Source organism: Vicia villosa, linkage group LG4, assembly GCF_029867415.1.
Source record: "Vicia villosa cultivar HV-30 ecotype Madison, WI linkage group LG4, Vvil1.0, whole genome shotgun sequence".
Taxonomy (NCBI): Eukaryota; Viridiplantae; Streptophyta; class Magnoliopsida; order Fabales; family Fabaceae; genus Vicia; species Vicia villosa.
In genome coordinates this window covers 117,827,087-117,899,175 of record NC_081183.1, presented here as the reverse complement: position 1 = coordinate 117,899,175, position 72,089 = coordinate 117,827,087, and the positions used below count along the sequence as shown (strand labels likewise).

The 72,089-nt window shown below is 36.6% G+C and overlaps 1 protein-coding gene and 1 non-coding gene across 2 annotated transcripts; one reads left to right on the top strand and one right to left on the bottom strand.

Moving 5' to 3' along the window:
• Window positions 1-13,616: 13,616 nt before the first annotated feature.
• On the top strand, window positions 13,617-13,723 carry LOC131600847 (small nucleolar RNA R71). Its single transcript, XR_009283452.1, has one exon. It is a non-coding gene; the product is annotated as a small nucleolar RNA R71 (small nucleolar RNA).
• A 31,558-nt stretch (window positions 13,724-45,281) lies between these two features.
• LOC131595104 (subtilisin-like protease SBT2.6) lies at window positions 45,282-51,278 on the bottom strand. Its single transcript, XM_058867373.1, has 11 exons — window positions 50,841-51,278; window positions 49,930-50,148; window positions 49,495-49,639; window positions 48,979-49,373; window positions 48,745-48,840; window positions 48,577-48,649; window positions 48,012-48,297; window positions 47,522-47,847; window positions 47,093-47,360; window positions 46,625-46,906; window positions 45,282-45,982 (listed from the first exon to the last, which is right to left on the bottom strand). Exons 2-11 carry the CDS (start codon window positions 50,106-50,108, stop codon window positions 45,576-45,578), a joined length of 2,457 nt encoding a protein of 818 aa, XP_058723356.1. The 5' UTR covers window positions 50,109-50,148; window positions 50,841-51,278; the 3' UTR covers window positions 45,282-45,575.
• Window positions 51,279-72,089: the final 20,811 nt, after the last annotated feature.

The window sequence follows — 72,089 nt, the reverse complement described above, 5'->3', positions numbered from 1 at the left end:
GATAGATAATCTTCAGGAGGCGGCTCCATTCACGTTACTGCTCATCAGTTAGCACCAGAATGGATGTGGAAAGAAAACTCTCTCACGCTTACTAACTAAGCACACAAAACTCTTTGTAAATGTTTTTTCCAAAAACTAGTGAAACTCCTTTGTCTTCAGTTGCTATCTTTATAGGCTAGGGATTTGGGTTGGTGTTTTTCATTGGATCTTGGGCTTGAGCTTATGAAATCACATCCGGCCCACATGGAATTTTGCCAAAACACACAATCAGTTGCTTAGCCAGCAAGGAACTCATAAAAAGAATTTAAAATACGAAAAACATTAAAACATAAAGCCATGTATTAACTCTTAAAATGTGTGTTAACCCACTCCCAAACTTGAATCATTTTATGTAATCAGGTGATGCGACATGCAGAGACATAATGAACAATATCAAACAAACACCCCCTTTTCTATAGACTAATATTTTCTCAAACCCAGGGATTTTCTTCTTCGGGACTTGTCTCAAAGATAAGTATAACTCATACCAGAGGCATAATGATGAATATATATTCTATGGGTCACAGACACTTCCTGTCACGACAGAAGTCTTCTGTCAAGATAATCAGGCTATTTTTCAAATTTGTGCTTGTTTTCTCCTATGGTCCAACAACTCATACTTTCAGTTTTCAATGGGGTTTTTGACTTCATAATTCTTTGAACCTACACCTAGGACCTACACATGCATGCTTTTTATTCAAAAAGACAAAGTGGTAGTTATCTCACCTTTTCATTAGACATGATCTCACGTGTAATGAGTCCAACCTGCTAATTATGGTGAGATACGCTATTGTTCCTCCAGTTTTGGGCAAAAGAACTTATTTAAAAGCTTGCTCTTCAAGTTTCAGGCACAAAAGCTTATTTATGAGTGCTCTTTGGATACTTCCTTTTTACACACGTTAGTGTGTTTATTTGTTATGTCATGCAGTGTTGCTGAGTCTTCTAATCCTTTTAATCATTGTATCAACCACCCCACTAAACCTTAATTCTAGTTCATATTCCATGCTTAAAACCAAATCAATTTTATCACAAAGGATGAATACATGACATACTACTAGAGTAGCGATAAGATTTGTCTCTAACATAAGATCAATGCTCAAAATACTCCTCAAGTCCTTGTTCCCTATATTGTTAAAGCCTCACATAGAAATTTCTCTAAGTTTTACTTTAGAGAGTCTGTCCTAAGGGGGATTTTACTCTTCTTGCTCTTATTTATTATGTTTTTTATTCTTAATTTTCTTTAAATAGTTATCAAAACAAAATGGAGAATTAACAAAAACTCTAACAACGAAAAACATAAAATTACTATTATCAAAAAGGCTGAAAACAGCATCACAAAGCAACAATAAAACGACAAACAAATATGATTGATAAGGTGATTGGGAGAAGAGTGGAGTCACAACTCTATCCACCACTCCCCCCAAACTTAAAGTAAGGACAATGTCCTCACTGTTCAGTAGAAGGGATGGGGCGTGCCTCTGTTCTCTTACTTACCAGCTAGGCACAAAGCTTATTGCTCTTACGGGGATGCACAACATCTTGCTTAATCTTCTTCCTAACCTCCATCTGGGCGGGCTCCAGAAGAATTTATTTCATAGTAGAATTATTGAATTGAGTCTTCTTTGGAGGTGACTCGGGCTTGGTTGGATCTTGGCAGGAGAAGGTTTCTTAGCAATCTTTTTGGCTCGGCTTTGAGTGCTGACCTTTGCATGCCCTTAGCCTTCTTAGGAGTGACACCTAGGTTCACATCAGCGTCCATCTCCTTAGGAGTCTCTTCAGATTGTTACAATTCTTCTGAACCATCTAAGGATTCCCCTCCTTCCTCTTCTTCCTATTCTCCAGCCTTCTCATTTGGACCTTCTTCTACCTTTTCTTCCAACACAACTTTATTTTTAGTCTGATTATTTTCTTCCTCTGTAGAGTCATCCTCAGTCACGACATTGGTTTTCTCCATCTCAACATCTTCTTCCTTATTTTTATCTTCCTCTTTCTTTTCTTTAGCCTTCTCCTCAACAACTTCATCCACCACTTTTCAGCTATTTCTTCATTCAGTTCTTTCACCACCTTCTCAATTGCTTTCTTTGTAGTAGCCTTTTTAGGTTTTGCCTTTTCAGACACTTCTTTCCTAAAAACTCTTTGTTTTCACGGCCTACTTGCTTAATCATGCTATTCAATGTCTTGTCATCACCCGAATCAGATTCTTCCACCACCAATGGGATTTTTTCCATAGTCTTCTTCTTTGTCACCACCTTCTTGGCTAGTTCTTCCAATTTTTAGCTTTTTCTTCATCTTTTCAGGTGAGTCCTCCATAGGCACGTCTTGTGTAGATGTACCAGGATCTCTCACAGGTTCGGTTTTCATTACCTTCTTGCCCTTCCTTTTAATATTTTCTTCTTCCTCCTTGTTCACATTGTCCTCCTCTTCCTCTTACATCCCCAATATATGATCAGGGAATGGAGGGGCTGGTTCATCACTATCCATGATATAGTAGACTTTTGATTCCCATTCATATCTCCCCTTTTGGAACTTATAATAGTCCTTCTGGTCCTTCTGCATTTGTAATAAAACTTCCCATGTCAAGCTGTCAATCTGAAAACTTAAATCTCCCTTAGTCGAGCGTTTTCCTGCCTCTGTCCTTTTTCTCGCCTTCGACTTCATAAACATTTACAAATTGTTTTTATTAAAAGTTGCCTTAGGGTTGTTAATCTCATCAGTATCCTTGTCCCATACTCCCTGTTTAGAACACAGAGTAGTGATCAAGCATGGAAAATAAAGCATCTTGTCTTTGTTTTTGGCAGAGGCTTGGATTTCTTAAACAATAATCTTCCCTACATTGACATCGAACCCATCAGTGATACAATGTAGTAGGGCCAACATTTGCTTGTTGACACTTTCGTTATGAGTGGTAGGCTTGAGCGAGTGTTTGATGAGCTAATACCAAGCTTTTGGTTCCGGTATCAGATCCATTCTCCTCATAGTTTTTTCTCCTCTAGATTCCACCCAAATAGTATTTCGGTTGTAAAGAGATTGCATGTCCACGTCATACTCATTCTCATCAGATCTTAACAAAATCTCTTGATTCTAGTCATCAAATTTATTTATTTAGTCCATACAACATGTTGATTGTGTCTGTTATTCTGAGGAGATGATTTGTGAAACGGTTGTGAATGAATGATGAGGTAGTGGGGAGTTTTCTTTGTGAGTGAGGATTAAAAGTTAAGGATTTAAGAGTGAGAGAGAGAGAGAGAGAGAGAGAGAGAGAGAGAGAGAGAGAGAGAGGGAGAGAGAGAGAGGTAACATACACTTGTGGAGAATTGTTTTGAATTTGTGACAAGAGAAGTTATCTGGACAACATAGGTTATGGTTAGGGTTAACTCTAGCCACAACTAATCACAAAAACGTGCAACTAGCAATAAATGCATGTCCCCTTTATGACGTCACCATGCTATAAAGCAGAGTGCCACGCGTGTGTGACTAACTTTATCTCTTCATGTTCACTTTTCCTCACTTTCCCCAACACTTGCCTTTCCCAAGATACTTCTTATGACAAAGCCTCCATAAATTCTCCCTTTTCTTGTGCAAGACTGACTTAGCTTTTACAGTCACGACGGGACTTGACAATAACTCCTCCATTTTTATTTTATCAATCACAATACCTGAAAAACAAAATATCTAAAACACAAAAGTTAAACTGGGCTACCTCCCAGTAGCACTATTTTATAGTCTTTTAGCCTGACTAAAGAAGAATTCAAACAGAATCACATAAAAGTATGGTGGTCCTTGAGTCGTTTGAGGACTCACCATGATACATTTTCACTCTTTGACCATTTACTTTAAAGGTTTCACTTGTTTTTTCATTAAATAGACCCGCTTCCCCATGAGGATAAATCTTAATGAGTTTAAAGGGCCTAGACCATCTAGATTTCAGCTTCCTAGGGAAAAGCTTTAATCTAGAATTGAACAAAAGAACAGGTTGTCCTTCAACTAACTTTATCTTTAGGCACTTCCTGTCGTGCCACCTCTTAGTCTTTTCTTTGTACAATTCAACATTCTCACAAGAGAATAGCCTGTGCTCTTCAAGTTCGTTTAATTGGAGCATTCTAGCTTGGCCATTCTTGAGTAAATCAAAATTTAGGGTTTTGACTGCCCAAAAAGCCTTATGCTCGAACTCAATATGCAAGTGACATATTTCCCATAGACAAGTTTGTATGGGGACATGCCTAAGAGAGTATTAAAAGTTGTTCTATATGCCCATAAGGCATCATCCAAATGCCTAGACCAGTCTTTCCTTGAAGGGTTAACAACCTTTTCTAAAATTCTCTTTATTTCCCTATTTGAAACTTCAGCTTGCCCACTACATTGTGAGTGGTAGGCCGTAGCAACTGTGTTTCACTAATGATCATTCTAGGGGTGCCATGTCTATACAAAATATTTTTCACCAAAAATTTGGTCACCACCCTAGCATTTATAGTGGGAGTTGCTACTGTCTCTATCCATTTAGAGACATAATCCACAACTACAATATGTTTAGATTTCCAAAAGATTGGGAAAATGGCCCCATGAAGTCAATGCCCCATACATAAAAAATTTCAATTTCTACGATGTTGGTAAGATGCATTTCTTGCCTCATAGAGATATTTCCAACTCTTTAGCATCTATCACATTTCCTTACCAGATTATGAGCATCTTTAAAAAGAGAGAGCTAGAAATAACCTGATTGTTAAACCTTGGTTGAAGTTCTGGTTCCTCCAAAATGTCCTCCATAAGGAGCTTCATGACTAGCAGACAAGATCTTTCATGCCTCTGCTTGGTCCACACATCTTCTTAGCAATTTATCAGCGCACCTTTTGTAACGAAAAGGTTCATCCCTGAAGTAACTTCTGGTCATGTGAAAGAGTATTTTCCTTTGTTAAGAGTTGAACTCATATGGAACAAACCTACTGACATGGTAGTCGACAATGTCAACATACCATGGAGTCATGCCAGGAGTTATCATTAGCAACTTTTCATCAGGGAATGTTTCTTGAATCTCTCAATCACTTCTATCTTGCACCTCCTCTGGCAGCCTTGACAAATAGTCAGCTACCAAGTTCTCAACTCCCTTTTTGTCTCTGATTTCTAGATCAAACTCTTGCAATAAGAGTACCCATCTAATAAGCCTCGACTTGGCATCCTTCTTAGCAATTAGGTATTTGATGGCATTATGATCCATGTAGACAATCACCTTGGTCCCTACCAAGTAGGATCTAAATTTATCAAAGGCAAACACAACTGCTAGTAGCTCCTTCTTAGTGGTTGTGTAGTTGACTTGAGCTTCTATCAATGTTCTACTAGCATAGTAGATGGTGTGAAATACATTGTCATGCCTCTGAACATAAACAACTCCATTTGCAAAATCACTTGCATCACACGTTAACTCAAATGGCCTTGTCCAGTTAGGAGCTTTCACTATAGGTGTAGAAATTAGAGCTTTCTTCAAGTGATTGAAGAAAATCAAACACTCTTGACTGAAGACAAAAGGCACGTCATTCTGCAGCAATTGGCAAAGTGGTTTGGTGATTTTTGAAAAGTCTTTAATGAACCTTCTGTAGAAGCCAACATGCCCCGAAAAGCTTCTAATTCCTTTAATGTTCATTGGTGGGGGCATCTTTCAATAACGTCTATCTTAACTTGATCTACCTCAAAGCCTTTCTTTGAAATTTTGTGTATAAGAACAATTCCTTCCTTTCCCATAAAATGGCACTTCTCCAAATTCAGCACCAAATTGTTCTCCTCACACCTTGTTAGAACTAAATCCAAATTATCTAAACAATTCTAGAATGAATCCCCAAAAATGGAGAAGTCATCCATAAATACTTCCATGGAACTCTCAATAATTTCATAAAAGATAGCCATCATGCACCTTTGAAATGTGGCTGAAGCATTACACAACCTAAAATGCATCCTTCTAAAGGCAAAGGTGCCATAAGGACGAGTGAATTTTGAATTTTCTTGATCTTCAGGAGCAATGACTATTTGGTTGTAGCCTAAGTAGCCATCCAAGAAACAATAGTACTTCTTTCCATCCAGTCTATCAAGCATCTGGTTAGTAAAAGGTAAAGGGAAATGATCCTTTCTAGTGGCCTTATTTAACTTCCTGTAGTCCATGCAAATCCTCCGTCTAGTAACTGTTCTTATGAGGATTAGTTCATCCTTCGCATTGCTGACTACAATCATGCCTCCCTTCTTCGACACGCACTAAATAGGACTTACCCACACACTATCAGAAATGGGATAGATAATCCCATCATCTAACCATTTTATAATCTCTTTCTTGACCACTCCCTTCATGATAGGATTAAGTCTTCTTTGGCTTTCAATATTATTCTTGGCATATTACTCTAGCAAAATTCTATGCATGCACACCGTGGGGCTAATCCCTTTTATATCAGAAATTTTCCAAGAAATACCTCTTATGTTTCTTCAAAAATTCAAGCAGTTGGCTCTTTTGTTCCTCAGCCAAATCTGTTGCACCTATAACAGGAAACTTCAGTCCTGCCTCCAGAAAAGCATACTGCAAGTGGTCAGGTAGTTGCTTAAGTTCCAGATTGGGAGGTACTTCTAATGAGGGAAAATGCCGCTCCTTATCTTCAGCAAATATTTCCAGAACCTCCATAGATTCCTTTTCACCCATTGGTTTAAACAGAGGTCCATTCATGATTCCCTCTTGTGAAATGTTATCTTTTTCTAGCTTTCCCAGCGTCTGAGTCAAGACTTTCCTCGACTTCAGTAAACTCTTTTGAATGATTTCTTCACAGATGGAAATCATAAAGCAATCAACAACCTCTCATAAGAATATTGTAGTGCATTAAGCACATTAAAAACCACTTGTTGTTCGTTCACCCTTATTGTGAATTCTCCTTTTTCAACATCAATTAAGGTCCTTCCCGTAGCAAGGAAAGGTCTCCCAAATAAGATAGAAATGTCCTCATCAGCATCAAAATCCATAATAATGAAGTCAGTAGGGAACACAAAGTTATCAACCCTCACCAAGACATCTTTTATCTTTCCTCGAGGGTAGCAAATGCTTCTATATGCCAATTTGAGAGTAATGGTTGTAGGCTTGACTACACCTATCCCTAACTTCTTAAAGATTGATAAGGGCATAAGGTAAATGCTAGTTCCTAAGTTACATAGCGCTTTTCCATAGAAAGAGTCTCCAATGTTACATGGGATGGTGAAACTTCTTGGATCCTTCAGTTTAGGAGGGAGTTTGCCTTAAACCAATTGGCTACACTCTTGAGTGAGTGCTACCGTAGCAAACTCTCTTACTCTTTTACTCTTAATGAGCATGTCTTTCATACATTTAGAATAGTTTGGCATTTGTTCAATGGCTTCAATTAGCGATATGTTGATGTGGAGCTGCTTGAGTATCTCCGTAAACTTGCCAAATTGTTGTTCTTCTTTTGCCTTCCTAATCCTTTGAGGAAAAGGAGGTGGTGGTCTTTCTTGAATAAACTTCTTTTCTTTGTCTAGCGCTGGCATGACTTGAGCTTTCTTAATTGACTTAGAAGTCTTTCCAGTTACAATTGTATCAACATTTTCTTCCTTGTTTCCAACTGAGGACAATTCCTCAATGGATTCTTCTTTTTCTTCAGAATTGTCCAGCTCAGGCAGGACTAAACTTGAATCAACGTCTTTTTGTAAGGATAATTCACACTCCTTACCGCTTCTTAACTCGATGACCTTGTAAGTTTCAACATTCTTCACTCCAGGTGTAGTTGTTGGAGTTTCAGTATAGCTAGGGAGTGTACCCGTAAGCCTTGAACTCAAAGCGGTGGCTATTTTCCTTACTTGGTTCCAAAGGTTTTTGATACTCACTCCTTGTGCTAGAAATTTGATTCTTGGTCTCTTGAATGAATGATTTCAGAATATCTTCCAACTCATTATTGCCTTGATTTGGCAATGCGTATTTTGGTGCAGCAAAACCAGGAGGAACTTGTGGTGCTTAGGCAGCTTGAGGCTTCGATTGACCTTAGTTATTACTCCATGAAAAGTTAGGATGGTTACACCATCCTGGGTGTAAGTGTTGTTGTAATGGTTATTGTATCTATTATTGTTGTTGCCAACATAATTAACTAAGACAGGATTTGCAAAACACTCACTACGCCAAAAAAGACCTAAGAAAGCGCTTTTTTGGGCCGTTAAAAGCGTTGTCGTAGGTGGAGTTGCTATAGGTTTTAGCAGCGCTTTTTGTTTAGGCAAAAGTGTTGCCTTAGGTATACCTTAGCCTGTGCTTTTTCCTAAAAAGCGCTTTCGAAAGTAGGCCTTTAGCAACGTTTTTTTCTGGAAAAGCGCTTTCTAAAGTAGGCCTTTAGCAGTGCTTTTTTCTGGAAAAACGCTTTCTAAAGTAGGCCTTTAGCAGCGCTTTTTTTTTGGAAAAGCGCTTTCTAAATAATGCTTTTTATGCTTTCTGTAGGCATCTTTAGACAGCATTTTTCAAAGAAAAGCGTTGCTAAAGGCCTACTTTAGAAAGCGTTTTTTAGGAAAAAGCGCTGCCTTATGTATACTTTAGGCATCGCTTTTCCATGAAAAGCGCTTTCTAAAGTGTCTACAGGCAGCATTTTTGGGTCTATATTTTGGTTTAAACCTTGAATAATAACACAGTCAATTTTAACAAGTAAACCTGGAATATTCAATTGTAATCCCATAAACCTGTTATATACAATTACAATCCATTGTAATCCAAAATATATGTACACCATTATAATTCAATTCAATTTCTAACAGAACCAAATCATCCTTAACAATGACAAAGTCATCACTAACAATAACTAAATAAACCCAAACTAAAGCATCCCTAACAAAATCAACCCTAACAAAATCAGCCCTAGCAACAACTAAATCAGCCCTAATTAATAAAATCTGTCCGAAATCGCCAAAATCCGACGAGCGGACGGTCCTGGTCCTGCAAGGTATGAACATAATAACACGGTCAATAATGTATTCACACAATAATGTATTCATAACACTTTTCACACAATAATGTATTCATACCTCATATGATTATTTGCACAATAAAATATTGACACAATTCCTCTTTGATTTCTTCCAACTGAAGTTTTGTGTAATGAGCACACTTGACTTCATCGAAGTACAACATAACAAAAACATAATATGCATGATTTAGTTAAAAGTACTAAATTATAAGAAATATCCGATAAATAATATAACAAATCCTAAGTTATAAATTCATATCGTGATTGGAATCTCTATTCGATTCATTTGAAGGATTTCTTTGATAAACCTCAAAACAAAGTATCCACAATCTATACAGTTTCGCTGTTGAGCACACTACATAAAAAAACAAATAAGAATATATAGTTGTCTTGTTTTATCAAGTAGCATAACTATTATAAGAAAAATTGTGAAAACTAATGTACCTGCACTTTGATCCAAGTAATGTTGCTTGATTTAGTCTGTGATACGTGAGCTTCTATTTGACTTCGGAATACTTGTATTACTCTAACAAAGTAAAAACATATATTTAGAAAAATCTCAAAGAAATAATTAAATATATAAATATACACGAATATTTAGAACAATCTCACTTACTTATCAACCATTAACTTCATATCTGGATAATTGGTCCAATCACCATCTACCGAATTCAGATAATATACCATTTCTTTTACAGGATCCATAGCAACCAACAACCAGTGACGTCTATAAATTAAAACAAAAGTTTATTTGAAAATTTTCTACGCAAAAGAAACAAAGATTAGAATAAACTTAGAATGAAAATCTAACCCTATTGAAACAAAGATTAGCTTTCTGTATTGCCGGTGACCGTGAATCTCTCGACTAAGTTCTCTCTTACTAAATCTGGTTCCCTAATAATTGTCACTCCGGTGACACGGGAGGAAGACACGAAATGGAATCTGTTTGACAATTGATTCCCGCGCATCAATTTGTCACACAACATTCTTAAATAAAAACATAATAAACATTAGACTATTTTCATTGAAATGTGTAAATAAATTTTTCAACTAATTAAATAATACATCAAAGATACCTTCATCCACATGTCCTTTTGTCCAATTGTTTTGGTGCAAGAAAAACCAAAGATACCTTCATCCATATCCATTTCACGAATAACACCATTAATTATATTTGATGTTGTGACAAGTGTTTCAAGACACTGCCAGTTAGGGGTGGCAAAACGGGCCGCCCCGCCGCCCGCCCCGCCTTAAGCCTTCCAAAAAATGAGTGGGGCAGGCATGTCCGCCAAGTGAAATGGGCATAAAAATCATGGCCGCCCCGCCAAGATGACGGGTTGGCGGGCGGCGGGCTTGCCCGCCTATTTTTATTTATATTTTTTTCATTTTTTAAATAGATTAATAGGTTTTTTTACCTCTTAATTAAATTTTTCACTTAATTTTTAAAACAATTTTTTATAAAACCAACTTTTTAACAAATTTTACTTAAAAAAATATTACGTATATTTACAAATAAATATATAAAATAAACCATCAAGAATTGAAATTACTAGAATTAACTAAAAAAGAGGGAATTTTAGAGGACGGGCTAGCTTTGGCGGGCGGCGGGCATTGGCGAGGCGGGCTATGGCGGGCGGCGGGTTTTGGCGTGGCGGGCTTTAGCGAGCGGCGGGCCTAAAATCGCAACCCAACTCGCCATTTTTTGGCAGGTGCACGGGCCGGGCCGGCGGGCCACAGCCCGTTTTGCCACCCCTACTGCCAGTATCGAGGCACAAAAGCACCTTTTTTTGCCACGGTCCTCGGAGGATCCCTTTTCTTCGGTGGTACGCTACCAATTTTCTGGCTCACTTGTTGTGACCCTTGAGTAGGTACCTAAAAATCATATAACTTAGGTAAATTATAAAATCATGCAGTTTTTTATTAGGATCATATAATTAACTCTTTCGATGTACCTCTTTTTGTGATGAAACAAACTCGTTGTGCCGCAAAATCCCTTTATCTTTAGATGCGGGTTTTGTAGGAGTCTAAAATTACCATGTAAAAAATAATTAACGTAACGGTTCAGAATTGACATTTGAAAACTAAAAGATTCATAATGGTTTTCAACATACCTCATCATATATGAAAATAAGTTCTGAGGGCCATGCAAAAAATACCTTCATCCTTAGATGCGGGTTTTGTAGGAGTCTAAAATTACCATGTAAACAATAATTAACGTAACGGTTCATAATTGACATTTGAAAACTAAAAGATTCATAATGCTTTTAAACATACCTCATCATCTATGAAAATGAGTTCCGAGGGCCATGCAACAAGAGTAGCAGTAGCAAGCGCTTCTACACTCTGATTCCTCAAACAAGTAGCAGAACAACAATCCCTAGACAACTGAAACACATGATCACAAATAATCTAAAGTGAATCTAAAGTCATGCTATATGTTTATATCAATATAAATTGGTATCGATATATAAATGTTTTGGTATAAGTCTTATTAGTATATGACAGTAAGTCTTAAAAATTAGAATTGTAATGAAAACACGAATCTTCTAGTAACAGTGCATAACAAATCCAATATAAATCATTTCACACATTATTTTCTGAATTTTTACACATTAGATGCAGAGTTTTTACACTAATGCATAATTTTCACACACACATTGCAGAATTTTTATGCATACAATGCATAATTCTTACACTGTTTAAACATACATTAAGATGTGCATTTCTTTAAACAATGCACACAAATGCACCTGCTGCTCTCTTAGCTAAGGGGCATGCATATTCCATTGATGATATCGCAAAACAGTCTAAGAAAAACAGAGCCAAAATAATATAGATAAAACACAGATTTAAACTTATCAGTCTGTGACTAATTCAGCTCAATCATCATTGAAGAATGTTTAATCTTTTGTTTAGTATTTTACAAAGGCACCAAGGTTATAAAGTGAAATGCACCAATGTATCATTAGGAGGAAGAAATTAATAATAATCAATAGATACAGTGTTTGGCTCCTACACCAAGACCACTCTCCCTTTCCTATACCTCTTTCAAAATTAAGTAGCTTTTGAGACCATTGGTTGTAATTATTCCCTCAAGTCAAAAGTTAAAAGTAGAAGTTTCAAAATCTTAAAGACAATCATTATAGTTCATGTTGTGTACTAAGAAACACTAAATAATTTGGGAGTAATATATTTAAAAACAAAAATTGGACATTCTAATCAAACCCAAAGAACCAGTCTAAAATTTGTCAATTTTCTATCGCAAATAGTTTTGTGAACACAGTTACAGAACTCAATAATTTCTTTAAGCAGTAACTACCACAGATTCAAATTTCCAATGGACATGTATTTAAAAAGCCACAGAAACCATAGAAATAGAGATCAGAGCTTCACGAATAACAACATAAACCCTAGAAATAGTGAGAATAAGTTATCACTTTACCTGGTAATATGAAGAGGAGTAAGATCCTATGAAGCAACGCACACGTCAAAAGACACCAAAAGAACTGAGTTCAAAAGCAAGCATCCAGGTTGAACATCAATCAGAACAATTAAAGATGCGAAGAAGGATTAGAGATTAAAGATGCGAAGAAGGATTAAAGATTAAAGATGTGAATAATGATTCAGAACGATTATAAATGCCATGGTAGAAATTCTTTACCTGAGAACAAATATGGCTATGGAATCGGAAAAATCAGAGTATAGCTATGAAGGATTTTCGTGGATTAGGGTTCTTAAGAGATAGACATAAGAGATTTTCGTGCCAGAAACAATGGCAGTGGATATAAGAGTATATCTATGAAGGATTTTTGTGAAGAAAGATGGAAGACGAAAACAGTGGAGAAAAGAAAGTGAGGAGGCAAAACTATAATATATTTTTAAATTTCAATTTTAATTAACTTAAGGTAACGCTTTTAGAAAGCGCTTTCTTAAGTATGGATTTAGCAGCACTTTATGTCTATGGCAGCGCTTTTTAGTTGGGCCTGTGGCAGCTCTTTTGTAAAGCGCTTTCTAATGTTAATCTAAGGCAGCGCTTTTGTAAAGTGCTTTCTAACTCATGCCTTTAGCAGTGCTTTACAAAAGTGCTTTCTAAAGTTACCTTTAGACAGCGCTTTTCCTGATAATTATTTTAATGATTTACGTGTTTTTTTATTCCAGCTTATAGCAGCGCTTTCAGAAAGAAACGCTGTCTATTGTGCGCTGTCTATTTTCATTTTTTGCATAGTGACTCTTCAAACAAATGTGCTCCTCCACAGTACACACAGGAAACCTCAGAAGCGCTAGTAACCACCTTCACAGGTTCAAGTTTAGCCACTTCTGGAGTCATCATATTTTTACATTTGATGAATTTGGGCCACTTGAGTAGCAAGGGTTGTAGTTTCAGTAACTTCATGGACCTCAGCAGGCCTCTTTTGAGTAGCACTTGCATTAACTCTTGTGACTGGCCATTGATAACTGTTGGTCGTGATGCTCTCTATCAACCTATATCCTTCTTCATATGACTTAGACAAAATCGCTCCTCCACTGGATGCATCAAGCTTATTCCTTGAGAAAGGAATTAACCCATTGTAAAATGTTTCAAGCTGAATACAAATAGGGATGCCATGGTGAGGGCATTGCCTAAGTAATTCTTTAAATCTTTCCCGAGCTTTAAATAGTTACTCATCATCTCCTTGCCTAAACGAGGTGATCTCGTTTCTTATCTTTGTATTCTTGGAAGGAGGAAAGTATTTAGCTAAGAACTTCTCAACTAGGTCATTCCATATGGCAATGGAATTAGGCTCCAAGAAATTTAGCCAACTTTTAGTTCTATCCCTTAGAGAATAAGCAAAAATCCTCAGCCCGAAGGCATCGTCAGTCACACCTAGAATTTTAAAATTACTAGCCACGTCCAGAACTTGCCTCAAGTACAAATGAGGGTCTTCATTTGGAGAACCAGAGTATTGACCAGTTGTTTGCAGCATTTAGAACATCATAGTCTTGAACTCAAATTGTGCTATTATGATTTCTGGAAAGACAATACCAATACTCATATTGGTAGTATCAAAAACACCATAGTCCCTGATGTTACAATCCCTATCCATTGCAATACCGATAATATTGTTATCAGCCATAACGGGGATTGCCTCTTCTTTGTCTAAATCCTCTAGTAGTGGTATTAGTGTCGCTTCTCCAAAATCAGCCAAATTAGTTGCAAGAGGAACTCCTGATGTAAGTCCAGCAAGTCGATTTCTCCTTAGGGCTATGAGTGTTCTTTCATGTTCAGGATATCCACTATAAACTGGGCGCAACGATCTTTTCATACAATATTAACAACACTTGTCCTGACACCGAGACTACAGCTGAATGTAACACCCCTTTTCTAACCCCAAATATAACATATTATTCACAGAGTAAAGTATGCATACAATCAAAGAGGCGTCACATGTTATTTTCATCACAATGAAAACCTAGAACAAACATACCAACATGCACTAATCATATCGTAACACATTTTGAAAATATCATGCTTTCATAAATTATGCATATCGCACGCGGAAGAATTATAACTCAAACATTTCAATGAATATATCCCATACTATATTCATCTACCGAACTCAATTAACATATCCAATTATGCTAAACCAAATCAAATCTAGGCAACATGGCCGTCAAAGACATATCCAAAGTATTGATTCAAAATATATACAAGATAGCAATATCCAAACATAAGCATAAGTCAAATAAAACCCCCCAAGTGTTACATGATCAGAGCATATGACTCGCTACCTAATCAAACAACAAACTCAGGAGTTCCTCGGCTAAATCCTCGGACAAGCTACTACTCGTCGGAACCTGCACGATGTCGCGATGAACATCATTCAAATAGAAGGGTGAGAATTCAAATTATTATAGATAAACATAATAATGGGAAATGCAAAACACAACAAGAATACATTTCACAACTCATCACTCTTCTCAAAACATACATTCATACACCATATATCAATTATCACACAAAACAATCACATTGATACAAAAACAATCACATAGCACACAATGTGACTCGAATGTAATAAATGTGACTCAATGCATGTGGTACCATGTGAACCCAAAGTTTCACCGCTTTCCGATTCAATATCTAGAATCCAAGCCACGCTTCCGATCCGGACAAGACCAAAGCAACCATTGTGAACCCAAGTTTCACCGCTTCCGATTCTACCTCTAGAATCCAAGCCAACATGTGAACCCAAGGTTTCACCACCTCTATTTCCGATCGAGGATCAAGGTCAACCATGTGAACCCAAAGTTTCACCGCTTCTATTTCAAAGCCACCATGTATGCATGTGCAACAAGACTTACAATATATATATATATATATATATATGCAATTAAGATTATCACACAATCTTAACATACCTCATACCACAATAATTCGCACAATTCGAATTATCCACCAAACGTTGCACAACATGCATATATCATCAATAAAGCATTCACATAGCATTTATCAATCACAATAACATATAGCATACAAGCCAATCAATGTCATTCTCAACAATTCTCCAAAAATAACATATACATTTGTTAAATCTAAGCATCATGTATACATACAATTACCAAAACATATGCAATTAAGAACTATCCATATAATCTTAACATCCAAGCATATTACCAAAATTCAACTAATTGAATTATTCCACCATTGTACAAAACACATTTATCATACAACAATTACAACAATGCATAACAATTAGCATTCATCGTTTCCAAATATCACAATTAGCACATGGTACAAAATACCAATACATGTTATCCATAATTAACATTAATCCATGACATAAACTATCACATAATGATTAAGTCATCAAGTAATCATTATCCACAATTGCATTTAAATAGCATACACTCACTCGCACACCTCATGAATATCATACCACATAACATATCAACAAATGTTATTCATTATTCATCGATTCATAACTCACATATATGTAATTATATGTTATTCACACAACAACATCATAATTAATTCAATAAGTGCCAACCAATTCTATCATATCACATAGATAATAACATTGACTTCCTAATGCTTCAAACGGCGCATAAAAGAAGTTACGGATCAAAAGATATAACATGACACGGTTAATTCAACTTCTTAATAAAAACATATTATTGTTAATTCATCACAAGGCATCATCATTGTATCATACAGTTCGAATACATACAACTAATTGCATGTAGCATACAACATCATTATCAATTCATACCGATCAAACACATACAAAAAAATATAAGTTATATTAAATTATTATCTAATGGTTTTCAATCCAATTTAATAAGATAGGAATTTATTTTAGCTTTCCAACGGTCCAAACGGCGCATCAAACAGACACCCGAGTCAAAAGTTATTGAATTTATAAGTTTTTCAAAATGCTGTCAAAACCAGAAAATTTGCTGTTACGGAAATACTGTCAAAAACCAGAAAACTGCTGTTGCAAAAATACTGTCTGCTGTTGCGAAAATAGTGTTTGCTGTTGCGAAAATACTACAGTCCAGCCCATATTTTTCACCATAAAACCATGTTAATCCATCATTTTTCATGAAATAAATAGTTATACAACCTATATACATTATATAGCAACTATTAGGATCATAAAAACAAGATTCTAAGCTCCATTAATTTTCACCAAAATTCCAAATCAACCATTTTCAAGTGAAACTTAAACATACATATATGCACTAAATCATGTTCTATACACATACCCATTCATGGAATTCAATATAGAAACATCATAGCATATATAAATCATCAATTTCATAGATTGAAACATAGATTCATGTTAGGGTTTTCAAGAATATAACAAATCCCCAAATCCTAACTTCATGATATCTAACCCATTCCAAATCATGCATTTTCTAACTCAATCATCATTACCCACTTATATCTACTTATAATAACTTGGATTCACACCCTTACCTTTTGATTTTTAATCCACCCTCTTCAAGAATCTACGATCCTCTCTTCTTTCTCTTCTATGCTCTCTTCTCCTCTCCCTTCTATTCTTCTTACCAAAGTTATGAAAAATGAAAGAATGACCTAACTCTTTCCTACTATCCTTTTTTTTAATGGGCCTAACTCACAAATCAATTTCATATTTTATATCTAATACTTAGGCCCAATTAATTATATCTCTCTAATAACTTAATTAACCCATTAAACCCAATAAACACAATTATACCCAAAATTAATTAATTCAATTAATTATTATATCTCATAACAATTAAATAATTATTTAACACACCAAGCAAAATAAAATAAAATAATAAAATAAATACGGATAAAATCCTCTAATAACTTAATGTCTCATATTTCCGGTCTAATCTTAATTACTCAGAAAATTCCCAAAACGCTAAATATTAACTCATTAATATTTCTAATACTAAAAATATTAAAATTTTCGATTAAATATTGATCTGCTATCCCGAACTAATACCGACTAAATCGTCCCAAAATACGAAAATTTCGATAAACATAAAAAATGACTAAATTAAGCAAATAATTATTAAAAACACCAAATAATATAATTACTTATATAATTAATAAAAATATTAATAAAAATCGGGATGTTACACTGAACGTCAAAGAAACTCAAATGCTTGAAATAAAACAATAGAAATAAATACAAAATCAGAAATGTAACAAATTATTCCTAGGCAACGACACCAAAAACTAGTTGGTTATTTTCTTAAAAAAACTATGTTAACGCTAGATTGTCACATACAAGTATACATGTTTTGATTGTAGAAAGTAATAATTATAAGAGTATCGTACCCACATGAAATAAATGCTACTTAGATTTGACTTTGTAAAAACTTTATTCTTTTAAATTAAGCATGAGTGAAGAAATAATAATATTGGTGGTAACAAGTTCAAAGTTCTTTAAAATAAGAATACAAGTAATATGGAATGGGGTGAGAATATAATAAGAGTGATTGAGTTGAGCATAGATCTGTTAATATAATTTGTGCGTTTATGTGTTACTGTTGTGTGGAGTCGTAACAGGCAAGGTCTGAATGATCTTGTGGTGTATTTCTACAACATTCAAAATATGCATACAAGGGCAAGGGAACAAATCGCTAAGCCTCACTTATAACCCAAATATACGATTTTTAGTAAATCTGAATTTCTTAATGGTTGCAGTTTCTTATCTCTAAGTAAACTAGATCAAGTGAATATATTTATCCTACTTTTGCAACCATTTTATTCATGAAATACACTTGTTGTTGGATCTCTCTCAACACCAAGTTGTTACCCATTTCTAAGTTGATCAATCAAAGAAACAAGTTTTTAACAATAAACACATGGTAAAACAAGCACTAACCACACAACGTATAGCATAAACACACTTGAATATTAACTTCACTTAGCCCAACTACAAAGGTTTTAGCTCATGGTGAGCTGAGTACAAACAACAGACAAAATTCTTATAATAAACATCTAAAGACAAATGAATGACAAAAAATATAAATGTAAGAGAAGACTTGAAGCACTCATTGGGATGGATAATCTTCAGGAGGCGACTCCAGTCGCGCCACTGCTCACCAGTTAGAACCATAATGGGTGAGGAAAGAAAACTCTCTCCCACTTCCCTATCCAAGCACACAAAACTCTTTGTAAATGTTTTCTTCAAAAACCAGTGGAACCCCTTTGTCTTCATATTTTTCTCTCTATTTATAGGATAGGGATTTGGTTTGGTTTATTTTATTGGATATTGGGCTTGAGCTTATGAAATCACATCCACTCCACATTGAATTTTGCAAAAACACACCATCAGCTGCTTAGCCGGCAAGGAACTCATACAAAGGGAACAAAAATGGGAGACAAGATGGAGTGCATCAGGATCCACAACAAGTGCAGGAGTCACGGCCTGACCACAACAGGGTACGGTTCTACCCGATTTTGTCTTCTAGCTCCTTCATTACAAGCTTTGAATTGGAATAGTATTTATCCTCTTTTTATATACCACCAAACTTTCCCTCCATTTATTAATTCCTTCCACGCTTCCCTCAAGAGCCAGCATCTTCCTTTATCACATTCCTTTTGCCCAATATTTCCTTTCATGATGTCAGCTTGCGCTATATGCAATAGTCCACTGCAGTCTTGCCTATGCTTGCCCTCTGCTAACCTTTAATCATACAAAAACACAAATAAATGATGAAAAAGGGAGCATTTATTGTGCTTCACACTACACACTAATTTAACTACAAAATTTATGAAATTAAACTAAAAAGCATTTAAAATACTAAAAACATTAAAACATAAAGCCATGTATTAACTCACCAAATGTGTGTTAAAAATAACCATGAAGATATGTTGTAAATTAAGAGAAGAACAGACCATGATGCATGGTTAGTACTCAAATTACTAAAAGGGTTCATTTCGTCGATGGCAAGTCCAAGCCTAAGGTTCCTTGGTTCAAGGGCAAAATCTAGAAACAATGAATCGATTTTCTTCCATTGCAATGAATCGGCTACATGGCGAGTTTTTCCATCATACAGTCTTTCATTTGCATGCCAGTTAGTCTTCTTTGCGTCACTAGCATTAGAAAACAATCTCTTGAACCTTGGAATTATCAATAGATACCAGATCACCTTTATTGGAACACCCTTTCTAGTTGCACCATCATCGTCATCAACATCATTGTCCTTCTGTTTATAGTGTGGCACCCCACTTCTCGGGCACTCATTTAAGTTTTCAAACTCTTTCCTATATAAGATGAAATCATTACGAAAAGCATGTATTTTGACATAGTTCAAACCCATTGGACACAATATCTTCTTGGCCTCATAAGTACGGTTTGGAAACATGTTACCTTCATGAAGCATTCTTTCAACAATTCAAGCAATTCAGTGAAACTTTTATCCGTCCATCCACCTCTTGCCTTAAGATTAACTAGTCTTAACACAACTGACAATCTTGTAAAACCTTTACATCCCGGTACAACGAATCATCCATGTCTCTTCACAAATTATCTGCCACATTATCTTTCTTGGAAGCAGCGACTCATATCACGAATGATGTCTCTTAGATTATCAGTCATACATTCATCATCTTCAATTTTTTGTTACAAAGGTCTCCTTTTTGTTCCTTCACCATGCCATACCCATTTCGTATAATTTTGAACAATTCCATCACAACCACAATGATTGAATATAACATCCCTTGGATGTTTTTGCGTATTATAGCAACTCATACAAGGACACCAAAAAATCCCATTATTGTTACGAAGGTTTTTATCTGCGGAATCAAGAAATTGTAACAATCATTTCTCATACTCGCCACTTAATCTATGGGCTTTCATCCAACTACGATCCATAATCAAATAAAGCTTCTGAAAATAAAATAAAAAAGAGTGCAAAAATATAGCTTCTCAACAATAAAAACAACAACAACAACAATAAAATAATGCACAGAGAACAACAAGAACAATGGTAATGGAGAACAACAAGAACATACCATGGAGCTCCTTGGAGAAGAAGTGGTCTTTCGTTGGCTGAGCTCCTTGGAGGAGAAGTGTTCTTTCGCTAGGGCTTGAAAATTGGTTTATATGGACATGGGAGTTAAAATTAAAAGAAAATATATCTCGGTAAAAATTAAAAAACTGAGGTAGATTAGCCGATGTAAAATATATTTAAAAAATCTGTCTTTTGGTCTTCAAAAGAATAAAAAATTAGGGAGTATTTATCTTGGTTTCCATAAAAACTGAGGTAATATATCCGACGTAAAATCTAGAAAACATAATGACGCCTTTTTGGTTCCATATATAACATTAAATATCAGCATTTGGGAATCGAACCTCAAACCCTTAGCATATATTTATGTCATTTTATAAATATCCGAGGTAACATTTTTATTAACATATTTTTTTAAATAAAACAATTCGCTCCACTCACATGTACCCGCGGTTTTGTTTCGTACATTGTGAAAACTTCATCATGAAAAGCGTTATTTGTTGTAGTGATAACTCACATTTGTTGGTCATAAGACTCCTCTAGATTGAATAAAACCCGTAATACGCTCTTCCTAAAGACCACTCTTTACATGAAGCGGTGTCGCACACAAATTGGGGAACCACGCCAAATCGATCATCAGTATCACTTGTCCATGCTAAGAAATTCCTAGGTTCTAGATCTTTTCTAGTATCGAACATTGATCACATCCACATGATTCTAAGGGAAGATGTGGTGGTCATACTCTTTTAGAAGAACATCCTCATCATCGATCCCACCCACGTTATTCTTGGAGGATGGATAGAAATTTTGACATATTTTTGGTTATCATCAGGGAAAAAATCTTGTTTTGGATTCCACCTATCTTTTCATTGTCCCAGAATCCAAGGATAGACCTTTTTGGCTTCCCAACAGAAATTATTTCTCCTTCCTTGTTAATTGCCATTAAGTTAACGATCCTCCTCTTCATAGTCCCCTTAGAATGGTGTTTTTCCTAAGAAGCCCTGCATTAATGGAAGCGATATACTTTACTTTCCCTCTTTGGAGTTTCTCTTCCTTGTTGCATCTATTTTTTCCCTTGGCTCTACTCACAGCCTCAACAACTTTCTTGAGGGACACTTTCTCTTAGAGAGGGGACAATTTCTTACTTGGAGACTCATTTGCCTCCCTATATAACCTCTCCTCTAGTATTGATCATCTTCGGCTTCCTTCCTAGATATACATGGTGATTGGTCTCTTTTTTTACTAGTTTTTCAATTCCATCCTTATGGTGGACGCATTCGTTGTTATTATGGCAGTAAATTTTGAGGAAATAAAAATATTTTAACTTATCCGTCCTAGATGGCTCTCTCACTTGATTAAGGTTCTTGATCTCGACTTCTTTGAATTAAGAATTGGTGCATTCTTGCCAGATTTTCCCCTTATTATGTTCAAAGGAGTTTATGTAGAAAATTTGGCTCGAGGTCCTTAGTCTTTATCGTCTCTGCGAAGATTATTGTCTTTTCATGGAGTTTGAACGTATCTGGGGTTTCTCATCCCCTAGTATTTCTCTTCACTTAGGCTTTCCTTCTAGCCCTAGTTATCCTCGGAACATGCAGCCTGATCTCAGTCCCTTTTGAATATCCAACATTTTAATCCATCATATGTACCTCCTAATTCCACTGATACCCTGGTAAATTGATCGGTGTACTCCCGAAAGGTCTATTTCTTCTACGTGATATAGTATTAGGTTGTTGCTTTCGAGCGCTAAAATAAGCAGGGAATGAGCCACATAGTTACTTCCACTAATTCATTCTCTTATAGGAGGGTTTCAAACCAGATCATAACATCTCCCTTAAGGGTTAATGTAGAGATCTAGCATTTCACATCTTCTTAGGCATGTTAATAATCCAATAAGGTGTTCGACGTGTTAATATGAATCTCTCGTACTGTTGTAATCTCTAGCTTTGGGGGCTTCTTATGAAGGAAAATCATGATACAATATGCAGCGGAAAATAAAATTTTTCCTTTAGTGATCATTAGGAATGGGCATGATCAGTGATAGAAATGGTTACTTCTAATGGCAATTAAAATCTTTGATGCATAATCGAAAGAGTGATCACGAACATTGATGAAGAACAACGCCTCTACTTATTCCACACGAATATATGTCTTCAGTCACAGTGCTAGCTCATACGAATGAAGGCTTTGAGTGAGAGATAAGGAAAATACGGCTAGGGTTTCTAAGACCTAATTTTCATCTAGTGAGAATTCTTCTTCACAAGGGTTCTATTTATAGAACCCCTTGTGTGGGCTGCAAGCTAAAAAGCCCACTTATGTGTACGTACATCATACCTTATGATGTACCATATATCACTTAAGCGTGTAGTACCTTACCATATTCTATATTCTACTTAATTGCATTGTACCTTACGGTGTCCTATAATTAACTTAAGTGCACTGTACCTTACGATGTTCCTTATTTATAATATCTCTCATCAATTTGTCCTTGTGTGTGACCCTGTAGGTTCTCGCGACTTTGGAAATTATATTAAATCAGGCATTTAACATAATAAATAGTAAGCGGTATCTAGCAACACATTACTGCTACCCAAGTCACGAAAATGTCATGTGATCTAACAAAACCTTTTCTGTGATAATACGTGTGTGTACAATTACCCTTTTGCCTTTATGTCTATATTGAACACTAGGAATAGACTATGTCACCCTTGTCCAATTCAACATTGGGCCCTTACACATTTATCCTGCTACGTAGGATGGCAAATTCCATCAAGGTCACACATGTCCCTCAGCATGCTTTGTGGAGTATCCATCAACTATCTTTTGTAAGTATCAGATATGCCTAAGAGGGGGGGTGAATTAGGTTTTCAAAAATTAATCGGTTTTATGAGAATGTCTTTACTAACTTTTTGGTTAAGTGTTTGAAGGCTTTTGATGGTTTTTATCTTTTTCTTGGTAATGGTGATGAAAGCGGTAAAAGCGGAAAGATAAAGAACACAACGATATATACTGATTCCCCTCACAATCCGAGAGTACTCCAGTCCCCTTTCAAACACGGAAGAGATTTCACTATAGTTAGAATGATTGTACAAGCCTATGCCTACTATCTAACCTATAGGGTGATCAAAGGTTCTTAACACCTTTAAGATCAATCAACACTAATGTGGATGAAGAACAATCCTCTTCAAACACACCACTTACTTCCAACAATCCTGGATAGTAAGGAAACAATATTCTTTGAATTTTTACAAGATTTTTTGGATGAAGTTTGTATAGCAATATCAATCTTGGATTGATCTTCTTCTTCAAATAAACAATTCTCAAAATGAATATAAGTGTTCACAATGTATGCATGAAGCTTTGAATGAATTCTCAATGAAAATGTGTATAGAAAGTTTCACTTGAAAATAAGGATTTGATGAACACTTGGAAATATTGAAAGATGAAGATTATGAAATTTATGAATTGTTAATGAAGAAGGTGTTTAATGATTATGAAAGATGTAGTATATATAATGTGTTAAACACCTCTTTGAAAGGTTATTTTTCCATGAAACAATGCAATGATCAAGTGGTAAGAAAACAATTTCGTTTGAATGAAATCATGCAATGGAAAAACACACTGGTTCAGTAGGAACCGGTTCCTACCTGGGACAACCCGGTTCCTGCTGAACGTTACAGCAGAAAAATTTGAATTTTGAACTGAGGAACCGGTTCCCACCTAGGAACAACCCGGTTCCTAGTACTAAAACACAGAATTGAAGAAAAAGAGAATGCTGGGAACCGGTTCCCCCATAGGGACAACCCGGTTCCTAAAACCTTATTTTGAGATTTTACATATGAAAAAAGGCTTTAAAGGAAATATTAAAGTATGAAACTTGTAGTATGTTTATGATATGCATGGAAATATATTTGTGAACAATTATATGTCAAAGTGAGTATTGTTTATACCTTTGATGCTTTAGCTCGATTCTTGAATCTTCATAATTTCTTCAAGACTTTGAAATGATGTGTTTTTGCTTAAGACTTGAAATACTTTTTGCACATCCTTTATGAAAGCTTGATGTCCACATTGTCTTCATCAAAACCAAATATGCTCGAGAAGCTTGCAATTACATCTTTATGGTCATCCCGTTTACGGATAATGTTTGATCAGTAATAAAGTGCTCGACTCTACATCTAGGGTCCATAGTGGTTTCAGGTTGAAGGGTGGTATACACCACTTATCACCATGAGAATAACTTATGATATTTTGCATAACATTCTATGTAGTATTCTCTTAGTAGTCAATCCAGTATAGATATTAATCCTAATACTCATACCTTTGTCAAGACTTGATAACTCTTTATCCATGATACATGAGATGTGATTAACAGTGTATTTTCATAATAGTCTCAATGTTTTAACGTTATCACACTTCACAATAAAGCTCAACTACGGATAATTGAAGAATAATGTCCTTATATTTAATGAGGTCTCGTGATTAAGTCACACTAAACATTTCATTAAGGCTATGTTTGGGAGTTTGGAGGGGAGGGAAGGGGAAGGCTTCCGAAATCGAATTTTTAAAAAAGTATAGAAAAATATTTGACATTTTTTAAAAAAATGATTTTGTTTAGAATGATAAAAGAGTCATTATCATTACAAAAATTTTAATTTTCAAAATAGTATAACAACTTAAAAGATATTTGGAAAATTTATGTAAGCCCTCCAAAACCCTCCTTCAATACAATTTTTGAGTTCTCCCATTTTATGGAGTTTTTGGTGTTATGAATAAAATCAAATCCTCCAAAATCCTCCTACCCAAAATATTTTTATTCTTTTCACCCAATTCTTCCTATTTTCCAAAGCCCTCCCCTCCCTTCCCCTCCAAACTCCCAAACATAGCCTAAACGGACTAGCTATTCTAGGGACTTTATTATTTTAGAAAAACGAACATAATAAAGAAATGTATTTTATTATTAATAAATAATTCGATACAAGTACCAAAAGTATTGGCCTTTAGGGCTTACACCAACATCTTAACCTTAGGTTACCATTGTCAAGAATGTGTATGAAGAACTAATTCCTCTTTTGCTAAGAAGGAAATGTATATGTGTTGTGCCTTTCTCCTCTCAGGGAGTAGTGTGCTGGCGAGCTACTTGGAAGCCGAACTTTTGGTGGAGAATGACTACCACTTTTCCTTCTAAATTCGGGTGGAGGAGTCTGATGTCTTTTATTTCAGTTACGACCTAGCGATTTAGGGATTGCTACATAAAATGGTATGACTCCTTGGTTGCTGCTCAAAACTGCCTCACACATGGTACTGGTTCTCGGAGGAGTGGATTGCAAGTTCTCTTCAATACTGAGTATCATGTCCGCCAAGGCTTAAGAGTTTTGATGTTGTACTAAATTATAGACATTGCCCAACCGATCAAGAACTCATTGCATGCCTTGGTTAGCTTGTAATTGTCAAATATTTGGGAGCATCTCTTGATCAAGTATTAACGGTTGCGATAGAGGTTTCTTCAAAGGTTAGCCTTTGCAAAATTATTATAGAGGTTGGAAAAACGAAAGGTCTTAAAGTTCTCTTGTTTTCTCTCGGAGGAGCAAAATCTTCCTGTGTAGGAACTGATAGTGAGGTCACTAGAACTGTCGGAGAAGGAGGTGGAGTTTTCTTTGTTTCAGCGGTTAGAGATCCGGTGAGACATTGAGTGGCGAATATATTAATCTTCGATGTCACCATAGCTTTGTGAGTTTGATATCCGATCCATTCGAAAAAGATAGTACTTCATGAGAAGAAGATGGATAAATAAGTGAAAAATAGTTTAAGAGAAAATAGATTAAATACCTAAAATGGCGCGAAATAATCTTTATATAATATAGATGGTTAAAACCGTTAGCGTGAGAGATGAGATGGAGATTGTGATCATTTTGTTCACGCAAGGATGAAGGTCCATATCACATGTTTTATGCATTCTTCTTCTTTGACATTCATTATTGAGCCGTTTTAGTGGGCCTTGAGGGAGTTTGAGAACATTCACCTTCCTTAATATGATGTCATGCTTTTTTTTATAAATATATTTTAATATTTTAAAAGTTATTTGAATTTTGCGTTGAGATGTGGGTTGGATTTACCAATTAATTGTCTGAGAGAAAAACGCATGGCGGTTGTAAGGTGGCCTCATCTTGTGTATTTGTGTAAATTTTTTTTGCTGAAGTACATACGATTGTACATTGAAGTTGTTGCGTATACTACCCAACATTATCACTCTAAATTTTAAAATTATTTTATCTACAAATATTGCTATCCAACATAATTCAGCAAATTACAAAAAGCTGTATATTTCCTCGCTTCTTATCCCCAAAAAGCTGTTTTCGATCTCCATAACTTTCATTAATGTAATAGATAATGTTAAATCAATGTGGTTTTTGACATGTCTATTTCTCTCACAAGTCCCTAACTCATTAACCATTGTACATATCTTCCTCCATCGTACTTTAATTGGCTCAACTATTAGTTTGATATGAGTTAGAAGTTGTTGCAACCTTAAATATGGTCTTTCTCAAAGTTAATTACATGTTTGCTACGTACAGATTTTTGTTAGAAGATTTGAGTCATATAGGATCTAAACTATTGTTAAAAAGATATAAATTATTGGATTATATTGAGCCTACAAATTAATCTAGGTTACACAAACCATCGTTAAAACCCCACATTTTAACCAAAGACAATTAATCAAATCAAATTATTTTATAATAATAATGCAAATGTTAATGAGTATTTCTGAGACACTCTTTAAGTGTTTAAAGATAATAATTTTTGATGGGTTGTTTGACGGAGCTTAAAACCGCACGTCTTAAATAGAGACAATAATAACAATTCTTGCTAGGTTGTGTGATGAAGCTTGCTAGTAGTGTCTTGGGAACAAATATATGAGAATTATATTTATGTATATCATAAAGTAAGTCTTGTCAGAGACGCGCGTTGATTAAAATTTAGGTTATTGAATGTTTAAAGTTATTAGTGGACGATTATACTTTATGCCGAGTATCCTGTAAGTAGAGGTGAGATTATTAGGTCTAGTTCTAGTTGTTACTTGTATGGTAGTCAACTCGCATAGAAGTTATTAAACCCCTTTCATGATGAACATGGATGTTGAGGTTTGATCAATATGATTATGCATTTACTTGGAAGATACCATGTACGCTTGTAGGTATCAATGTGTTTGAAATCGAATTATTTTCTAGGCATTGAAGTGAAGCAGACAAATGAGGGTTCACAGACGAAATATGCAGCATATATTCTGAAAAAATTTAAGATAGAATCATGTAAATGATGTTGACTCCATTGAAAAAAAGATTGAAATTAGAAAAAGAAAGTTGCAGTTATCTTATCAATTCAATAAATTTCAGAAGGCTCGTGGGAAGCCTCGAATACTTGACAACAACAAGACCTAATATAGTTTACACAATAGGACTTATAAGTAGATTCAAGGACTCGCCAAGACCATCACATTGACAAGCTGCAAAGAGAACTTTGAGGTATGTCAAAGGAACAATTGATGAAGGAATTTTTTTATTCAAGTTCTACTAAGCCAGAGTTCATTGGATACACAGACAGTGATTAGGCAGGTGAAACTGAAACTTGAAAAAACACTTCGGGTTATGTTTTTCATCTCGGTACTGTCGCACGCTCGCGAAAAATGAACAGAGTCGCCACCAATATATTTATCCCATAAGGGAAAGGAATATCAGAAAACCTAACAAAGGAAGGAACAAGGTCTTGCGACCAGAGATCAAGGTACGGGAGTCGGTTACGCAAGGGGAAGGTATTAGCACCCCTCGCGCCCATCGTACTCGATGGTATCCACCTATGTTTGTTTCTATCTAAAGGGTGTGTACTATGTCTATGTCTAAATGCGAAATGAATGCAAAATGTAGGGAAAATAAAGAATTGTACTCGCACGGGCCCTACCCCGCTGCCTACGTATCCTTTTCAGGAATCAGAGTTACCGTAGCTCGGCTCACGTTTTTCTGTTTGTTTTTGTGTTTTTTAGTTGGGCGGAGTTAACGTTCACGCTCTTGCATAAGGGATCGACCTACGATGCGTACGAGCGGAAATAACATTGCCCTTAGAAAAAAGAAAAAGAGAGATTGGTTTGTGTCTTTTAGGGTAATTCCACGATGACGAGAACCCACTACAAGGCTTCGCATCACTTCCTTACTTCGTTTTAAATCTGACCATTTATTAGTGTTTTAAGTGTTTTTGGTTGGTGTCTTTTAAAGGGGAAATTATTCGTGACTTAGATCATACCAAAAAGGAGCTTTTTTGAATATTAGAGAACGCACATCGAGGCCTACGCCACAATCGTTTCTCTAAATGAAATACAATTTTTTTGGATATTTAGAGAATACACATCGAGGCCTACGCCACAATCGATTCTCTAAATAGCGGTTAAGAAATACACCGAGGCCTACGCCTCAATCATTTCTTTCCCGCTAAGTAGGAAAGAACATACATCGGGGCCTACGCCCCAATCATTTCTTTCCTACTATGAAATATAGTAACGGTATGATCTTCATCGGTATTTATTAAGTATTTTAAAAGTTGAAAAGGAAAAGAATGAAAGAAGGGAACTATTTCTAAATTCTAGTCTAAGTTGTCTATACAAGGGAATCTAAACCTAACGTTAACATGGTGACTAAATTCTAAAAGGAGCATTAAAACAAAATAGGCCTAAAATAAGGCCAAAAATACAAGCAATAAAATCACACAAACATTATACAAAAGTAACATGGAATTAGCACAAAACAATTCAAGCATTAGTACAAAAATGAAACTAAAAAATACTACTATTTTTATGAGTTTTCTATGTGAAAGGTATCCAATTAAAGGGACTAAAATTAATTCTCAAAAGTGATCTAAAATCTAACAAGGAAATTTTTATTGATTTTATTGTTTTTTTATCACCAAAGAAAAATGAAAAGAACCTAATTCTACAAGGAGAAAGTATGTGAACACAGGGGGGTGTGATATTGAAGTTATGGTGGTGAATAGAAAATCCCTGGGCCCAAGGGTATTGGCCCAACTGTTGGTTTTTGTATCAATTTTGTCTAGCCAAAAAAAAAGAGAGTGACGTATTGGGCTTCTATGGGGGGTATGCAGAAGCAATTCGCGTTTGGCCAAAGGGATAAGGCCCAACGATTTGCACAGGAAGGCCTATGGTTGTTGTTTGTTTGATCCATCACCATTTAGATTTTATATTTACAGATTTATTAATTGAATAAAAGAGAAAAGGAAAATAGAAAGAGGAATTTAGGGTTCATTACGTGTGACGTTCCAGCTTCTCAAACGGAATTCTCTCGCGTACACGTGAACGGCGCGGCGGAACTACTTCTTCTCCGATCCACTCTTCGGCCGCCGTGAATCAAGAAGACAAAACAACAACATCTCGTCTCTCAGACTCCATCGTCTCTCATCTCAATCTCTCTCAAATCTCTTTCGTCTCCGATGAAATCCTCCCGGCGAGGCTCTCTCTTATGACGGCGCGGTGGTAAGATTGCTGTTGCAATGAAGATGAAGAGTGCTTCTGTTGCGCCTCAAATCTTGAACGATGATGACGTTGCGTTGGGGAAATCATAGAGTAAGGCGATCTGAAGATGTTGTTGATCGAAGCAGCTCTGAGTCGGGGATGATGGAGCGAAAATGGCGATTGTTGAAGTTGTTATACCCTGGCATCGTATCAATCTCTTGCTCCTTCGATTACACTCCGCATCACTTCTGTTATCTTCTTTTTCTTCCGTTGAATTTTTGTCACGTTTCTTGTTTTTGATTTCTGAACGATTTGCTATTGTTGTTGTTGCTTCGTGATGATGATTCTGTTAAGGATTTTTCGGAGATTGGATAGAAGCTTGAAGAAGATGGTGAAATTGGAGCATTGAAGAACAAATGAATGATTCTGAATTCTTTTTGTATCGTTTTCTTGCAGGGATGTAAGGTGGTGAGATGGTGAAGACTGAATTGAAGAAAGGTGAAGGAGAGTGAGGAATTTGCAGAGAAGTGGTGAAGATTGAAGAAGATTGTGTTGAGAATGAAGGAAAAATGGAGAGGAGGTTCTGAGGATGGTGAGAAAAATGAAGAGAGAATCGAGAGAGAGCCTGAAGAATGAAGAAGACCTCTGTTATATAGAGATGAAAGGTTTGAATTCTCTTCTCACTTTTCTGTTAAATCTCTTCAATAATTCTGTTAGGATCTGTTTCATTCTGTTTTCTGATTTTCTCTGTTGATTCAGTTACCTCGATAACAAACTGTTAGGGTTAGTTATATGTAGTAACCGATTCTGTTAGGGGTGGTTATAGGTGGTTAGAAGGTTGTTAGTTGTTAGGAAAGGTTTAGTAACAAACTGTTTTTTTTTGTTATTGGATTCTGTTTGAAGGTTGGAAAAAGGTTATATATAAAAAAATGGTTTGACAGTTAGGATAGTTGAGAGTAGTTGTGTAACTGAGTTAGTAAAAAAACTGTTAGAAGTTAGAAGAAAATTCTGTTAGGGATTGGTTTAGTTGGTTAGGAAATGCTGGATCCTGTCGAACTTTGGAATGTAAGGTCAATTTGCTAGAAACTGTTTCTGTTAGTTATAAATCTGATGGAGAGAAGTGAGGTTATGAGTAAGCAAATGGAGGTTCCAATGTAGTACCGAGTCAATTTTTTTTGCTATCATGAGGGACTGTTTTTTTTCTTATTTCTTTTCTGAAAAGCATCGCTTTTTTGACATGTTTGGTGGCTGATTCTTGACAGTTTGTTGATAAATATGCAGGTTCAGTATATGGCTTATAAGTTTGGATTGAGAAGGATATAAAGCCTTTGGTATGAAAGCAATGTTAGGAATATGTATGGTGTATATTGCAGGCAATGCTCGTCAACTAGAGATGCTGGGATCTTGTGAACCGGTTAGCAGGCATGGTGTGAAGGATTAAACATCACGGTTTGCTGACAGTTAAGAAGCTGTTGGAATGAAGAATTGGACTTGGTTTTGAATGGTATGGCATGGTTTGAAAGGCGTATCGAGGGGCTGTTATGTGAAACAAGGCCAAGGATAAAATTTGAAGAAGATGAGCAATTCACCATAGATTTAGGAATTTGATTTTTCTTGTTTTGCATTTGTACTTGAACTTTGTAACTGTAATGAATTTTGAATGGAAGTATGGATAGGGAAATGAACTTTGGATATGTAAATTTGTAGAGACTTTTGAATATTTGTAATGTAAAAGGCTTTGTATGGGCATTTTAGATTCAAATGATACATCTTTCAGAATCCTTTTCTCTTTCGAATTTAGAGCTTGAATTATCAATCTTGTTCGGCTTTATGCTCATGAAATCCATGGTGCACAAATTCTTGCATTTGAAGTAACAAAATCGATTTGATCAAAATCCACTAACCAATCTCTTAAGCCTTTGCGCTTGTACAACGATAATGCCTTGAAGAATCTTTGGAGATGAAAATATGAACCCTTTGATCCACACTCTAATCAATATAACAAAAACCCCTCGACTTTGATGGACAATTGCTTCCTTAAGTTTTCTACCTCACCTGATACATCTTGATAAAAAATTTCTTTCAACAGAAGAGCATAACTTAGGAAAAGATAGCTTGATTTTAAACCACAAAGAAATTCTTTAGATGCTAATCAAGCGCAATTTCAGGGAAATAAACCCTAGTTCAGCCACTCAGTTTAGATGGCTTTGTCGAACTCAAGCGCAAGAAGGTGAAAACCACAATTCAAGATCCTCGATCCCATGCCATGGATGTTTTATTTAATGAATGGATGCGAAGCTATGCAAATGCCCTAATGGAGGTATGCAGATGAGACTATGAAATGCATGAGCCTAAGCCAGATAAAATTGAAAGGGTAGGACAAATTTGGGGTATGACAGCTGCCCCTATTTAATCGTCTTAAACCTGAAGGTGAGATTGGCGTTAGCCTTTCGAACATTCGAGGTAGAAGAAGATTAAATATCAAAGTACCAGAAATTTGTCCTAAAGAGAAGATGGTGTAAATGATATCCTTATTTTTTTTGTTTTGATATCTGCTGGGGAAAGAGAATTTTTCTTTTGGTGGAAAAGTTTATGGTGAGTAATGGTTGAATGGAGATAGCTTGTAACGTAGCCAAAGTGTCAATACAAGGTTCTCGATGGAAATGATTGTTGTATGAAACTGTGATTGGAAAGTACGGGTTTGATGGAAATATAGGATCTACTGACCCAAAAAGAAAACAAGGATAAATGACTAGAGACTAGGGTAAGATCAACGGACCTACGACCCACAAGAATTGAAAAAGATGAGGATAAGGTCGACGGACCTACGATCCACAAGAACTGGAAAAGGGTGAGGATAAGGTCAACGGACCTACGATCCATGACTCGAAACTAGGGTAAGATCAACGGACCTACGACCCACAAGAATTGAAAGATGAGGATAAGGTCGACGGACCTACGATCCACAAGAATTGAAAAAGATGAGGATAAGGTCAACGGACCTACGATCCACAAGAATAAAAAAGATGAGGATAAGGTCAACGGACCTACGATCCACAAGAATTGAAAAAGATGAGGATAAGGTCAACGGACCTACGATCCACAAGAATTGAAAAAGATGAGGATAAGGTCAACGGACCTACGATCCACAAGAATTGAAAAAGATGAGGATAAGGTCAACGGACCTACGATCCACATAAAATAAAAAAGATGAGGATAAGGTCAACGGACCTATGATCCACAAGAAATGAAAAAGATGAGGATAAGATCAACGGACCTACGATCCACAAGAATTGAAAGAAAGGATAAACATCAACACTGGGGTTGGGGGACATCAACGCTGAGGTTGGAGCATATCAACACTGAGGTTGGGGGACATCAACACTGAGGTTGTGAAAGGAAAGGCGTCGACACTGAGGTCGAGGACATCAACACTGAGGTTGTGAGGAGAAAAGATAAACATCAACACTGAGGTTGTGAATGACGATTGGCATCGACACAGAGGTCGGTGAAGGAATGATAGGCATCAACACTGAGGTTGGACAAGAAAAGGATAGACATCAACATTGAGATTGGAAAAGAAAGGTATCGACACTGAGGTCAAGGGAAGAAAGAATTAATATCAACACTGAGGTTGGGGATTGGGAATTAGTTTTGAAATGGTTTGCCAGGACGGAAGGCAAAGGATACACAACACGGGGGTTGGATCTAAGAGTTTTCCCGTACGAGGGAAGAGATCACGGAGACTAGTGACGACTAGACTCGATCAAAAGACATCGGTAAACATTGGAGATTCCCGAAGATGCTGATGCTGGCGGAGCATAAGAATTACATTAATCCCTCAGGCCAAAGGCGGGGTGTAACTCTTCAAGAGTGGCAATCGTTCGAATTGCCACACACCAAGTATGGTTATTCAAATGATTGAAAAAATGAGATGGGTTGAATGCCCACCCTCATTCACACTCTAATCTTCACGCAGCACACGGGAAATAACCTCGGAGACAACGATTCTGACGAAAAAAGACATTGTATCCGATCCACATTGGGGAGAGAACATGAGACTTCTTTTGGGGATTGAGGATACCAGGTATTGGCATCATGGTTTGAGGAGATTTGTGATGTGATGACAGATATCAATCGGAGTTTGTAAGGATACCATTTTCTGTGGGGATGTATCATTGTCTTGATTGAGCGTTGGTTATATTATCTGGCTTATGCTTTGTATGCATGTTTGAATTTTTCTATGCCGTAATGTTCCGTTTTGATGGATATGCTACGCTTTTGAGGATGCAATGTTATATGCAATGGAAACTATATGCAGAGTGCCAAATAAAGGCATTAGAGTGATAGATAAGCATGATTATTGGAGTCCCTTGCTTGTTGTCTTGAGCTACCAATATGAATCGGTATTGGAAACCCTACAGTACCAAAGATCTTTAGCAACCGCATTGAGGATTGGAATGTGGCTTTGTTGGGGAGGAAGTGACTTCATTTGACTTTCCCTACACCTTGAACTGCTTGGGGATGGTGAGTTTGAGGAGATTCCCTCGATTCACCATGTTGGGGATGAGAGATTCAGATAAGGAGACCAGGTTGGGAGAGTGGAACAACTTCCATGAGAAATAAACTCATGTGTTTGAGGAGAGACCAAAGTTCCAGGAGAAATAAACTTCTATGATTAGGGAGAGACAATAAAGCTCAGAAGATTGTGCCCCAAGCTTCATGAACTACGAGGGAATTTGCTCCAAGGGATCTTTGGAGAGATTTGTCGAATCTCGACGTAACTGCCCCAGATTGGTTGAACCCAAGAGAGATTCCTCTACTTGATTTCCCCAGATTGATGGAAGCTTGAATGGATGCCTCTGTTGACAGAGTCTTCACACAACTTGCCCCTTGGAGTAAACAGCCTTTGAAATGAATGGCTCATGGAATCGATCAACTTTTTCTGCAGTTGTTCATTGTTTGATCTTCCTTGATGTCAAATCTTTATTCACAAGTAAAAGATGGTTGTTTTGAAGATGATAATCCTAATGCAATGCTTATGCTAGCTTCGAAATCAAAGTTTATTGAAACGATGTTGTGGCATTCAGTGTTTTTATTTGTCATATCGATATCAACATAAATGGTAAGCAAACATCTAGGAGTCAGTTTTACGCAACTTGGTGTAGTATGCTCTTGAAATAAACCCTGCTTCAATTAGGTCTTTTAAGGGTTGTAACGTGGCCTGGTTCACGGTTTTAGAAAGAAAGGATTTAAGGCTCAAAGTCTAACCTAACCCACCCATTCTTCGTGATGTTCTCCAGTCCTAAGTTCAACTTAACCTGATACAAGCGTTCATCCTTCAAGAGGAGTTTGAGATGATTGAGGAATCAATGAAGTTCTTGGATGTGGTAGTCACTTTATCCTTTTGTTTTTGGTGTCTGATCACACGACTTTGTTCTTTTGATGAGGATCTTTGTTTTGTAATCCTTGTTTTCGCTTCTGTCCCTTTTTGTTTCCCTAACTTTTGCCTGGACAAATTCTTTGGAATTTTATTTTGGAGTCCAGCGGGATGCCCTAATTTTTGCCTAAGTCACTTGTTTTCAAGTTGGTGACTTAGCGGGCTCTTTTTTTTATTCACTTCTTCTTCTTTTTTTTTTTGAACAAGTCGTGTGATCCTGAATCTCTGATTCGTTGGACGTGTTGTGACTACCTGAGTCTTTGATTGACGAGGGATTACCATTGTAGTATTGACTTTTCTCAACCTTTTGAAAGATAACCATTGTTGTATCCTTGGATGCATACTCCTGATGAATTTTGATTGCTCGATCAGGTTAATTGAACGCTACCCTGCCCCTGGGTTAAATGTGAGGGTTTTTTTTTTGTATAGAAAAGAAACTCCTACTTCAAGGCTCAAGGGGTTAACGAGGGTCTATCTCCCTTATATCTCCGGTGTTTGGGGATTTGAAACAATGCCTGTACATCCTCAGCGGGGTTTTATTCAAAAGCATACAATTAGAGATTTTGCGTTTTTATTATTTCATCATTCTCCTTTTGATATTTTTTGCTTAATCAAGAGTTTGATATCGATAGACAGAAAGATATGAGTGAACACGAATGGATTGATTCGAAACTAGCATATGCAGTGCATTTTTATTTTTATTAAAAACAAACAAGTTTTACATGGAAGAAACATTTAACAAAACAAGGAAAATTACAAATGAAAATGCAAAAATGAATTGATGATTGCCATAGTTGAGGAGGCTTGACTCCGTCTGGACTTGTTGATCTTGAATACTTTTTGCAGCTCCTTACAAACACTTCAGATTACTTCAAAAGAAAACTCTGACGAAGTCACCCAAGAGTTGTAAACTTTTGCCTTACTTTAGGGATTCGAGCAATGCGAGTGATGCAATGCTCAAGATAAGAGTATGTCTTGCTTATCCCTCGTGCGGGAGCCCTAGGAACCCTTCAATTTATGTGAAGACCATTTGGAGTGAATGATATCTCTTTGGAGTCAATGAGATCTTGGACTTTGCGTTTCAGAATATTACAATCTTCAGTTGAATGTCCAGATGCCCCAGAGTGGTACTCACACTTGGCATTTAAGTCATATCCTTGTGGAATCGGTGTTGGAGGGGGCTTAGACTCCCTTAATTGGACCAAGGAATCATTGAGTAAATGAGAGAGTAGTTGACTGTAGGTCATAGGAATCGGGTCAATCTTTCTTGGTGGTCTTCTCGGCCTTCGTGGACCTTGTTGTTGGTAATTTTGGTGATAGTTAAGAACATGAACCTGAGGATAAGCAGGGAGTTCTTCTTCTCTATTCTCTGAAATTGCATTTGTTTCACTTTTCTCTTCTTCTGTGAATTCGGAAGCATTGGCCATATCTTGGATTTTACCCATCTTTAAGGCGTTTTCAATTCGTTCTCCTACGACAACCAAACTTGAGAATTCGGAGGAAGCACACCCAATCATCATGTTCAGATAAGGATCTTTCAGAGTATTCATGAACATGTCTACAAGCTCTCGTTCCAAAAGAGGAGGTTGGACTCTGGAAGCTAATTCTCTCCACCTTTGTGCATACTCTTTAAAAGACTCATCAACCTTTTGAGTTAAACTTTGGAGTTGTAGTCTAGTAGGAGCCATATCGCTGTTGTACTTGTAATGCTTGAGAAAAGCCTCTGCTAGTTCATCCCATGTGCGGACATGGGTTCGTTCGAGTCGTGTATACCACTCAACGGATGCCCCACTTAGGCTATCCTGAAAGAAGTGCATTAGAAGCTTATCATTTTCTGCATACGGAGCCATCTTGTTGCAAAATGCCTTGATGTGACTCATCGGACAAGTGGTACCCTTGTATTTCTCAAAACTAGGGACTTTGAACCTAGAGGGAATCTTGATATCAGGCACTAGGCACAAATCAATAGCATTCAAACCAGAGGAGCTTCGACCTTCTAAAGCATTCAATCTTTCTTCCATGAGATGGAATTTTCTCTCATTTTCCTCGATCGGGAACTTGAAAGTTTCAAGTTCAGAATCGTTCTCATGATGTGAACCCTCCTTATTAGGAACTTCAACGGGCACAGGTTTTGATCCCCCATTAGCAACAGTGGTCGGAGTACCATTAGCCAACTTAGCAACACTTTGTCTTAGCTCTTCTTGCCCTTGAATAACAACATGGAGAGTCTCCAAGAGTTGGGTCATCCTCTCCCCCATAGTATCCATGTCCTTACGAAGTTCAACCTGATTTTGTTCAAGACGGTCCATGATTCTCTTCTGTTTAATCCTCGTGTGATACAGATGTAGGGAAGTCAAATTTGTTGATGAAGCAGAAATCTGGATTGAAAGGGACCCCAATTAGCTTCTGATACGGAACCATGACATGCAACATGATATGAATGCAATGTTTCATTTCCAAGGGATCCTAAAGTCTTTTCGCACTTCTTGTTTTTTCTTTTTTCTTTTGGAATCAAAGCCTTATTTTGTATATAATATCTTTTCTTTTTCTTTTTTTGCTTTTCTATTTCCTTTTTCTCTCTTTTTTTTTTGGAAATAGACTTTAGGATCCCCACAAATGAGGTGGATGAAGTAATGATGTTATGCAATGCAAAAGCATGGGATCAAGATCCATATAATCTTAGTAACCACTTTATAATCCTCTAAATAACTGATGTAGGTCAAACGTCATGAGATCAAAGGTCGGACATAGGTATCTCAGAACCATAGGAACAATAGTCACCAACAGAACTGAATAGTCACCATCAAACTTGAGTCACCAACGGTACCTGTCATGTATATCCCTCCCCACTCACAGGTGAAGTCTAGGTCAGGGTAGGTCAAAATGGCAACCAGCGTTATCAGTCCTCCTGAGGCACCACCGTTGTTGCATCTACATGCCAACAATGATACCCCATTTGGACCTCGACTGGGCGTGGGTCTCATGATCGCACTAGACAAGACCTGACATCTCATCGGCGTCATGACTATCCACTCTATCCTAGGTATCCTATGTGTCAACTCTGGCCTGGGTATTGGGCCTTTTACCTCATAGAAACATCCCACCCAACCTGCAAACAGAGAAAATATGTGGCCCCCACGGGGACCCATAATATAGTCCAGATGCATGCGGAAGATAAACATGATATGCAAGCAGGAAAATAAACATGATATGCAAGCATATATACAAGATGTAAACACATAAACAAACAAATAAATAAACACCCAATAAAAGAAACAAACAAAGGCTAGGATCGACTCGCCAAGAATGGACCAGCACAGGTCTATCAAAATCCCCAGCAGAGTCGCCAGCTGTCGCACGCTCGCGAAAAATAAACAGAGTCGCCACCAATATATTTATCCCATAAGGGAAAGGAATATCAGAAAACCTAACAAAGGAAGGAACAAGGTCTTGCGACCAGAGATCAAGGTACGGGAGTCGGTTACGCAAGGGGAAGGTATTAGCACCCCTCGCGCCCATCGTACTCGATGGTATCCACCTATGTTTGTTTCTATCTAAAGGGTGTGTACTATGTCTATGTCTAAATGCGAAATGAATGCAAAATGTAGGGAAAATAAAGAATTGTACTCGCACGGGCCCTACCCCGCTGCCTACGTATCCTTTTCAGGAATCAGAGTTACCGTAGCTCGGCTCACGTTTTTCTGTTTGTTTTTGTGTTTTTTAGTTGGGCGGAGTTAACGTTCACGCTCTTGCATAAGGGATCGACCTACGATGCGTACGAGCGGAAATAACATTGCCCTTAGAAAAAAGAAAAAGAGAGATTGGTTTGTGTCTTTTAGGGTAATTCCACGATGACGAGAACCCACTACAAGGCTTCGCATCACTTCCTTACTTCGTTTTAAATCTGACCATTTATTAGTGTTTTAAGTGTTTTTGGTTGATGTCTTTTAAAGGGGAAATTATTCGTGACTTAGATCATACCAAAAAGGAGCTTTTTTGAATATTAGAGAACGCACATCGAGGCCTACGCCACAATCGTTTCTCTAAATGAAATACAATTTTTTTGGATATTTAGAGAATACACATCGAGGCCTACGCCACAATCGATTCTCTAAATAGCGGTTAAGAAATACACCGAGGCCTACGCCTCAATCATTTCTTTCCCGCTAAGTAGGAAAGAACATACATCGGGGCCTACGCCCCAATCATTTCTTTCCTACTATGAAATATAGTAACGGTATGATCTTCATCGGTATTTATTAAGTATTTTAAAAGTTGAAAAGGAAAAGAATGAAAGAAGGGAACTATTTCTAAATTCTAGTCTAAGTTGTCTATACAAGGGAATCTAAACCTAACGTTAACATGGTGACTAAATTCTAAAAGGAGCATTAAAACAAAATAGGCCTAAAATAAGGCCAAAAATACAAGCAATAAAATCACACAAACATTATACAAAAGTAACATGGAATTAGCACAAAACAATTCAAGCATTAGTACAAAAATGAAACTAAAAAATACTACTATTTTTATGAGTTTTCTATGTGAAAGGTATCCAATTAAAGGGACTAAAATTAATTCTCAAAAGTGATCTAAAATCTAACAAGGAAATTTTTATTGATTTTATTGTTTTTTTATCACCAAAGAAAAATGAAAAGAACCTAATTCTACAAGGAGAAAGTATGTGAACACAGGGGGGTGTGATATTGAAGTTATGGTGGTGAATAGAAAATCCCTGGGCCCAAGGGTATTGGCCCAACTGTTGGTTTTTGTATCAATTTTGTCTAGCCAAAAAAAAAAGAGAGTGACGTATTGGGCTTCTATGGGGGGTATGCAGAAGCAATTCGCGTTTGGCCAAAGGGATAAGGCCCAACGATTTGCACAGGAAGGCCTATGGTTGTTGTTTGTTTGATCCATCACCATTTAGATTTTATATTTACAGATTTATTAATTGAATAAAAGAGAAAAGGAAAATAGAAAGAGGAATTTAGGGTTCATTACGTGTGACGTTCCAGCTTCTCAAACGGAATTCTCTCGCGTACACGTGAACGGCGCGGCGGAACTACTTCTTCTCCGATCCACTCTTCGGCCGCCGTGAATCAAGAAGACAAAACAACAACATCTCGTCTCTCAGACTCCATCGTCTCTCATCTCAATCTCTCTCAAATCTCTTTCGTCTCCGATGAAATCCTCCCGGCGAGGCTCTCTCTTATGACGGCGCAGTGGTAAGATTGTTGTTGCAATGAAGATGAAGAGTGCTTCTGTTGCGCCTCAAATCTTGAACGATGATGACGTTGCGTTGGGGAAATCACAGAGTAAGGCGATCTGAAGATGTTGTTGATCGAAGCAGCTCTGAGTCGGGGATGATGGAGCGAAAATGGCGATTGTTGAAGTTGTTATACCCTGGCATCGTATCAATCTCTTGCTCCTTCGATTACACTCCGCATCACTTCTGTTATCTTCTTTTTCTTCCGTTGAATTTTTGTCACGTTTCTTGTTTTTGATTTCTGAACGATTTGCTATTGTTGTTGTTGCTTCGTGATGATGATTCTGTTAAGGATTTTTCGGAGATTGGATAGAAGCTTGAAGAAGATGGTGAAATTGGAGCATTGAAGAACAAATGAATGATTCTGAATTCTTTTTGTATCAGTTTTCTTGCAGGGATGTAAGGTGGTGAGATGGTGAAGACTGAATTGAAGAAAGGTGAAGGAGAGTGAGGAATTTGCAGAGAAGTGGTGAAGATTGAAGAAGATTGTGTTGAGAATGAAGGAAAAATGGAGAGGAGGTTCTGAGGATGGTGAGAAAAATGAAGAGAGAATCGAGAGAGAGCCTGAAGAATGAAGAAGACCTCTGTTATATAGAGATGAAAGGTTTGAATTCTCTTCTCACTTTTCTGTTAAATCTCTTCAATAATTCTGTTAGGATCTGTTTCATTCTGTTTTCTGATTTTCTCTGTTGATTCAGTTACCTCGATAACAAACTGTTAGGGTTAGTTATATGTAGTAACCGATTCTGTTAGGGGTGGTTATAGGTGGTTAGAAGGTTGTTAGTTGTTAGGAAAGGTTTAGTAACAAACTGTTTTTTTTTTGTTATTGGATTCTGTTTGAAGGTTGGAAAAAGGTTATATATAAAAAAAATGGTTTGACAGTTAGGATAGTTGAGAGTAGTTGTGTAACTGAGTTAGTAAAAAAACTCTTAGAAGTTAGAAGAAAATTCTGTTAGGGATTGGTTTAGTTGGTTAGGAAATGCTGGATCCTGTCGAACTTTGGAATGTAAGGTCAATTTGCTAGAAACTGTTTCTGTTAGTTATAAATCTGATGGAGAGAAGTGAGGTTATGAGTAAGCAAATGGAGGTTCCAATGTAGTACCGAGTCAATTTGTTTTGCTATCATGAGGGACTGTTTTTTTTCTTATTTCTTTTCTGAAAAGCATCGCTTTTTTGACATGTTTGGTGGCTGATTCTTGACAGTTTGTTGATAAATATGCAGGTTCAGTATATGGCTTATAAGTTTGGATTGAGAAGGATATAAAGCCTTTGGTATGAAAGCAATGTTAGGAATATGTATGGTGTATATTGCAGGCAATGCTCGTCAACTAGAGATGCTGGGATCTTGTGAACCGGTTAGCAGGCATGGTGTGAAGGATTAAACATCACGGTTTGCTGACAGTTAAGAAGCTGTTGGAATGAAGAATTGGACTTGGTTTTGAATGGTATGGCATGGTTTGAAAGGCGTATCGAGGGGCTGTTATGTGAAACAAGGCCAAGGATAAAATTTGAAGAAGATGAGCAATTCACCATAGATTTAGGAATTTGATTTTTCTTGTTTTGCATTTGTACTTGAACTTTGTAACTGTAATGAATTTTGAATGGAAGTATGGATAGGGAAATGAACTTTGGATATGTAAATTTGTAGAGACTTTTGAATATTTGTAATGTAAAAGGCTTTGTATGGGCATTTTAGATTCAAATGATACATCTTTCAGAATCCTTTTCTCTTTCGAATTTAGAGCTTGAATTATCAATCTTGTTCGGCTTTATGCTCATGAAATCCATGGTGCACAAATTCTTGCATTTGAAGTAACAAAATCGATTTGATCAAAATCCACTAACCAATCTCTTAAGCCTTTGCGCTTGTACAACGATAATGCCTTGAAGAATCTTTGGAGATGAAAATATGAACCCTTTGATCCACACTCTATTCAATATAACAAAAACCCCTCGACTTTGATGGACAATTGCTTCCTTAAGTTTTCTACCTCACCTGATACATCTTGATAAAAAATTTCTTTCAACAGAAGAGCATAACATAGGAAAAGATAGCTTGATTTTAAACCACAAAGAAATTCTTTAGATGCTAATCAAGCGCAATTTCAGGGAAATAAACCCTAGTTCAGCCACTCAGTTTAGATGGCTTTGTCGAACTCAAGCGCAAGAAGGTGAAAACCACAATTCAAGATCCTCGATCCCATGCCATGGATGTTTTATTTAATGAATGGATGCGAAGCTATGCAAATGCCCTAATGGAGGTATGCAGATGAGACTATGAAATGCATGAGCCTAAGCCAGATAAAATTGAAAGGGTAGGACAAATTTGGGGTATGACAGGTACTTGCATGTTTTGTTGGTCCTCTAAGAAACAACAAGTAGTTTCTTTGTCAACACCAGAGGCAAAGTACATAACAGCAATAAATTGTGCTACTCAAGCAGTTTGGTTGCGAAGAATATTAAGTGAATTGCAATATCAACAAGATGGTCTGACGAAGGTAATCTGCGACAACAAATCAACAATTGTTTTGACAAAAAATCCAGTCTTTCATGGAAGTAGCAAACACATTGACATCATTACATTCGAGACCTAATCAAAGGTAAAGAAATTGTGGTGGAGTATTGCACTTCGAATGATCAAATTGCCGAGATTTTTACAAAACCACTCGAAACCAACTTATTCTTAAAGATGAAGAATATGTTGAGAATGATAAAACCAAATCTAAGGAAAGATGTTAGATAAAATAAAATTGACATTTGAGTTTAGTCTATAAGAAAAACCATGTCCTTACATACTTTAGAGATGTGAATTAAATTATAAGTTAATTTCAAAAGAAGTCTTGAATATTGGATGGACTTTGTTTACCAAAGCTAAAAATATGCAATTACTCGTTAATATAATTAATTATTATCAGTTCTAATAACGTACTCATCAAAAAAAAAAAATTATAAAGAAAAAGCTCCAACACGCTTGCGAATTACAGAAAGTACTAATTATTATTTTAATTTAATCAATTAAAAATCTTAAAAACCCATTTGATGTACTACTAAAATATGAATATTTAAAATTAATATAATAATAAAACTAATAAATATAATATTATTACTTAAGCTCAGACACAATTTTGAGCTTATAGCTTATAAGCATATGACAATTTAGACCTGTTTAGCAACGATCTTTTTATTTTGAATTTATAATTTATTTTACTAATTTATAGCTTATTTTTCAGATGTTATTTCAAATAACGTTTTAACTTATAGTTTATCATTTTTTCTTCCTTTTTTATCCTTATTATTTTAGTAATAACTCACTTTTATCCTTTATAATTTATTTTAATTTAAAATAAAATAATTATGTATTAAATATCTTTTATGTCATTTTACATTTATAAGTTACTTGAACCGCTAATTTCACCAAACACTTTAATCAATTTATTAGCTATAAGTCTCAACCATCAGCCATAAACTATAAATTATCAGTCATCCGCTATAAACTACAATCAATTACCTATATAGTGGCAGTGGCACGCATGAATATTTATAATACATTGAAATGTAAAATATTATATTAAATCATTAGATCTCATAAAAATTAGGTATGGCAACAGGTTGAGTCGGATGTGGATTTTGCACTATCTAAACCCGCACCCGAATTCAAAAGTTATTCGGGTGGCAAAATAACACCCACGGCCACGCTCGTTGGGTTCGGGTTTTTTCACCCAAACTGAAACTCGCAGCAAAATACATAAAATACATTTTTCCTAAAACAAATTTCCATATATATATATATATATATATATATATATATATATATATATATATATATATATATATATATATATATATATATAAATAAGCGGGTGTGATTTTGGGTTTCGGGTGCGGATTTCACACTACCCAAATTTACACCGGAACTATCGAGTGACACTCGAACCCGAACTCAAATTCAGTCAATTCGGATTTTCACCCGTTGACTCGGGTTCGAGTGTGAGTGGATCTCGCAGATTTGAGTTTGCTTGTCATCCCTAATAAAAACAATCACAAATAACACAAAAAAAAAAATCCCAACATCTATATGTTGATGGGTGGGAGGGGTAGCATAACTAATTTGTAAAAGGAATTTTGCCCGCTAAATTTAAGAAAACGGAGAATGAGATAACATATATCATTCTTTAAGGATACAAATCTCTACTAAGATTAAAACTTAATTTCATAGATATATAATACTTGGCAATGACACCTTGCCATTCATAGAGATTAGCATCATAAACTAAGTAACATTTGAAACACTACCTCAATTTCAACATTATAATATAATAATAAACTACTTATTGATAATGATAAAATATAATACTCGACTCACTCTCTCATTTAAATATAACACCTTGTTCATCACTAAGAAACAAAAATCTATTTATGATATATTTATGTGAAATTAAAACATTAATTCAAATTCTCTACCGATCTTATCTACTATGAACAAAATGTCATATAAGATTGCATCCAATTATAACACACAAGCAAAGAAGGAAAGAATGAATCTCTACACATGGATACCATATGTCATATTCTTGATTATTTTCGTGTATTACAAGTTACAACATGTTGTAATAAAGTAATTGTGGGAGAAAGTGGATTGAAGATACATGAAAAACTTTTGAAGAAGAACAAATTTAACTTATCACTAGATGATCATAGCAAAATTCAAAATGTGGAAACTAGAAGTTTCTCCTTTTACACCTATCAACCTTTACATATATTTAACATCACATACATTAATGAATAAATCTAGTAAAACATACCTTATTCCCACAAAGTTACAAAGAATATTACGATGGCCAAACTAGCCTATCTTGAGTATCCATTGGCCAGAACAGGGATCCTCACTTTGTGTCCTCTGCTTCCCTTCATTAAAACCTCTCCAAAACTATATCTTCCTGTCACCGATCGAACAGTAAGTGTCACGGTAAACTTGCGTGAAGCACCGGCTTTGATTGTCATTGCGGGAGGGTTTACTTCGATGGCGACTGCTGGTTGCATTCTAGCAGACATCACATAGGTTTCTTGCTTAGCAACGTTTGTGACTGTGCGAGTAATAATCTGAGTTCTCACGAGATGTGAAACTGTAATTGATGGAGTGTTTAAATTATATGGGTGACCCATGGTTTTGTTACATGGTGAGTTTGTGTACTTCTTTATCTCATGAACATCAATGCCAGGAGTTGTGCACAAGAACCCTAAATAATCCAAGTATCCTGCAAAATGGTTAACAAAACTAAGTAAGAAATTTAGAATATTTTTACTGAAGATACCTCTGAAAGCCTCAGGATAAATATGTTTACTGTAAAAAAATAAGATCCCTTGAAAGTAGCTATTTAAATCAAGACTTAAAGTTGAGAAATGGCAAGCCTAAATACTATAGAGAAACCAATAAAAGAGATAAAGAAGACACGTGATTTGATCACAAAGTTCTGGTGATTGTACCTACATCTTTGATAGAGAGCAAATGCTGTGATTTCAATTAATAGCTGATTAGAGTTACATATTACAATTTGAGTTTAAATACTCCGCTTTGCCTCATTGAGCGTTCAGCTCCATTTGCTCCGCTTGATCGACTGGCTACTTATCAGGAAATATGAGCTGTACACCACACTTAAATACGTTGTTCGTCTTCGTAATATTTTCATATTTATGTTTCAATCACTATAATACTTTTTTTTTTGTTGGAAACGGTTTTTGTAATATATTCATTTTGATTTTTTCGTTTTGATTTTTCTAGTCAACACTATGTCTAACATACATTGTAGAAGAATAGGTAATAAACCACACACTGTGTTCCGAGTAACTATGACTAAGACAAGAAAAATAGTTAAATTAGAGGGAGAAAACAAATGAACCTGTATCAAAGATGAGTCCAGGGTCCAAGGCTTCTCTTGGATTCACATGTCCATTCCCATAATCAAAAGGAGAGGCTCTGACCAGCTTCACAGCTTCTGTTTCAGAATATTGCTGAGCTAGAATTGGGTTTCCTGCTCTGTCCAGAGTTGTTGATGTTGTAAGCAAGGCTGATTTAATGGCGGCAGGGCTCCAACGTGGATGTTTCTGCTTTATAAGAGCAGCGATTCCAGCAATGTGGGGTGCAGCCATGCTAGTTCCAGATATCATGGCAAATCCCTCTCCTGCTCAAGCAAAAACGATTGGTTCTTGATTTCGTTATTGATGAATCCTTATAAACATAGTCAATAAATTCTGTATATAGTAGCGTAATGATATAAAACTTCTTTTACTTAGGTCCAAATGTTGGTAAAAGGACGAATTTTCCAAACTAAACAATTAAGAGACAACTTAATCAAACCATTACTTACCATCATAATTTGCCTCATCAGTTCCGTTTAGAGACCAAGCACCCCAAATCAATGAACCCGGAGCTAATATATCTGGTTTGAGAAGATCTGCTTCTTGGAAGCTGAAATCCTTTATATTTGGCCCTCTAGCAGAGAATAAAGCCACCTGTGGTGCGGATTTATGCATAATAGGCCTCAAACCATCCTCAATTTTACCTGTGCCTTTGAAACTCTTCACTCTTCCAGTCCAGTCTCTTGACGTTGAGATATTATAATAATCTATCAATTCCTGGAAAAGAAAAAATAGGATTTGAATATTATAATAATCTATCACGTGATCATAAATATGTACAAATGAAAAACATATGAAGAGAAGATTTAAACAGTAGCTGCGCCTTAAGGATGCAGACGGATCGGTAGTTAACTAGTTATCCAAAATGGGTCAAATACCTTTGAAATGCTGACATCTGTGATTAGAATTCCAGGAAGACCAACAGGGACTGGATCAAATCTTGTTCCAGGAGAAGCATTTTCTACACAGAGAACAAATCCAACTGCTCCGAGAGCCTTTGCTGTTTCCGACACTTTCTTAATTGATGCAGTACCAACAACAAAGTTGTAAGAATAGCCACAGAGAAGAATTTTCCCTTTTATCAAGTTTTTGTTTAAGACTTCTGGTCTCTGGCAATCTGTTGGGCTGTACTTCATAACTGAAGAATCTAGCAGCACATCATTTGCAGCAACCAATGTGAATGTTTGGTTTAAATGTGTAGAAGCTGCACAAAACCACTAACAACAAAAATTAGCATACAAGGGAAACGAGAAGACAACAAATGAATTGTTGACAACCATGAACATGTCATGGTGCAAAAGCATGAAATTTACAGAACACCTAAGCCATGTTAATTCAAAGAAACACAGTATGAAGTTGGAAACTCACGTGACAACCCAAGTCCTGCTAAGATTTTTCCATTTCCAAGACACAAATGGTTTTTATATCTACGATCATCAATTGCAGCTGCTACAGATACTATCCACGGACTATATGAAACCAATGACTTAGGAAAAGGGCCACCGTTCCCCGCAGCCTGTGCAACAAACACTCCAGCTTTCACAGCCCCTAGAAGTGTAGCATCAAAAGGATTCAAAAACGTGGTTTTGGTGGCTGCTGGCGGGCCATTTGGTCCAACTGAAAGGCTGAGTATATCCACTCCATCATGTACAGCCTGTTGACTCTCAAATTTGAAAAGTTACACATCTTGCAATATACAAGGACAGTAGAAAAAATGAAACTATGCTGATGGTTCAATTTTATGATCATGTAGAGTTGAGATAAGTTTTTTTAAGCAATTCAGTACATTACCTAGATATCAATGAAGGAGTAAAACATTAGAGTTTTACATTCAGAGTCATTGAGCCAACAAGAGTACAAGACATGTTTGGCCTAAATATGGTGTTGGGTGATAAAACATTTCGGATGAAACACTGACATATATGATATATACCTGATCAATTGCAGCAACTACATCTGCAACAAATCCTCCAAACAGTCTATAGAGTGCTTTGTACACAGCAATCCTGAAATAAAATACATCAAGTGTTTATAGCAACATAAAAAAACCGCATAAAAAGGTTCCAATCAAATAATGAACAATTAGAGTATTATTTCTCACCTGGCACGGGGAGCCATTCCACTTGCTTTCCCAAACTCATGTCCATGCAACCTCACAGGAATTCCATTTCTTCCAGCTGCAATAGAGGCTGTATGACTGCCGGATGAAGATGCAATAAGAACCGTGGAAAATTTAAAATAACTGCTCCTTTATGTCAAGCATTGGACTTATGATAAAGAGGGCATCCCAAGGATTTGAAGTGAAGAGGTTAATAAAGTGGGAAAAGGGTCTAACCTTCCATGGCCATCTCCATCCAGAGGAGACGCAAAATCAATTGAAGGATTAAACGTTCCAGAAGCTATTGCAGCTTGAGCAAAATGTTGAGCTCCAATAATCTTTCCATTACAGAAACTTCTTTTAGTCTTAGGATCAACTTCACATTTTCCTCTATATTTTGGAAGTGGTCCGTATGGTTCAGTATTATGCGTAGAAAAACTCGGGTGGTGAGGATATATCCCAGAGTCCACCAATCCAATCACAATGTCCTCTCCGGCCCTATCACAGCCTCCTCCCGTTGGCCAAACACTGGTTGGAAGTCCTAAAAATTGTGGAGTATGTGTTGTAAGTCTCCTCACTTTCCAGTCCCTCTCAACAGATTTCACACCAGGAGCATGTCTAAGAGTTTCTACCTACTAATGTAAGATTATATAAGGTAACGAAATCAGAGTGCAGAAATGGATTTCAAAAACTCGACCTCATTAGTCTCAACAACATGATAGTAAAGAAAGACAATACAACACAAAACATCACCTGTTCTGGGGAAAGATGAACCGCGAATCCATTTATCAAATGTCTATAGCTATAGAGTTTCTTATATGTCCCATGGTCGAACAGCAGCCCCAGAAGCATATCATGTTTATTCTCAAGGTGTTGAGCATAAGAAGTCACCAATTCACTGAAGTAAAGTTTAGAAAAACATGAAAACTTTTACAACACCACAAATCAATATCCACTTCTCAATTCAGCATACATATACTATAATTCTAGAGTATCTAAAAGACTTGTATTTAAAAGCATAACTTTCTGATCAATGACTAACACCAATTCATTGTGAATAATAATTCTTTAATTCTAGAGTGTCTAAATTCACCACTCATTCAGAATGTAAACCCATTAACAAACAAAACCACGCGATTCCTGTAATTTTCATTACTAAATATCGAAAAGTATCTGCAAAAATCATACCTTGAGGTATCAATCTTCTCATCAGATTCCACAGCAGTGGCTTCAAACCCATCAATACCACCAGTATAACTTATAATAGGCTCACCTTCCACAGTTACTATATAAACCTCTGCCTCACCATATAACACAATGCCAAATAGAATCATAAATACACACCAAAACTCCACCAACAACCTCATTTCTCATCAACCAATCACCAACCTCAATACTGTTTAAGACCTGTTTCATCATTTCCACACAGTTACACAAATCAATACTCCAAACAAAAATAAAAAATTCCATAATATTAGTAATTTATCATAACAACAATTATAAATTAATCAAAAACAGAAAATACTTTCTCATTCCAACTTATTCCAAAATACTCATTACATTCCAGTATTAAGATAAAACTACACAGTTAGAGTAAAATAAAATATTTATAGTTACAGCAGTTCAGATGGTAGCTGTGCAGAGACATCAAACTGCATCATCGTGCGACATCTCAATTATTCATATTTAAAGGGTGAAATTCCAGCCACTAATAAATTTTAACGAAAAAATAAAATAATAAAATAAAATAAAGGCGAATTAGTGAAGTACGTCGAGCATTGAAATAATAATTATATTCATAAAAAAAAAAAGTTAGTGAAGGTGCGATGAGCAAAACAAAGCAAGTAGCATTATTCATAATGAAATTAAGAGAAGGTGGAGATGCAATTAAAACGAAAAAAGTCTTCGTAATCTGGTCAAAGATTATCTATGAAAGTTCAAATTATGGATCGATTAGACCTTAACTAAAAAACTCGTGATGATAATGAAGATGATTATGATGGTAAAACTAGTTTGTTAGTAAGGTTAATTCATGTTTAGGAGAAACTGAAATGGAGCAATGAAAGTTAGTTAATAATTAAGAGAGCGATGTTACTTACCGGTGAGGATTCGATCGGAGTCACATGTAGAGAAGAAAAGCGCGTGGAGGTGAAACTGAAAAACGAGTGCGAGTCAAAAACTGAAAGTGAAGTTTGAAGATTAAATGGAGAAGAAGAAGGAGAATAAAGGAGATGAGAAAAAGTGGAAGCAAAGAATCGTCGAGTGGAAGAAAAGGAGAAGAAGGATTTATTATTAATTATTATAATTATGAAAGAGAAAGAGAAAGGTAGCTATGATATGTATGATACGATTGCTAGCTAAGAAAGGTTGATTAAGGCGTACGACATTGAAATGGGATGGGTGTGCAGTGTAATGAGTTTTGAGTAGAGAGATCTAACGGTTAGCTTTAGTAGTTGCCATTGATGGATAGTAAAGGAGAGGGAGCGAAAGGAAGGAGGAGTGAGGGAGAGGTTGTTGTGAGATGGAGGAGGGATTCTTTTATTTTATATTTGGAATCTATAATAGGAGTAATGTTTTTTTTTAATATTTATATTAAACTAAATAAATAGTAGATCGATCTTGTATTGTATCACACATGTGAATCATGATCCATGTATAAGGAATATTGTTATATATGTATTCCTTCTTTGAACCTTTTACTCTTTTTAATGAGAATTGAGATTCCATTAGTTCTGGTGCAAAAGGGACACATGTGGAATCTGATGTACCAACATGTGTGCTGTAATATCTACTCTCTTACGACAGACAAATGTTACTGTAATTATGGTTCTGAGTTATTCTATCCAACATTCACTATGCAAATAAGATCTACACGTTCATGATGAAGGGTTGATTTGGATGTATTGGTGCAACATGTTGAACTCGATGCTTCAACATTTGCAACATCTGGCCTTGACAACAGGTCGTATGGATGTTGTTTGGTGCACAATTTTAATTAGAATTTGATCATATTTACAGCAGTTATTTTAGCAATGGTTGGTTTGATTTGTTTGACAGCTAGAGATGTTCAAATCAGATTTAAATATGAATTTGAATTAGAAAGAAATCATATCTTATTGTTGAGGATATTTAAGGAGAAGATCATATCCAAAAGATTTCTGCAATTTTCTAGAGGTAATCAACTCAGATATCTAAGGGAGAAAAGCCCAGAAGACATTATTATAAAAGGGAATGAATGTTACATGGTCTAATTCCTAAAATGAGAGTGAAGATGAAATAGCGAACACAGGGACAACTTTCACTAGTAAATGCATGTCTGAATGTGAATCTAGTAATAATGATATGACTAGAAAAGATCTCGAAGCATCATATAGGCTCTTGTACACCAAGTGGGAAGAAGTTGTAAGAACAAGATTTGTTCATGCAATAAGTCTCTATGTTTTGACGATAACAGCACATATATTTTGTATGTAACAATTTAGTTTCTAATAGTTTTCTTGAGTGTGCAGATATTATGTTCAAGGAGATTCTGGATTGTTGTCCGCAAAGAATCATTATAAACAAGCAAGGCAACTCAGAAATACTATTTGCTGCTGAATGATCATCAGAAGAAGTTATTGTGCACTTCTCAACAAGCTGCTGCTTTAGAAGTCACAAGTAGTCAGAAGGAGTCAAAGTCGGAATTAGTACTCCAACATCAGAAATAAACATACAAGATTGAGCTTTCAAGCATAAATAAGAAGTTGAGATTTGTCCATCAGAAAAGTTGCTACTTCTATCTCTGAAGACAAAGTCGAATTCTGAATACAAATCAGATACATCAAAGGTCCAGTCAAGCATATGAAGATCAAACTCAAGGATGTACTAAAGATCAGAGGCCAAAGTTTCAAGAATTAGAAGTTCCTTCAACAAAGGAATAACTCGTTTTCAGATTGACTGCTGCCTAAATATCTGGAAAGCAAGGTTCTAACTTTAAGGACTCTGAAACAAAATCAGGACAAGCTACATCGTCACAAGTCAACTCCAGATCAGAAGTCAAGTATTGTTTCTTCAGAAGAGTTGCTTCTATCAATTATGATAAACGAGACTCTGACTCTCACGGGATAATGATTCTACTTTTCACTCAAAGTAGTTTCTGAACTACACATCAGAATCATTATCAGAAGGAAGATGAAGATAAGTTGATCTCCTCCAAGCTTACTACTTCAGAATCAGAAGTACATTAATCGAAGATGAGATTAAATGAAAAATAAATTAGTACAACAGTACATCACAACCACTACAATTAGATGTATGTACTATTTCTCAGAAGCTGTCTCCCATGTATCAAGCTACAAGACAAAGGAAACTACTATCCACAACAAAGCTTGATTCTATCCGTTGGGAATTAGTCTTTGAAATTAAAAATACCTTCTTAACCTTCAACCTCTCTTTTTAGAATTATATAAGAAGATTAAATCATCCAACAAAAGGTGACGACATTGGCAACGCCTATGTTGTTCATATCACATCTATGCGTAGCTTCTGATGTCGCTGGTATCGTTAAAAAAATAGATGTCACAGTTGATGTTCATACTACTATAACGGCTATTGTCGTTGCAATTGTTAATTGTGATTTGGTTTGAAATGGAACTCAACCATCACATATTAACATGAACACACTGTTGAAGAAGATGACTATGCTAACAAGTTGATATCAAGAAGCATATGTTAGAATGAGAAGTTGAAGCACATACCAATCAAAATACTGCTGGGAAATTTAGCTGTTGCTAAAGCCTAAGTTGATATGCCGAGGATGATCATAAGAAGAAGATTCTTCAAGATTCCATTCAACTATCATCATATGCATTTTGGAAGAAATCAGAAGAAGCAAGGAGTTGCTGCTCGGAACTTGCTCAAAGAAGATGAAGAAGAAGACCACTACAAGATGCTACCCAAATTTCTATCATGTACATCTTTGTAGAAAAATGTAATGAACACTAGAGTTGTTGCTCGTATAGTGTTTTAGGTCTAGGATTCTTCTTGTAAATTATTTTAACATAGGAGTTGTTGCTCATAACTATGTTAAACAATATGTGCTTAATATTTTGTGTAATCTGCTTAGAAGAAGCATTTATAAAAACACAAGTTTATCAACTAAATGTTAATTGTTCCTTGAGTGACCGAGTGAAGGTTAGAAGATTGAGAAGACACTAGTTGCGGTCATTGTGGGAAATCCTCTTAGAAGACCGAGTGAAGGTCAAGAATCTAAAGGGGTCAATGAATGTTATATTTGTGGATCAGATCGCTGAACATTTCTTTGTTGGTAAGTCACAAGTGGTTCTTGTGCAAGGTTGTTAGTCACAAGCGGTGGCTTGTGCAGGAGTCAGTCACAAGGGTTTCCTGTGCATGGATGTTAGTCACAAATGGTGGTTTGTGCAGGGGACAATGAATGTTATATCTGTTAACTCACATCACTGAACATGTCATTAGGTGTTAGTCACCAGCTATTGCCCGTGCAAGGTTGTTAGTCACAGGGTTGTCTATGCAATGTTAGTCACCGGATGTTGCCCGTGAAATTGTAATCAGTTTGGTTATAGTGGATTAAGTCCTTGTGCTCAAGGCGAAATCACCTCGGAAGGGTGGACTGGATTAGCTTGAGGGTTTCTCAAGTGAACCAGGATATATCTGGTGTTCATTTATTTATTAATGTTTAATGTTTTCTAGTTATCAGAAGCTCAAAGAAGTCTTTACTTTCTAAGAAGGCAAACTGCTTCTGAGAAACGATAAGCTTCTGATAAGTGAGAGCTTATAGCTTCTGATAAATAGCAATCTCTTAAGCTTTCGTGCGAGAGTTTTAAAGAAAGGGAAATTATTGGAAACTCAATTCAATCCCCTCCTTTCTTGTGTTTTTCTCTACCTTCAGAAACTTGTTTAACTGAATGGTGGTTTGTGCAGGGGACAATGAATGTTATATCTGTTAACTCACATCATTGAACATGTCATTAGGTGTTAGTCACCAGCTATTTCCCGTGCAAGGTTGTTAGTCACAGGGTTGTCTATGCAATGTTAGTTACTGGATGTTACCCGTGAAATTGTAATCAGTTTGGTTATAATGGATTAAGTCCTTGTGCTCAAGGCGAAATCACCTCGGAAGGGTGGACTGGATTAGCTTGAGGGTTTCTCAAGTGAACCAGGATATATCTGGTGTTCATTTATTTATTAATGTTTAATGTTTTCTAGTTATTAGAATCTCAAAGAAGTCTTTACTTTCTAAGAAGGCAAACTGCTTCTGAGAAACGATAAGCTTCTGATAAGTGAGAGCTTATAGCTTCTGATAAATAGCAATCTCTTAAGCTTTCGTGCGAGAGTTTTAAAGAAAGGGAAATTATTGAAAACTCAATTCAATCCCCTCCTTTCTTGTGTTTTTCTCTACCTTCAGAAACTTGTTTAACTGAAGAAGAAGAAGAAGAAGAAGAGAACCATAGGTGTGCTTCAGAAGGAAAATGAGGAACTTATCTCAATTATCACCAGTGTGGAAAAGTAAGTTTCATCACTAAAACTAAAATACAAGATAAGATCTGAGAGTCTTTTGAACAATGGTTCAAATATTCTTGATGAAACATTTGAGTTTTGAAAGATGTCCAAGGGAATAGGTCTTGAGTCTAACATGAACAAGAAAATCAATAAGATTCCCTAATAAAGTTTGCTCTTCCTGAAAAGAAGATTGGGTTTCTAATGATGGATCATGTGTCTCAACATCATGTTCAAGATATGAGTCTCAAAAATCCTTCCTTGAAATTTCACTAATGTGGTAGATATGGGCATATAGTGCCTCATTGTTACAGACTACTTGACTATCTTCAACCCTATATTAAACTAAGACTAAAGAAAAAGGATGGCAAGAAGGCTCAAGGAATGAAGGAGTGGAAGCCCAAAGTTGCAGTCAATAGTCTCATAGCACATACAACTTCTAGAGCATCATATTTGGATATTTGGTACCTAAATGGTGGGTATTACAAACTCATGATTGATGGAAAGATGCATTCTAAAGAATTGAAGCTCTACTCTACCACTGATGAAGAAACTAGAGGAAGAGTCAAGGGCATAAGAAAAATGGTGAGAACATGTGCTCCTTGGCCTCATGATGTGCGAGAAGGATCTTCTACTAGCTTGATCAACAATATTTAACGGTGTAATCAAATCTGAATAGGAGTATCATCATGGAATGTCAAACTGAGAAGCATGCCAAGGTGTCTTACAAGAAGGTTCAACATTTTACTCTTTCTGAATTACAACATAAGGACTGTATGAGAATCAAGCAAAGCATTGTCAATGAAGGGGAGGTTGATGGTCCGTCAGGAGGTCCTCCCAACATTGAACAACCAATAGTGGTTCAGAAGAAGAAGTCAAAGAATGTGGTGTAGGTTCACATTTATATATGAACGACAGTTAAAACTGTCTTAGTGAATGTGGCACCTTTATATGGGGGGCCGTTGTAAGGATTTCAATATTAGAGATGTGAATCTGATGTATAACTTTGTTGTGTGCCTCTCAATAAAGGTACACCTGTTCGTTGGTCTGAGCAAGCAAAGCTATGAATTAGACCTTCGTATTGAGCCAGTCTAATTGATCGTTCGGTCGATGAGGAATAACAAGTATGAGAGAAAGAGAACGTGGGTGTTGTGTCTAAAAATGACAATTCACTTGTACATCAGTGTAGTGCACTCTTTTTAAATTTAACATATGAATTAGGGTGGTCTTAGTAAACGACCCGAAACAATTGTTGTTAACAAGAAAACCATTAATTACTTGTTAAAATAGAAGAAATATAAACATGAGTTTAAAACTTTATTTGGGTCACTTTTTCATTCTGTCTATTGCAATTTAACGTAATAGAAGAATTATTAATAGTCAATTGTATAGTAAAAAAAAGTTACATTCTATTAACTTTTTAAGAATATATTGTTAGAACAAGATTTGTTCTGATCAATTATCTTAGTTTTGATGATAACAATAATATGAATTTTGCTTAAGATAATATGGTACTCTAATCCAATGCAATTTCCCTTTCAGGAAATATATAAAGAGTACGCATAATTCAGCGCTCAGAAGTTTTGTCTCAAATGGTTCAGCATGCAACATCAGAACATGGTCTGGCAAGACATCAGAAGATGGTCGAAGCAGAATCAGAACATGGGTCTATGGAAGCATCAGAAGAACAAGAGAACAGAAGCACTGAAGTTCTGATGGTATCACGCTCAGAAGCACTTCAAGGTCAGAAGATCAGAAGATGCTATGTGTTAGAACAAGATTTGTTCTTATCAATTATCTTAGTTTTGATGATAACAATAATATGAATTTTGCTTAAGATAATATGGTACTCTAATCCAATGCAATTTCCCTTTCAGGAAATATATATAAAGAGTACGCATAATTCAGCGCTCAGAAGATGTGTCTCAAATGGTTCAGCATGCAACATCAGAACATGGTCTGGCAAGACATCAGAAGATGGTCGAAGCAGAATCAGAACATGGGTCTATGGAAGCATCAGAAGAACATGAGATCAGAAGCACTGAAGATCAGAAGATGGTATCACGCTCAGAAGCACTTCAAGGTCAGAAGATCAGAAGATGCTGTGCACCAAGCTGTTTGACTCTGATGATATTCAAACGTCGTATTCACAAACATCAGATCAGAAGGAAGTACACGTGGCAGACTACGCTGACTGACAAAAGGAACGTTAAAGCTACTAAAGGCTACGTCAGTAGACACAGCGTGAACAAGGCTCGAGGTAGTTGATAAAAGCGTATAACATTAAATGCAAAGCTGTACGGAACACACAAAGCATTAAATGCATTCAACGGTCATCTTCTCAACGCCTATAAATATGAAGTTCTGATGAGAAGCAAGGTTAACGATTTCGCACCAATACAATTCAAATTAACTTGCTGAAACGCTGTTCAAATCTAAACTCAGAATCTTCATCTTCATCAAAGCTCACTACATTGCTGTTGTAATATCTTAGTGAGATTAAGCTTAAATTGTAAGAGAAATATCACAGTTGTGATTATCGCTTTTAAGAAGCATTTGTAAACTCTTGAATTGATTACATTAAGTTGTAAGGAACTAGAGTGATCAGTTGATCAGTATACTCTAGGAAGTCTTAGCAGTTAGCTGAGCAGGAAGTCTTGGCAGTTAGCTGAGCAGGAAGTCTTGGCAGTTGGCTGAGCAGAAAGTCTTAGGAGTGAACTAAGCCTAGAGTGATCGTGTTGATCAGTAGACTCTAGAAAAGTCTTAGGAGTGAACTAAGCAGTTGTTCCTGGAGTGATCAGGTTGTGATCAGAAGACTCTGGAAGACTTAGTTGCGGCTAAGTGGAAAACCATTGTAATCCGTGCGATTAGTGGATTAAATCCTCAGTTGAGGTAAATCATCTCTGCGGGGGTGGACTGGAGTAGCTTCGTTAACAGCGAACCAGGATAAAAATAATTGTGCATTTTATTTTTATCGCTCAAGTTTTTAAGTCACACTTATTCAATCCCCCCCTTTCTAAGTGTTTTTCTATCCTTCAATTGGCATCAGAGCGCCGGTTCTAAGGTGCAAGCACTTAACCGTGTTTAGAAAAGATTCAGGAAGAGAAAAACGCTTCATTTAAAAGATGGTTGATGAAAGTGAAAGGACTATACCTACACCTGCATCTACATCTGGCTCTGCTGAGCAATACAACGGTAACAATGGTTATACTAGACCGCCGGTATTTGATGGTGAAAACTTTGAATACTGGAAAGATAAACTGGAGAGTTACTTTCTGGGTCTAGATGGTGATCTATGGGATCTTCTGATGGATGGTTACAAACATCCAGTAAATGCCAGAGGCGTGAAGCTGTCAAGGCAAGAAATGAATGATGACCAAAAGAAGCTTTTCAGGAATCATCATAAATGTAGAACTGTTTTGCTGAATGCTATCTCTCATGCTGAGTATGAGAAGATATCTAACAGGGAAACGGCCTATGACATATATGAGTCCTTGAAAATGACTCATGAAGGAAATGCTCAAGTCAAGGAGACAAAAGCTCTTGCCTTAATCCAGAAGTATGAAGCCTTCAAGATGGAGGATGATGAAGACATTGAAAAGATGTTTTCGAGATTTCAAACTCTGACTGCTGGATTGAGAGTTCTTGACAAAGGATACACCAAGGCGGATCATGTAAAGAAGATCATCAGAAGCTTACCCAGAAGATGGGGTCCGATGGTGACTGCATTCAAGATTGCGAAGAATCTGAATGAAGTTTCTCTGGAAGAGCTTATCAGTGCCTTGAGAAGCCATGAGATTGAGCTGGACGCAAATGAGCCTCAAAAGAAAGGTAAGTCTATTGCATTAAAATCTAATATCAAGAAATGCACTAACGCTTTTCAGGCTAGAGAAGAAGATCCTGAAGAATCAGAATCTGAAGAAGAAGATGAACTGTCCATGATTTCCAGAAGGCTAAATCAACTCTGGAAGACCAAGCAAAGGAAGTTCAGAGGCTTCAGAAGTTCAAGGAAATTTGAACGTGGAGAATCTTCTGATGAAAGAAGATTTGACAAGAAGAAGGTCATGTGCTATGAATGCAATGAGCCTGGACACTACAAGAATGAATGTCCAAATCTTCAGAAGGAAAGTCCCAAGAAAAAGTTTCATAAGAAGAAAGGTCTTATGGCAACCTGGGATGAGTCAGAAGATGATTCAGAAGATGAGCAAGCCAACTGTGCGCTGATGGCGACAGAAGATGACGGATCAGAATCTACATCAGAATCAGATTCTGAAGAGGTATTTTCTGAACTTACTAGAGATGAGTTAGTTTCCGGTCTAACTGAACTTCTGGAACTCAAGTCTCAGATCAGTCTCAAATACAAAAAGCTGAAAAAGCAATTTGAATTTGAAACAAAGAAGCTTGAGTTGGAGAATTCTGAATTAAAAGAAAAACTTTTAAAACTATCCAATAATGTTGGATCTCCTTCTGATTCAGAAAAATCCACTCCTAGTCTGAACCATATTCTGAAAGAATATGATTTAAGTTTCAGAAAGTTCTTATCTAGAAGTATTGGCAGAAGTCAGCTAGCTTCTATGATATATGCTGTGTCTGGAAACAAAAGAGTTGGCATTGGTTATGAGGGTGAAATCCCATACAAACTTGAACCTGTTGATGAAATGAAAATTACATACAAGCCATTGTATGATCAGTTCAAGTATGGCCACTCACATGATATTAGGCACACCTCACATGCACAAAGTTTTCACATTACACACACTAAGAAGCATGTGACACAACCTAGAAAATATCATGAAACTCACATTAAGAATTATCATGCTGTTCCTCCTATTGCTTACAATGTTAAACCCAAGTTCAATCAGAACTTGAGAAAATCTAACAAGAAAGGACCCAAAAAGATGTGGGTACCTAAGGATAAGATTATTCCTATTGCAGATATCCTTGGCTGCAAGAAGGACAAAGCACAACATGTCATGGTACCTGGACTCTGGATGCTCGCGACACATGACAGGGAGAAGGTCTATGTTCCAAGACCTGGTGCTTAAGTCTGGAGGAGAAGTCAAGTTCGGAGGAGATCAGAAGGGCAAGATAATTGGCTCTGGAACTATAAAATCTGGTAACTCTCCTTCCATCTCTAATGTACTTCTTGTAGAAGGATTAACACATAACCTTTTATCTATCAGTCAATTAAGTGACAACGGTTATGATATAATCTTTAATCAAGAGTCTTGCAAGGCTGTAAATCAGAAGGATGGCTCAATCCTATTTACAGGCAAGAGGAAGAACAACATTTATAAGACAGATCTGCAAGATCTTATGAGTCAGAAGGTGACTTGTCTTATGTCTGTTTCTGAAGAGCAGTGGGTCTGGCACAGGAGATTAGGTCATGCTAGTTTGAGAAAGATCTCTCAAATTAACAAACTGAATCTTGTCAGAGGACTCCCTAATCTGAAATTCCAATCAGATGCTCTTTGTGAAGCATGTCAGAAGGGCAAGTTCTCCAAACCTGCATTCAAGTCTAAGAATGTTGTTTCTACCTCAAGGCCATTAGAACTCTTGCACATTGATCTGTTTGGACCAGTCAAAACAGCATCTGTCAGAGGAAAGAAATATGGATAAGTCATCGTAGATGATTATAGCCGCTGGACATGGGTAAAATTCTTAAAACACAAGGATGAGACTCATTCAGTGTTCTTTGTTTTCTGCATTCAGATTCAATCTGAAAAAGAGTGTAAAATCATAAAGGTCAGAAGTGATCATGGTGGTGAATTTGAGAACAAATCCTTTGAAGAATTCTTCAAAGAAAATGGTATTGCCCATGATTTCTCTTGTCCTAGAACTCCACAGCAAAATGGGGTTGTAGAACGAAAGAATAGGACTCTTCAAGAAATGGCCAGAACCATGATCAATGAAACCAATATGGCTAAGCATTTCTGGGCAGAAGCAATAAACACTGCATGTTATATTCAGAATAGAATCTCTATCAGACCTATTCTAAATAAGACTCCCTATGAATTGTGGAAGAATAGAAAGCCCAACATTTCATATTTCCATCCTTTTGGATGTGTATGCTTTATTCTGAACACTAAAGATCATCTTGGTAAGTTTGATTCCAAAGCTCAAAAGTGTTTCCTTCTTGGATATTCTGAACGCTCAAAAGGCTACAGGGTATACAATACTGAAACATTGGTTGTAGAAGAATCAATCAATATCAGGTTTGATGATAAGCTTGGTTCTGAAAAACCAAAGCAAGTTGATAATTTTGCAGGTTGTGATATTGACATATCAGAAGTTGTTGAGCCAAGGAGCAACGCATCAGAAGCAGAGCTCCTCAGAAGCAAAGAATCTGAAGATCAAGTAACAGCTTCTCTGGAGGATCTAAGTATTTCTGAAGAACCATCTGTCAGAAGATCATCCAGACTCATCTCTGGTCATTCAGAAGATGTCATTCTTGGAAAGAAGGATGATCCAATCAGAACAAGAGCATTCCTTAGGAACAATGCAGACTGTCAATTAGGTCTTGTATCTTTGATCGAGCCAACTTCTGTTGATCATGCTCTAGAAGATCCAGACTGGATAATTGCTATGCAAGAAGAACTAAATCAGTTTACAAGGAATGATGTTTGGGATCTTGTTCCTAAACCAGATGGATTCAACATAATTGGTACAAAATGGGTCTTCAGAAACAAGCTTAGTGAGAAAGGTGAAGTGGTAAGGAACAAAGCCAGACTGGTGGCTCAGGGTTATAGTCAGCAAGAAGGGATTGACTACACAGAAACCTTTGCACCAGTGGCCAGGTTAGAGTCTATTCGTCTATTAATTTCTTTTGCCACTCAACATAACATCACTCTCTATCAGATGGATGTTAAGAGTACCTTCTTAAATGGTTATATAGATGAAGAAGTTTATGTCCATCAACCTCCTGGTTTTGAAGACTCTATGTCTCCTAATCATGTTTTTAAACTTAAGAAATCATTGTATGGATTGAAACAGGCTCCCAGAGCTTGGTATGAACGCTTAAGTTCTTTCCTTCTAGATAATGGTTTCACTAGAGGAAAAGTGGACACTACTCTCTTTTGTAAAACCTTTGAAAAGGATATTTTAATTTGTCAAATATATGTAGATGATATTATTTTTGGAACATCTAATGCTACACTTGGAAAGGAGTTTGCTAAGTCTATGCAGGCTGAGTTTGAAATGAGCATGATGGGAGAACTCAAGTATTTCCTTGGAATACAAATAAATCAAACATCAGAAGGAACGTATGTTCACCAAACCAAGTATGTGAAGGAACTTCTGAAGAAGTTCAATCTTCTAGACTGCAAAGAAGCCAAAACTCCTATGCATCCAACATGCATCCTAGGTAAGGATGAGGTAAGTAAGAAGGTAGATCAGAAGCTATACAGAGGTATGATTGGATCTCTTCTATATCTGACTGCTTCTAGACCTGACATCCTGTTCAGTGTTTGTTTGTGTGCTAGATTCCAATCGGATCCTAGAGAATCTCATTTAACTGCTGTTAAAAGGATTCTAAGGTATCTGAAAGGTACTACTAATGTTGGTTTAGTTTACAGAAAATCTAAAGAATACAACTTAGTAGGATTCTGCGATGCTGATTATGCTGGAGACAGAATTGAAAGAAAAAGTACTTCAGGAAGTTGCCAATTTCTTGGAAGTCACTTAATCTCCTGGTACAGCAAGAAGCAAGCAACCATTGCTCTATCAACCACAGAAGCAGAATATGTCGCAGCTGCTGGTTGTAGTACACAGATGCTCTGGATGAAAAGTCAGTTAGAAGATTATCAGATATTTGAGAGTAACATTCCTATATTCTGTGATAATACTTCTGCTATATGTTTATCTAAGAATCCTATTCTTCATTCAAAAGCTAAACATATTGAGATAAAACATCATTTCATAAGGGACTATGTTCAGAAGGGTGTTATATCTTTAAACTTTGTTGATACAGACCATCAATGGGCTGATATCTTTACAAAACCCCTGGCTGAAGATAGGTTTAAGTTCATTCTGAAGAACATCAGTATGGATTTATGCCCAGAATGAGAAGATGAGAATGTCTCATGTATGAGTATCTTCTGAAATGAATGTGGAATATTTTTTTTAATCAGAAGTTCTGATTGAATTCGTTTAGAAATTATGATTCGGTTATTACTAACGTTTCATTGTCTAAGTTGATTCAGAACCTCTTTTAAAGCAAAACAGCTGTTACGCTTTATCTCGGGAAGGTAAACCTGTCGTTACTATTCATGGATAAGCGCGCGTGCAGTTGAAGGGACGCCGACCATAGGTAACTGTGCCAGTCACCTCATTTGTCTTTATTATCTCTCCTCACGTCACGTAACATTAAATGCTTTTCATCATTCGTTTCATTTTATTTTCCTTTAAATTCTCTTCAAAATGGTTTTCGGTTTCCTATCTCTTTGTTTTCCTCTTAAATTTTTTTTTTCTCTCTCTCTCTCTCGTTTTTCATTTCTTCTCTCAAAACCTAGCGTTCACCTCAAGCCTGTTGAAGCTCCATGACTCAAAGGCGACAGATCTCTGTGCATCTCGGGATGGCTCTTCTAATACCGCTCAAGTCAGACTCCTCTTTGATGTTGTTATCAACTTTCATCCAAAGACAGAAGACTTTCTTGAGTTGTGGGAAGATATACTCAACTTCTATGTTGAGTTTCTTGACCGATTTGTGTTTTTTTTTAATTTTTGTAGTCATTTCCTCTTTGGAAATTCTACTTTGTAGTTTTCTTTTCCTTGCTGCTTCTGCTTGTTTTGTATTTGCTAGGAATGTTTTTCATCTTGTTAAACATAGGAACCTTTTGTAATATCTTTTGATTATCAATGAAAAAGTTTCCTTGTGTTTTACATTCCAGTAAATGTTTTCTTTTGTCATTTTATACATCTGAATCTTTTTATATATATTCTTTTTGATGTTATGACAAAAAGGGGGAGAAAGATAAATGATAAATGATTTGATTAAATCTATCAGTTGCTGGGTAAAGGCTCCCACACATTCACTAACAAGAACTGCAAGTTCTATATGGTTTAAGTGTTTTGCAGGTACAAAGAAGTGAAGTGAATCTTCAAAGCAAACACTAGAAGCAAAACCATTAAAACTGAAGCAAGCCGAGTGCTGTCAAGCTTCAGGGATCAGAAGCAAGAAAGAAGAATGAATCAGAAGCACTGATAATAGAATTTGAATATCATTGTCTATCCTGTTCTGACAAAATTCTATTTGATCTGATACACATAATGTTATGGCTCTGATACATTATTTGCTCTGATACATGTTTTAGCCTAAATGCTCTGATACATTTGGCTCTGATACATATCATGTATTTGAATATACATTTTATGTTCTAACTCGTTCATGCTGACTTTTGTCGTTTAGTTTTTGTTCTGTAACATTTCAGGATGTAGAGATGCTCAAATGATGCTCTGGTACATTCAACAATGTTCTGATACAAATCTAGCATGAAGTGATGATTGGTAGACATTCAAAGTTCTGAAGCTATCCGAGGGAAGCAGAAATCAGAAGATGTGAATGGTCTAAAAGATCCAGAAATTCAAGTTCTGAAGCTGTCCTGAATGGAAGCAGAAGTCAGAAGCTGTGAATGTTCTGAAGATCAAAGAAATTCAAGTTCTGAAGCTGTCCAATGGAAGCAGAAGTCAGAAGCTATGGATTCTCTGAAGGCAGAAGCTCATATGATCGTCTCTACCGAAATAATCAGGGAAGTCTTTTATTAAAGTTCTTCGAGTATTTATTTCAGGGGGAGATTATTTATCTCAGGGGGAGATTGTTAATCTCAGGGGGAGACATATTCATATGCTTATGCTATAGCTGTGTAATTTGTCTTTTGCCGTCTACTCTTTCTGATCGCAAATTCATATCATTTATATATGTTTTTGTCATCATCAAAAAGGGGGAGATTGTTAGAACAAGATTTGTTCTTATCAATTATCTTAGTTTTGATGATAACAATAATATGAATTTTGCTTAAGATAATATGGTACTCTAATCCAATGCAATTTCCCTTTCAGGAAATATATATAAAGAGTACGCATAATTCAGCGCTCAGAAGATGTGTCTCAAATGGTTCAGCATGCAACATCAGAACATGGTCTGGCAAGACATCAGAAGATGGTCGAAGCAGAATCAGAACATGGGTCTATGGAAGCATCAGAAGAACATGAGATCAGAAGCACTGAAGATCAGAAGATGGTATCACGCTCAGAAGCACTTCAAGGTCAGAAGATCAGAAGATGCTGTGCACCAAGCTGTTTGACTCTGATGATATTCAAACGTCGTATTCACAAACATCAGATCAGAAGGAAGTACACGTGGCAGACTACGCTGACTGACAAAAGGAACGTTAAAGCTACTAAAGGCTACGTCAGTAGACACAGCGTGAACAAGGCTCGAGGTAGTTGACAAAAGCGTATAACATTAAATGCAAAGCTGTACGGAACACACAAAGCATTAAATGCATTCAACGGTCATCTTCTCAACGCCTATAAATATGAAGTTCTGATGAGAAGCAAGGTTAACGATTTCGCACCAATACAATTCAAATTAACTTGCTGAAACGCTGTTCAAATCTAAACTCAGAATCTTCATCTTCATCAAAGCTCACTACATTGCTGTTGTAATATCTTAGTGAGATTAAGCTTAAATTGTAAGAGAAATATCACAGTTGTGATTATCGCTTTTAAGAAGCATTTGTAAACTCTTGAATTGATTACATTAAGTTGTAAGGAACTAGAGTGATCAGTTGATCAGTATACTCTAGGAAGTCTTAGCAGTTAGCTGAGCAGGAAGTCTTGGCAGTTAGCTGAGCAGGAAGTCTTGGCAGTTGGCTGAGCAGAAAGTCTTAGGAGTGAACTAAGCCTAGAGTGATCGTGTTGATCAGTAGACTCTAGAAAAGTCTTAGGAGTGAACTAAGCAGTTGTTCCTGGAGTGATCAGGTTGTGATCAGAAGACTCTGGAAGACTTAGTTGCGGCTAAGTGGAAAACCATTGTAATCCGTGCGATTAGTGGATTAAATCCTCAGTTGAGGTAAATCATCTCTGCGGGGGTGGACTGGAGTAGCTTCGTTAACAGCGAACCAGGATAAAAATAATTGTGCATTTTATTTTTATCGCTCAAGTTTTTAAGTCACACTTATTCAATCCCCCCCTTTCTAAGTGTTTTTCTATCCTTCACTATGCACCAAGCTGTTTGACTCTGATGATATTTAAACGTTGTATTCACAAACATCAGATCAGAAGAAAGTACAAGTGGCAAGCTACGCTGACTGACAAAAGGAACGTTAAAAGCTACTAAAGGCTACGTCAGTAGACACAGCGTGAACAAGGCTCGAGGTAGTTGACAAAAGCGTATAACATTAAATGCGATGCTGTACGGAACACGCAAAGCATTAAATGCATTCAACGGTCATCTTCTCCAACGCCTATAAATATGAAGTTCTGATGAGAAGCAAGGTTAACGATTCTGCACCAAAACAACTCATATCAAACTTGCTGAAACGCTGTTTAAATCTAAACTCAGAATCTTCATCTTCATCAAAGCTCACTACATTGCTGTTGTAATATTTTAGTGAGATTAAGCTTAAACGATTAAGAGAAATATCACAGTTGTGATTATCGCTTTTAAGAAGCATTTGTAATACTCTTAGAATTACATTAAGTTGTAAGTAACTAGAGTGATCGTGTTGATCAGAATACTCTAGGAAAGTCTTAGGAGTGAACTAAGCAGATTGTAACTAGAGTGATCGTGTTGATCAGTAGACTCTAGAAAAGTCTTAGAGGGTATCTAAGCAGTTGTTCCTGGAGTGATCAGTGTGTGATCAGAAGACTCTGGAAGACTTAGTTGCTGACTAAGTGGAAAACCATTGTAATCCGTGCGATTAGTGGATTAAATCCTCAGTTGAGGTAAATCATCTCTGCGGGGGTGGACTGGAGTAGTTTAGTTAACAACGAACCAGGATAAAAATAACTGTGCAATTTATTTTTATCTGTCAAGTTTTTAAAGCTACACTTATTCAAACCCCCCCCCCTTTCTAAGTGTTTTTCTATCCTTCAATTGGTATCAGAGCGCCGGTTCTAAGGTGCAAGCACTTAACCGTGTTTAGAAAAGATTCAGGAAGAGAAAAACGCTTCAGTAAAAGATGGTTGATGAAAGTGAAAAGTCTACACCTACACCTGCATCTACATCTGGCTCTGCTGAGCAATACAACGGTAACAATGGTTATACTAGACCGCCGGTATTTGATGGTGAAAACTTTGAATACTGGAAAGATAAACTGGAAAGTTACTTTCTTGGTCTAGATGGTGATCTATGGGATCTTCTAATGGATGGTTACAAACATCCAGTAAATGCCAGTGGCGTAAAGCTGTCAAGGCAAGAAATGAATGATGATCAGAAGAAGCTTTTCAGGAATCATCATAAATGTAGAACTGTTTTGCTGAATGCTATCTCTCATGCTGAGTATGAGAAGATATCTAACAGGGAAACGGCCTATGACATATATGAGTCCTTGAAAATGACTCATGAAGGAAATGCTCAAGTCAAGGAGACTAAAGCTCTAGCTTTAATCCAGAAGTATGAAGCCTTCAAGATGGAGGATGATGAAGACATTGAAAAGATGTTTTCAAGATTTCAAACTCTTACTGCTGGATTGAGAGTTCTTGACAAGGGATACACCAAGGCTGATCACGTAAAGAAGATCATCAGAAGCTTACCCAGAAGATGGGGTCCTATGGTGACTGCATTCAAGATTGCAAAGAATATGAATGAAGTTTCTCTGGAAGAGCTTATCAGCGCCTTGAGAAGTCATGAAATAGAGCTGGACGCAAATGAGCCTCAAAAGAAAGGTAAGTCTATTGCATTAAAATCCAATATCAAGAAATGCACTAACGCTTTTCAGGCTAGAGAAGAAGATCCTGAAGAATCAGAATCTGAAGAAGAAGATGAACTGTCCCTGATCTCCAGAAGGCTGAATCAACTCTGGAAGACCAAGCAAAGGAAGTTCAGAGGCTTCAGAAGTTCAAGGAAATTTGAACGTGGAAAATCTTCTGATGACAGAAGATTTGACAAGAAGAAGGTCATGTGCTATGAATGCAATGAGCCTGGACACTACAAGAACGAATGTCCAAATCTTCAGAAGGAAAGTCCCAAGAAAAAGTTTCATAAGAAGAAAGGTCTTATGGCAACCTGGGATGAGTCAGAAGATGATTCTGAAGATGAGCAGGCCAACTGTGCGCTGATGGCGACAGAAGATGACGGATCAGAATCTACATCAGAATCAGATTCTGAAGAGGTATTTTCTGAACTTACTAGAGATGAGTTAGTTTCCGGTCTAACTGAACTTCTGGAACTCAAGTCTCAGATTAGTCTCAAATACAAAAAGCTGAAAAAGCTATTTGAATTTGAAACAAAGAAGCTTGAGTTGGAGAATTCTGAATTAAAAGAAAAACTTTTAAAATTATCCAATAATGTTGGATCTCCTTCTGATTCAGAAAAATCCACTCCTAGTCTAAACCATATTCTGAAAGAATATGATTTAAGTTTCAGGAAGTTCTTATCTAGAAGTATTGGCAGAAGTCAGCTAGCTTCTATGATATATGCTGTGTCTGGAAACAAAAGAGTTGGCATTGGTTTTGAGGGTGAAACCCCATACAAACTTGAACCTGTTGATGAAATGAAAATCACATACAAGCCATTGTATGATCAGTTCAAGTATGGCCACTCCCATGATATTAGGCACACTTCACATGCTCAAAGTTTTCACATAACACACACCAAAAAGCATGTGACACAACCTAGGAAATATCATGAAACTCACATTAAAAATTATCATGCTGTTCCTCCTATTGCTTACAATGTTAAACCCAAGTTCAATCAGAACTTGAGAAAATCTAACAAGAAAGGACCCAAGAAAATGTGGGTACCTAAGGATAAGATTATTCCTATTGCAGATATCCTTGACTGCAAAAAGGACAAAGCACAACATGTCATGGTACCTGGACTCTGGATGCTCGCGACACATGACAGGAAGAAGGTCTATGTTCCAAGACCTGGTGCTTAAGTCTGGAGGAGAAGTCAAGTTTGGAGGAGATCAGAAGGGCAAGATAATTGGCTCTGGAACTATAAAGTCTGGTAACTCTCCTTCCATTTCTAATGTACTTCTTGTAGAAGGATTAACACATAACCTCTTATCTATCAGTCAATTGAGTGACAATGGTTATGATATAATCTTTAATCAAGAGTCTTGCAAGGCTGTAAGTCAGAAGGATGGCTCAATCCTATTTACAGGCAAGAGGAAGAACAACATTTATAAGACAGATCTGCAAGATCTTATGAGTCAGAAGGTGACTTGTCTTATGTCTGTTTCTGAAGAGCAGTGGGTCTGGCACAGAAGATTAGGTCATGCTAGTTTGAGAAAGATTTCTCAGATTAACAAACTGAATCTGGTCAGAGGACTCCCTAATCTGAAATTCAAATCAGATGCTCTTTGTGAAGCATGTCAGAAGGGCAAGTTCTCCAAACCTGCATTCAAGTCCAAGAATGTTGTTTCTACCTCAAGGCCATTAGAACTCTTGCACATTGATCTGTTTGGCCCAGTCAAAACAGCATCTGTCAGAGGGAAGAAATATGGATTAGTTATCGTAGATGATTATAGCCGCTGGACATGGGTAAAATTCTTGAAACACAAGGATGAGACTCATTCAGTGTTCTTTGATTTCTGCATTCAGATTCAATCTGAAAAAGAGTGCAAAATCATAAAGGTCAGAAGTGATCATGGTGGTGAATTTGAGAACAGATCCTTTGAAGAATTCTTCAAAGAAAATGGTATTGCCCATGATTTCTCTTGTCCTAGGACTCCACAGCAAAATGGAGTTGTAGAACGAAAGAATAGGACTCTTCAAGAAATGGCCAGAACCATGATCAATGAAACCAATATGGCTAAGCATTTCTGGGCAGAAGCAATAAACACTGCATGCTATATTCAGAATAGAATCTCTATCAGACCTATTCTAAATAAGACTCCTTATGAATTGTGGAAGAATAGAAAGCCCAACATTTCATATTTCCATCCTTTTGGATGTGTATGCTTTATTCTGAACACTAAAGATCATCTTGGTAAGTTTGATTCCAAAGCACAAAAATGTTTCCTTCTTGGATATTCTGAACGCTCAAAAGGCTACAGAGTATACAATACTGAAACATTGATTGTAGAAGAATCAATCAATATTAGGTTTGATGATAAGCTTGGTTCTGAAAAACCAAAGCAGTTTGATAATTTTGCAGATTGTGATATTGACATATCAGAAGTTGTTGAGCCAAGAAGCAACGCATCAGAAGCAGAGCTTCTCAGAAGCAAAGAATCTGAAGATCAAGTATCAGCTTCTCTGGAGGATCTAAGCATATCTGAAGAACCATCTGTCAGAAGATCATCCAGACTCATCTCTGGTCATTCAGAAGATGTCATTCTTGGAAAGAAGGATGATCCAATCAGAACAAGAGCATTCCTTAAGAACAATGCAGACTGTCAATTAGGTCTTGTATCTTTGATCGAGCCAACTTCTGTTGATCATGCTCTAGAAGATCCAGACTGGATAATTGCTATGCAAGAAGAACTGAATCAGTTTACAAGGAATGATGTTTGGGATCTTGTTCCTAGACCAGATGGATTCAATATAATTGGTACAAAATGGGTCTTCAGAAACAAGCTCAGTGAGAAAGGTGAAGTGGTAAGGAACAAAGCCAGACTGGTGGCTCAGGGTTATAGTCAGCAAGAAGGGATTGATTATACAGAAACCTTTGCACCAGTGGCCAGGTTAGAATCTATTCGTCTATTAATTTCATTTGCCACTCAACATAACATCACTCTTTATCAGATGGATGTTAAGAGTGCCTTCTTAAATGGTTATATAGATGAAGAAGTTTATGTCCATCAACCTCCTGGTTTTGAAGACTCTATGTCTCCTAATCATGTTTTTAAACTTAAGAAATCATTGTATGGATTGAAACAGGCTCCCAGAGCTTGGTATGAACGCTTAAGTTCTTTCCTTCTGGATAATGGTTTCACTAGAGGAAAAGTGGACACTACTCTCTTTTGTAAAACCTTTAAAAGGGATATTTTAATTTGTCAAATATATGTAGATGATATTATTTTTGGAACATCTAATGCTACACTTGGAAAGGAGTTTGCTGAGTCTATGCAGGCTGAGTTTGAAATGAGCATGATGGGAGAACTCAAGTATTTCCTTGGAATACAAATAAATCAAACATCAGAAGGAACGTATGTTCACCAAACCAAGTATGTGAAGGAACTTCTGAAGAAGTTTAATCTTCTAGACTGCAAAGAAGCCAAAACTCCTATGCATCCAACATGCATCCTAGGTAAGGATGAGGTAAGTAAGAAGGTAGATCAGAAGTTATACAGAGGTATGATTGGATCTCTTCTATATCTGACTGCTTCTAGACCTGACATTCTGTTCAGTGTTTGTTTGTGTGCTAGATTCCAATCAGATCCTAGAGAATCTCATTTAACTGCTGTTAAGAGAATTCTAAGGTATCTGAAAGGTACTACTAATGTTGGCTTAGTTTACAGAAAATCTAAAGAATACAACTTAGTAGGATTCTGCGATGCTGACTATGCTGGAGACAGAATTGAAAGAAAAAGTACTTCAGGAAGTTGTCAATTTCTTGGAAGTCATTTGATCTCTTGGTATAGCAAGAAGCAAGCAACTATTGCTCTATCAACAACAGAAGCAGAATATGTCGCTGCTGCTGGTTGTAGTACACAGATGCTCTG

Excerpts from the sequence above, each read along its gene's own strand:
- LOC131595104 (XM_058867373.1), bottom strand. The coding sequence starts at position 50,108 with ATGAGGTTGTTGGTGGAGTTTTGGTGTGTATTTATGATTCTATTTGGC. Across the intron at positions 47,361-47,521 it reads CAGATGTCAGCATTTCAAAG|GAATTGATAGATTATTATAA; the intron begins GTATTTGACCCA and ends TTTCTTTTCCAG. Across the intron at positions 46,907-47,092 it reads TGATGAGGCAAATTATGATG|GAGAGGGATTTGCCATGATA; the intron begins GTAAGTAATGGT and ends TTGCTTGAGCAG.